The 63,544-nt window shown below is 51.0% G+C and overlaps 3 protein-coding genes and 1 long non-coding RNA gene across 6 annotated transcripts in view; 1 reads left to right on the forward strand and 3 right to left on the reverse strand.

Annotated features, from left to right (window-relative positions):
* Positions 1-2,771, reverse strand: part of LOC138102572 (T-cell activation Rho GTPase-activating protein-like) — a 3,648-nt gene extending 877 nt beyond the window's left edge. Inside the window, exons 1-4 of one of the 2 annotated variants that reach the window (XM_069000290.1) lie at positions 2,117-2,771; positions 1,773-1,875; positions 1,466-1,614; positions 792-953 (exon numbers count right to left, since the gene is read on the reverse strand). In XM_069000290.1, the coding sequence (XP_068856391.1) occupies positions 792-953; positions 1,466-1,614; positions 1,773-1,875; positions 2,117-2,338 (636 nt within the window). In that variant the 5' untranslated portion in view covers positions 2,339-2,771. Of the gene's footprint in view, positions 1-791; positions 1,134-1,465; positions 1,615-1,772; positions 1,876-2,116 lie in introns of those variants that run through there. The other variant, XM_069000291.1, reaches the window with a different exon arrangement.
* Positions 2,772-10,225: 7,454 nt separating this feature from the next.
* Positions 10,226-11,490, forward strand: LOC138102545 (uncharacterized). The gene is made up of 3 exons (XR_011147437.1): positions 10,226-10,371; positions 10,707-10,844; positions 11,299-11,490. It is a non-coding gene; the product is annotated as an uncharacterized lncRNA (long non-coding RNA).
* Positions 11,491-38,606: 27,116 nt separating this feature from the next.
* Positions 38,607-45,245, reverse strand: LOC138102579 (uncharacterized). Of its 2 annotated transcripts, none has more exons than XM_069000305.1 (6): positions 44,852-45,245; positions 43,824-44,011; positions 42,195-42,315; positions 40,460-41,103; positions 39,989-40,102; positions 38,607-39,610 (listed from the first exon to the last, which is right to left on the reverse strand). In XM_069000305.1, exons 1-4 carry the CDS (start codon positions 45,078-45,080, stop codon positions 41,033-41,035), a joined length of 609 nt encoding a protein of 202 aa, XP_068856406.1. In that variant the 5' UTR covers positions 45,081-45,245; the 3' UTR covers positions 38,607-39,610; positions 39,989-40,102; positions 40,460-41,032. The 2 variants fall into 2 exon arrangements, with proteins under 2 accessions (XP_068856406.1, XP_068856405.1); XM_069000304.1 differs by having other exon boundaries at positions 40,397-41,103.
* Positions 45,246-54,638: 9,393 nt separating this feature from the next.
* On the reverse strand, positions 54,639-60,664 carry LOC138102555 (T-cell activation Rho GTPase-activating protein-like). Its single transcript, XM_069000268.1, has 6 exons — positions 60,110-60,664; positions 59,766-59,868; positions 59,460-59,608; positions 59,110-59,201; positions 55,850-55,956; positions 54,639-54,661 (listed from the first exon to the last, which is right to left on the reverse strand). Exons 1-6 carry the CDS (start codon positions 60,329-60,331, stop codon positions 54,639-54,641), a joined length of 696 nt encoding a protein of 231 aa, XP_068856369.1. The 5' UTR covers positions 60,332-60,664.
* Positions 60,665-63,544: the final 2,880 nt, after the last annotated feature.

Consider the following 63,544-nt stretch of genomic DNA (forward strand, 5'->3'; position numbering starts at 1 on the left):
GCGGGACCGTCCCGCAGCCCCCGGCAGCGCGGCACAGCCGGCACCGCTCCCGGGCCCTGCCGGCACAGCTGCCTTGCCCAAGGACAGCCCCTGTGCCGCCCGGGGCAGCCGCGCTGAGCGGCCCCAGCACGGGCAGGGCCCGCTCCTGCCCAGCCGGCCAGTGCCCGCGGCCAAAGCCCACGCCACCGTTTGTGCCTGCAGCTCCCACCCTGGTTTTTGCTTTGCCACCAGCGGTTCCTGCTGCTCCCGTCAGGTGTGGGCAGCCAAGACCGGGGGCTGAAAGTGCTGCTCAGCTGGGCCTGGCCGCCAGCCCAGCCCCCAGCATGGCCACAGGGCACGGAGCTGGCACAGCAGACAAGGCAATGGGGACAGAGGCAGCAGAGTGGGGATAGATGTGGCAGAGCAGCAGATGCCTTGACAGGTACCAAGAGACGTACCTAATTATCCATTGACATGGAACATGTGAAAGAGCGGCCTCTAGAATGAAAACCTTAGCTTGATAGGTGTCACTATAAACATCTAGAAGCAGAACTAGAGGGAGAGGGGTTCCAGCTGCCCCACCTTCACAGCTTCTCCCTCAGCCCCTTCGTCCCGCCCAGAGCCATCCTCCTGCAGAGGTTCAGCACGTGGGCGTGGAGGAAGCCAAGGGCTGCAGAGCCCCTGCACAGCTGCCATGGAGCTCTTGCCAAGCCCTGCCCAGCACCAGCCCCTGCCGGCCCTTGCCAGTGCCTTGGGCTGACTCAGGGCAGTGTGGAGAGGAGGGTGGGCAGCAGAGCCTGGCACATCCATACCTGGGCTTCTTGGGCTGGCAGAGCTTCCTGCATTTCTCCAGTCTTCTTTGGTGTGTCCTCCTCCTTTCCCTTTCTGGCTGCTATTCCCTGTCTTCTGGCCAGGCCTCTGCTCGCTGTCTTTTCCTTCTCTTTTTCTCTTCCTGGGGCTAGCAGCCTACAAGCCTTTAGCCACAAAGTTGGATTAGAGAGGCAAAGGTGGGAGGCACAAGCTCAGTCCCTTCTTGTTGGAACCAATGTGGGCTCCTTTTACCTTCCTGACACAGAAAGGCTCGTCAGGGCTTCGGCCTTGGCCAGCGACTCTGGGGAGCTCTGGTGGGTGTTTGGAGACAAAGCTGGAGGTGCCTGAAGCAGAAATTCTGGAGGTGGGGGGATGGAGGGATGAGGGGGATAAGGAGGGAGGGAGGAGAGAGTGGGAAAGGGAGGGAGGGATGAGGGAGGGATGAGGGAGGGAGGAAGGGAGGGAGGGAGGGAGGGAGGGAGGGAGGGAGGGAGGGAGGGAGGGAGGGAGGGAGGGAGGGAGGGAGGGAGGGTAGAAGGGAGGAAAGCAGGGAGGAAGGGAGGCCAGAGGCTGCAGAGCTGTGCTGTCAGGAGGAGGCACAGCAGCTCCTTGGCCCCATGACAAACTGCCTGTCTCCCTGGGACACATTGTTCCAGGATTTGTGCAGCTGCCATACCTCTGCTCTTTGGACCTCCAGCACCGTGGCCTCTTCTCCATCTCCCTGCCGGGTCTCAGGCAGGGAAGGGGATGCATCCAGATTGCTTTCTGCCTGGGGCTTGTTGTCTTCTCTTCCTGCAGGGCCACTTTGCTCTTCCCTGTGCATCTCTAGAAAGCAAAAGCATGTGCAGCAAAGTGACGACTTGGAAGACAAGAACAAAGAAACCAAAACCCACAGGCAAGCCCTACACTGCTTGGCCTCTTGATGCTGAGATTTCTGGGGCCCTGAGTCCCAGGCTGGGACAAGGCTCTGTTCCTGCTCCTACCTGTGCATAGCTCTGTGGGTGCTGGTGACTCGTTGGGGCCAGCTACCTGTTCCCCAAAGATGTCACCTGAGTTCTCCAGCGGGATGTCCACCAGAGCATTCGCCTGCACACAGGAAAGCCTTGCTCTCAGCTCAGAGGCCCGAGAGCGTGCCAAGCAGCCCTGGCCATCACGGCTGAGCCTTGCCTCTGCACAGGAGGAAGGCGCTGGCTGGGGGGCAGCTCTTGCAGGCAGCTCCCGCAGCAGCCTTGGCTGGACACAGGGGGCCGCCAGGCACAGGCACCTCTGGGCAGCCAAGTTGCCTTTGGCCAGCAAGGCTGCAGCCGGCTGCTGAAGCCAGCCTTACCTGCTTGTTCTCGGCCAGCATGGCCTCGAGCTCCAGCTGCTGCTCCTGCGGTGGGCTCAGCAGCTTTGGCCCCAGGCAGACGGCCAGGCTGCTGCAGGTCATTCTGCTGCTGGACACGTGCTGGCCGATGAGTCGCAGCAGTGCCAGCAGCTGCCTGAGGAGGAGCAGCTTTGCTGCGGGCAACTTCTTGGCCCCCCGAGGGAACAGGAAGGCAGCGTCCATCAGCAGGCCCACGTTGCCCACGGCCGTCCCCAGAGCTGGCCCCAGGCAGGGAGCAGCCAGCGGCTGCTGCGCAGCTCCGCAGGCGCTCTCGGCCAGCGCTCAGGGCTCCAGCGCTCCCGCGGGAAGGATGCAGGGCGTTGCTGCCCAGCTCCTGATTTCCCCCGAGCTCACGCAAGGGAACGCTCCCCGTGCATTGCCCCAAAATCAGACTGCCAGCCAGCAAGAGCAAGCTGTCCAAAAACACAGCCCCTTCAGGAGAGTGTCCCCTTTCAGGAGAGTGCCAGGCTTCCAGCAGTGCCTGCTGCGGAGCTGGAAGCTGCTGCCCACGTTTACTCTTTGAGCTGACAGATCTTGTCCTCCCTGCTGGCCATCTGCATCGCAGCCGTCCAGTCCTCGTAGAGGTCGGTGACGAGGAGCTTGCCGGGGATGCTTCCCAGGAAGTCCTGCCATGCCAAGGGCTGCCGGTGAGCCTTGGAGCACGGTGGCCCAGGCAGGAGCCTTTGCAGCTGCAGCTCAGGAGGACTCACCTTGAGGAGCATGGCCAGCAGCAGCACTGGCTGGCTTGCCATGTCGACGTGCAGGCCGTGGTCCAGGGCCTGCCGCAGCTCCTGTCAGGCTTTGGCGCTCTCTGCTTTCTGGAAGATGCCTTCTGTTGTGGGCCCTTCCTGGTGCAGGACAGCCAGCAGCTCCTGCAGGAGAGGCGGGAGGGCAGGGGCTTGTGTGAGGAGCTGCCCTGTTCGCAGAGCTCTGCCCCAGCCTGGGCTCGCTGCCTCCTGCTGCAAAGGGGCTGGGAGCAGGAGCCTGAGGCACGGCTGAAGAGCCCAGTGCCCCATGGCTGGGGGACATGCGTGGGGACACTGGCTGTGCAGCATCCAGAGGGAGGGACGGGCAGCCCTGTGCGGCCGCCTCACCTGGATGGGCCGGGGCAGCGTGCCGTCCTCCGCGCAGACGGCTGCCAGGGGCTGCCCGAAGAGCGCCCTGCTGCAGCCGGAGCCCTCCTGCCCTGGCGCCCGCGCAGCCCTGGCTGGGCCCCGCCGCAGAGCAAAGGGCCAGGGCAGCCACCTCCTCCTCGTCCTGCCGCTGCTGCTGCTGCTGCCGCTGCTGCCGGTCCCTGCTGCTGCAGAGGAAAAGAGAACCAAAGGCATCAGTGGAGACAGCCAGGCCAGCGCTGCCACAGCCTGCCCTGCCCTGCCCTCAGCACCGTGTGGAGCCATGCAGAACCCCAAGCAGTGAGCAGGCAACTGCAAGTGTGGCTGCACCTTGGAGGCTTCTGAGAGCTGGAGTGTCACTGGGAGAAGCTGCCCCGGGCCTGAGCCTGCCCTTCTCCAAGCTGTGGGCAGCACTGCAGGCTCTCTGTCCATGCACAACCATCTCCAGTGGTCACAGTCCAGCAGGTGCCCTTGCCCATGTCCAGGGGATGCCCTCCTCAGGGTGCCACAGCTGCATGGCCACACTTGGGGCACAAGTGAGGGCAGCTCGGCCAGAAGAAGAGATCGTCTTTGCTTTTACTTGGTCTCTAGTGAGGTGGAACATTCGGATGAGAGCTGGAGCATTCTGATGGAACACTGCATGGCTCAGCTGGGCTTGCTGGAATCTGTTAGGCACATTCGCTAACTCGATGGGCATTGCTAGGGCATCTGCTCTCCTGTTCCCTTTGGCATTAAATCCTGGCAGGTCAGTGTGTGATCTCACACACTATGCATGACATAGAATGGTTGCTTTCAGTGGGAGATCAGTTGAATCAATTTCGAAAGCAAGTTATGAAGTTTTGGGTTTGCAACCTCCTTTAGTAAGGCTCTCTCTGCCCTGGAAACTACACCTGCAACATAGGCTGAGTCAGTTATCAAATTAAATGGTTCACTGAACCACTCAAATGCCCTGACCATGGCTGCAAGTTCTGCCACTTCAGGATCCTTCAACTACCTGTACATCAGACTCCCACTTCTGAGTGCAGGGATACTTCCATGTGATGACAGACTTGCAGGAATGACCGCAGGCATCTGAAAAGATTGTCAAGGCATTTAATGGTTTTCTGCTTTGAATTTCTTTTGGAATCAGTTTGAAAAGGCAGACCTGGGGCTCAGTGGTGTGCCTGCTGGGACGACAGTGCTTCCTGTACCTTACAGATGGACTGTCTCACCTCCTCTGTTAGATGCCTGGGTGATGGGAGGTCATCTTTCCCTCACAGGAGGTTGAACAGAGGAGCGAGATCTTCTGTTGTCAGCTCTAGGAGAGGCCTCACCCAATTGATGGACCCGCAGAGCTGATGGAGTTCGTGCAAGGTCTTAGGGTTATCAATTATTTTGACTTGTTGGGGAACCACAGTCTGCTCATGGATTTTTAGTCCAAGGTATTTAAATGGAGAGGTTTTCTGGACCTTTTTGGCCTGGATTTCAAATCCATTTGCCTCTAAGGCCTCAATTACCTTCCCCAATGTCCAGTCTAAATAGGATTGGTTAGGAGCACACACCAAAACATCGTCCATATAGTGGAGCACTATTGCCTTTGCTGCTAACTTTCTGACAGGGGACAGAATGTGAGCTACATACCACTGGCAGATGGTGGGTGAGTTCTTCATGCCTTGTGGCAAAACTCACCACTGCTAGCGCTGCACGGGAGCCTTTCGGTCGATGGAAGGGACCGAGAAGGCAAACCAGGGCACATTGTCTGAGCGTAGTGGGATCTGGAAGAAACACTCTTTAATATCAATGACTGCTACCTTCCACTGCCTGGGGAGCATGGAGGGTGAAGGCATTCCGGGCTGCAGGGGTCCCATGTCCTCTATGACTGCATTTATTTTCCGCAAGTCCTGGAGGAGGCGCCACTGGTCTTTCCCCAGCTTTTTGATTCCAAATACCAGAGAATTCCAAGGGCTCTTACATGGTTCGATATTTCCTCTTTTCAATTGCTCCTCCATGAGTGTGCTGAGTGCCTTTAATCTGTCATTTTTCAAAGGCCATTGATCCATCCAGATGTGTTTGTCAGAGATCCAATTTAATTTCTGGAAGGGGCACTCCGCAGTGGCCTGTACAAAAAATGTTGGGGTTGAGATGGAATTTCGACTCGAGCCCCCCACTGGGACATGAGATCTCTGCCCCGCAATGGAAATCCAGAGTCAATTACAAAAGGACGGACTGATGCTATCTGTCCCTCTGGACCCTCAATTTGGACAAGTGCCTTGCTTCTTTGAGCAGATATAGATCCCCCCCCACCCGTCACAATACCTTCTGCCAGCTGCAGCTCCCAGTGTGACGGCCAGTTGTGGGAAGAAATGACTGTCACGTCTGCTCCCATGTCCATCATTCCTGCCAGGCTGATGTCTGAGCCTTGGCCAGACAGTTTGCAATTAAGCATGGGTTTGTCATTCCCAGCTGCCTCAGCCCAGAAGACAGAGGGGTTGTAGTCCTGTGGCGGACTACTGGGCATGAGAATAGCTTGGGCCACAACCTGGTTAGCAGCAAGAAAATAGGGAGGGTTAACACACTGGATATTGACAGTAAAGAACCCTTGTGGGCCCACTTGAACAATTTCTGGTGTAACACAAATGTCAGCTGGTGAATGTACAACATCTTTTAACACAAACAATATACAGTCTCTCAGACTCTCACAACTCACGACGATTCTCTGGGGTGTCACCGAGTCCATTTGAGTTGCAGTGGTCGTGGTAACCATTTTCCTGGTGGCAGTTTCTTCATTCATTCCCCCATGTGGCCCTGCCAATCCACACAGTCCTGTCAGTGTTTTGGCTGCATCCCATCGGCGGCAGGCGATGTCATTTTCCCTGGGGAGACAGCTCAGGAACCCTGATTAACTGAAGCCAGAGCTCTGCAGTTTTGGGCCAAGTGCCCTGGTTTGCCACACCTGTGACAGACCCAATTAGCATTTCTATTGCCCTGAGATGCTGTTGCATCAGCAGCGGCTGCAATTTCTATTAAGTTTTTCCCCGTTTTTAAATTTGGCTGATGAATTGGCACCAATGTCGTGCAAGCACGAATCATTTGACTTAAGGTCGGTGGAGGTTCGAATGGAAGACCCAAAACCACTCTATTACAAGCATCATTGGCATTAATCTTTGCAATTTGCGTTAGAATATGCTCTCTTGTTTTCGGATCTTCCACTTGTTTTTCCACTACCAGCCTCAGTTTATCCACAAAATCAATAAATGGCTCATTTTGCAGTTGCCGAATCTCAGTGTAATTCAATTGAGGTGCTAATTTAGGGGGCATCATTAAGAACGCTTGCTGTGCTGCTTGCTTTACAGCATTCAGGACCGGCTCTGGTGTATTTTGAGCCTGGTTCTGGGGCTTGGCTAATAACCCCTCACTGGTAAGGTGATCCGTAGAAACCCCCGCGTTGTTTGGATCCTGCAGTAAAATAAGGAGGACCTCTCCCAGTTGCTTTCTCCAACCTTCTTCCCATATTTGAAACTTGGATGGGGAAAGCAAGCAGGAGAAAATGCTTTTGAGGTCATGTGGCACAATCACTGTACCGGTGAGAGTTATCTTAAGAAGGTTCTTAAAATACTGATTCTCCCTCCCAAATGCTTTCTGGGCTTTGCAAAGCTCTTTCAGCCCTGCAGAATCAAAAGGTTTCCATGTGGGATTACTGCCAGTTCAATCATATGTTACAGGAACAGCAAAGGGATAGGAAGGGGCTGAGGAGACTCCTGGACCTGATTTCAACATGGTTCCGGTTTCTACCCCGTGGGAACTGGAATGGGGGGCGTGTGAGAGCCAGGAAGTCCTCCACAGGGGGCGGGGTTGGAGGACCAGGAGGCGTGGTCACAGGATGGGCGGGGATTCCCAACGCAGGGGGCAGTACCCAATGCATGGGAGGAACCCGATGACATCACATCTCGGGGAGGGGATAGGAAAGGGTTGGGGGTAAGAGGGCGAAAGGGCCTGGGGGAAGAACAAGGGGGGGAGGGGTGAACTGTGCCATGTGGTCAGCGCCATTGTTCAGACACGTGGAGTGGGGGGGGACAATGGCAAACAGCATTTAAAACAGTTTTCTGGGCTTACAACTGGGGAGGAGGGTAAGGGATACGGGGTTTGGGAAGAGGTCGAGGCAGCTTGACCAGAGCTACCCCAACAGGGTTGCTGAAAAGACTGAGAGGGGTCAGAGAGAAGGTAGCAACTCTGTGCCTCTGGGCATATCACCCCATTCAGTTTTTCCAACGAAGGGGAAGTGGGATGAGGAGCAGGAGGGGAGGAAGGAGGGATATAGGAAGAACTGCAAGGGGATTTGTGCTTTTCTTTTACTTTCTGATCCATTTTATGCAAGTCCCGAAGGACTAGAACTAGAGGAAAGAATTTTTCTCCAGAGGAGTCCCCTTTTCGCTTTAAATCAGTAATCTTATGCCCCACAGCCTTCCAGAAGGCAGGAGATTTTAAATTTGCAGGAGTCACTTGAGGAAGGTAAAAGAAAAGCCAGCGAACAAACTGTTTTAACAGACCCTTTGAAAATTTGAAACCAGTAACTGAAAGGAATTTCACAACTTGGAGAAAAACCTCTCTTTGGGGCTGAGAGAGTTTGGATCCCATCTCTCTTTGGGCACTTCTTCCGCCCACCACCTGAAAAAAAGAAAAAAGAAACAAAATATCAGGGACCAGGGATACTCGCACAAGTTTCAGACATCAGCACAAATTTGTCTGGTCCCACAGTAAAAAGCACAGGTTGGGTTCTCTGAGGCACAGCTGCTCTCCAAAGTCAGTTCAGTGCAGAGTGAGTGGGAGTTAGCAGCCTTCTCTCAGGGCACTGCTCCTAAAACAGAGCAGACTGCTCCGAGAGGCGTTAGCAGTCCAAAGTCGCTTCTTATCGCTGTCCACTGACAGCCACGATGTCGCAGGGATCCACTCGTGTGAGCCCCGTGCTTGGTGCGCCAACCTAATGAAGTTCTTGCTGCTCAGGGCACGAGCTCTGGCGTGCCCCAGGTCAGAGACAGCCCAGCTGCGTTACTTCTGCCCGCCGCGGAAGCGACTTCAGCATCAGGAAAAGAGCTGCTGGCTGAGTTAGCTAGCTGGCTTCTCGGCAGAGGAAACATGGCAGGAGCCGATGGTATCAGCTCACGTTAGCTCGGAGACAAAAGAAGAGAGAGGCTGTTCTGGTCTGGCTCCTAATAGATTTATTGTTAGAAGTTTCGCAACCCGAACGAGCTGGGAAGGGATGGAATGCGATGGGATCCTCCCTGAGGCTTGTCCGCAGTTTTATAGAGTTTGAAAACTGCGGGGAAAGGGGAAAACAACCAATGAGTTACAAGCCAGGGGGAGGAAACAATTTCACAAGAACCACTGGGGGAAACCGAGGCGGGAGTTATAACAGAGAACCAGTGAACAACCAAGTAACCGAGAATTTTCCCGAACCGGGGGAGGCGGCTTGTACCCGGGCACTGCCCAGGGGGGTGCGGCTTAGGCTTCGGAGCCGCCCATTGACCCATCCTCTGAGTCTGCCTCTTCGGGAAACTCGATCCAGTGGATGGGCTGGTGTAGTGGTTTGGTCCAAATACTCATTCCTGTTTACCTTGTGTGACATAAGAATGAGGAGAAACGCAAAGCAGGCACCAAACTTGAAAGAATATAAAGAAATTTATTAACAGACCTAAAAGAGGGAAAAAAAAAAATAAAATCATACCACACCTTCAGAACACTTCTCCTCCCCCCCACCTTTCTCCCATCTCCCACTGACAATATAAAAAGACAACCCTTGGGATGTTCAGTCTGTTTACCACTTCCATAATTGTTCAGTCCATTTAGGAAGAGGAGCCTCTCTTGCCCATGCTATGGAGAAATTAGCACAATGAGACAGCTGCCCGGGTTGGTTCTCTGCTCACATGTGAGTCCCTTCCCCCGACATGCAGCTTTTCCCACAACTGCTTTCGAGGGTCCACTCTTGAATTACTGGGGTACAAATTGAAGGTTGAGCCATTCAGAAACAAAAGTTCTCTTCAGCCATCTCTGGGAGCATTTCATCTCTAAGAACAGAGGCCCTAATCCTTCCCTGGGAGCAAAGGGTCCTCCTCATCTTCATCTCTAGGGCTATCTCTGGGAGCATCTCTAGGAACTGAGGTCTTCTCCTTTTCCATTTGGAGCAAAAGTCCTCATCACTTCCATCTCTCCCTGTTCAAACTTCTCCTCAAATTACAGCTGCTTCAGCATCTGCCTATCTCAGCGCAGGTGCTTTTGCTCACAAGTACAAGTTGAACACTCCACCCCCCCATGCCTTCATGAAATTACAACAGGTACTCTGATAAATCATAGCTTTACAACAGAATATCAGCTTTAAGCATCTCGTCTTTCTTCTCCCTCAGGTTTTCAGCTCTTCACAGCACTAAAAGGGTTAATCTCACCTAGGCCTTGCAGCTGGAATTTTGCTTATCGCTGTTGGTCACACGATCTTTTGCCGGACAGCAGGGCAGCTTCAGCTGAATCTTGGCCGCACTGGAGAGGGGGAGCCGGGCTGCTCCGGCTGCCCATAGCAGGGCTGTGGGGGTGTTCCGCGGGTGGAACAGGGCCCACCGGCTCCAGGATGGCTGTGGCGCGGCCCGGCCTGGCCCGAGCAGGGCCTGGGCTGGGCCCGCTGGGCCCCCGCACAGGGCCCACAGCCTCCTGTCCCAGCAGCAGAAACGAGAGAGGGCTCTGCCTGGGGTGTGTCTATTCTTAAGTGTGGATCACAGAGGCCACAATTTTTAGTGGCTTCAAGAATTGTCCGTATTCAAACTGGCCAGCTGATAGGCTCTGTCAGGTCACAGAGGAAGCTGTAAGCACCCCTTTGCAAGAGCATCACTTCTGGGATTATGCTTTGCTAACCCATGACAGCTGGGATTGATTGGCATCACGCTGCCCCAGCCCCGCAGTGGGCTGGGTCACACCAACAATTTCAACTGTTTGTTTCCTTACCTGAGGAAAATCGGATGGATTTCCTGTCTTTTCTTCCAATTACCATTGTTTTCAAGAAGAGGATAAAAAGCTTGATGAGTTTTGTTTAATGGAAGCTGCGCTTAAGGGACCAACAAGAGCTGCAGAGATCCTTCTCATGTAATAATCCTTAGAGATAGTATAGATAGTTAGTATAGCAAAGTCCCTCTTCCAAACTGCCTGTCAAGCTGGTGGGAATCTTCAGAGAAGCAAAACGTGCTTTTGCTGATGTAGTTGCCCCTAACTAGGTCAGCCAATCAAATCAGCTGCCAAGGCAAGCTCTGCTGACTCTTGGAAAAGCTGTGGCTGCTTTGGGGTCTGAGTTTTTTGTTGGTATAGAAAAGTCATCTCTGCCTCTCTGCCAGGGCAGAAATTGCCACTGCAGAGTGGGCTCTGGGAGAGCATTTACAGATGTGAAAGAAGTAGGTGGAGCCTCATGTTTCCTTTTTCTCCAGGCTAAACTCCTGATAGCCACAGGAGGGAGACCAAAGCTGCAGCAGCCCAACCTATTCTCAGTTTTGCTGCGGCACTTCCTGAGCTGCTGCCTGCAGACAAAGGAGGAGCGGCTCTGGTCTGCCAAGGAGCTCCTGCAGGTAAAATGCAAAGGGGCTGCAGGTCAAACAGTGTCCGAGGATGGGCTCCTCCTCCACTGAAGCCCAAGGCATCAGATGAGCCCCCTTCCTCCTCATCTCCACTCTTGGTGCTTTTTAAATGAAAATGGTGAGGAATCCTAGGCTGGGCTGAGCTGGTAGGAACCTGTAAAGGTCATCTGGTCCAAACAGCCTGCAATGAGCAGTCCCTGCAATGAGGGACAACTTGAAAGAGATCAGGTTGCTCAGAGCCCCTTCCCACCTGACCTGGAATGTTTCCAGGGAAGGGACACTTACCAGTTCTCAGGACAACCTGTGCCACTGTTGCACTATGTTCCTTAGACCTACTCGGAGTAAATCCCCTTTTCATTTAAAAATATTACCCCTGCCTTTGAAGCACTGAGCTTGGAAAGTCATGGTTCATTGTTCTTGGTTGGTTTTTTTTTCCTTTGGGCAGCATCCATTTGTAACATCAGCCAAGCCTGCGTCCAGCCTGGCACCACTCATTATTTCAGTGAAGAGGTGGAAAGAGAAGAAAAGACTGTGACAATCACGTCAGGACTGTTTTCTCCATGACCAGCTTAGTGTAGGATTGTAGAGTAGGATTGCAGAGTAGGATTGTAGAGAAGGATGGCAAATAAATAAAGTTTCTGAAACCTCAACTCATCTGTAAGATTTCCTTCCTTTTTACCCTGTGAATGAGCTCAAGATTTCCTTCTCAATTGTCCATTGTTTCTTAAAGGTGGAAAGTGACACTTATGGCTTCTTTGGTATGGTTTGTCAGTGGGGCAGGCTCTTCTTCATTCATCCTCTCCAGACCACACTGCCTTTGCAATACGGCACACTGGCCGGTTTTTGCCCAGCCATTGTGCTTGTAGTTGAGGCAGAACGGGCAATGGCATTTGCAGGCAAAAGCAGAGGAGGAGTTGTGCAGCCAAGACATCCTGTGCAGATGCAGGTGTTGAGCTGTGACTCGAGAGCATTGGGGATCCTGCCACTTGGATTTGTATCCCTAAGTGCAATCTCTTTGGCTCGGGGAGAGTCTTGCTCAGCTGAGAAAGCAGAAAGCTCAGCGAGGGTGCTCTGAAAGGTCTCGTCTGAGGCAGAGCTGTCAGCGAGCGTGAGGTGAGAGCGGCCCGGCCTTGCCCAGGCCGGAGCCCCAGCAGAGCCCACGCAGAGCCCAGAGCAGCCTGAGGCTGGGCAGAGGCAGGCTGGCAGGAGGCCCTTGGAGCTGCAAGAGGCAGCAGCCTGGCACTGGGTGCCTCTTCCTGGGAGCGGGCACATGGTCCCATCTCAGAGCCAAAGCGGCAGCTGGCTGCTGCCGAGGGAAGCGTAGCCGTGCTGGGCACAGCGCAGACTGGTGCCATTGGCCGTCTGGAGGCGGCCCAGGAGGAGAGAAAGGCAAAAGGCAGCCGAGGGCTGGTGCCCCGGCTAGGATTGCTACTCTTCTGCCGGCTGCCCTGGAAGTCCTGGGAAAGGTTAGCAGTGTGTGCAGCAGCCTGGGCACAGCGGGAGGGAGCCGGGCTGCTCCGCAGGCTCGAGCACGGGGCAGCGTCCTTCAGGCACGGCACTTCTGCCAGGGGCACCGAGGCCAACGGGAGGCAGCGACAGCTCGTCAGGTCAGATCTGCAGGAGCCAGTGCCTCACACAGCTCGGGGAGGAAGCGCCTGCAATCCTGCAGTTCTGCACTGAGTCAGAGCAAAGGTGTGGAATGCAGAGCGTTCTGCAGAAATATTCGGGGCCACCAGGCCAGCCTGCTTTGTGCTCTCCAGGGCACAGCAAGCAGTGCACCATGCAGCTCTGAGTTGCTGGCAGAGAGGTGTTAAAAAGGAACTCACTTTTGGATACAATTAAATGGTAACAAAGTCGTCGAAGCAAAGGAAAACTGCTTATGAGTAACGATTCCGTTGAGCCGGGTGTGTGCCTCCCTCCCCGAGAGCTCAACACACCCCCCCTCTAAGAAAATGGCTGCTTTTTAGACCCTTTCCCAGCCGGGATGGTCCCTGTCCCCTTTCCCAATGGGTGGGTACTAAGAAACTTAGGTGCTCTCCTGACCACCTTCTTTTCTGTCCCCTCCCCTCTCATCCTACTTCCTTTTTAGTCAGGTCTTCAACCCTGCCCCTCTCCCAGCTCCCAGCAACACCCAGCAATTTAACTAGAACAGCTCCAAACCATAAATCCAACATACATCCAACAATTTTCATTCTTTGACCTAAACCCCTTTTGGCTGCAGCAAAATATTACTTCCTCTCTCAGAGGGAATCGGGGATGTGCCTGAGGCTTGTGCTTGAGTAGTGAACTGATTTGGAAGGGAGCAGAAGGCTTTCAGTAGGCAATTTGTGTTTTCTTTATTACTTTGGGAAAGAAAGATGCAATGTGGCTTCACGCAGCAAAAGCACTTGCAGGGTGCAGTGACGAAATGTTGTGTTCAATTCCCAGGGAAGGAAGGTGTAAATGACCATCAGAGGAGAATTTGAGGAATGGGTGTTACGGGTTCAGGAGGACGCCCATGCCCAGAGAACTCAAGACCCAGTTAGAATTGCAAAGCAAATGAATTTTAGTAGTCACGTTAGCAAGAAATACATACCGGCGCCTGGCTGCTGGAAAAGCCACCGAGCAGGAGAAGGAGATAGAGCATGGCTCCTGAGTGGGAGGGGCAGAAGGGCAGGACTCCTTCAGGGCATCCCCTGGATAAAAATGGCGTGCGTCATGTCGTCCTCTCCCCTCCACCCCAGGAGCACACCTTATATCTCCTCCTCAGGAGTGGCCAGTTTCAACATCATTTCGTCCAGGGCCAGCTTACGAGATGAGGTCACATTGGCCCATGATCATACTCCATGCCAACAATGGCTCCATTATGTATTGTTTCTCCTTTCCCAGGATGAGTTCCACCAGGTGACCGATACCTAGTTTCATTTCTAGAAGTTAGTCCCGCTAACTAACAATACAGTCGTCTTCTGCATTATCTTGTCGATGTGCAACACTGCGGACCAAACATGTCAGGCCTCAGATCTGTCTCCTATCCCTGACACATGGGGATGTTCCCCAAATGACCACCAGAGACCCTCAGGACACCCCTACTCTCACATCAAGAACTTCTGACAAGTGGTTTAAATATGTCAAATAGTTTGAAGTCATGTTTAGCCTGTGAGTTTCAGCAAAGTAATGAGTGTGTCTTAGTTCCATGGGTAGAAGCTAGTAAGTGAGATTGCTGGGTGTGCACGTGTTAGGGAAGTGATTCCCCATGCACCCAGCGCTGAAATCAAGTGACGCCCCCTTTCTAATGCTGAGCTGGCAGCAGGGATGGATCCCTGCTTGGTAACCTTTCATTGTGGTCACTTATATTGAACAGTAAAAAAGGTTGAAATGAAATATTTCAAGCCGTTTCCCTCTGGTTTCCCTTTTCTGGGGGCCAAAGCTCTGTGCCCCAGGTGGCCTGGGTGTGTGCAGAGAAATGCAGCCCCCACAAAGCCCTTGGTTTTCCCACAAGTCATCATCACTCCTTCCCAGGTGCGCCCAGCTCTGGCAGGAGAGAGAGAGCCCACGGCGCAGTGGGCACCGTGCCCTCCCAGCCGGGGCTCTCTGGCACAGAGCAGCAGCAGCGCCAGCACCTTTCAACCCGCTCCTGGCCTTGGCTTCAGCCGGGAGCCAGAAGCCTCTGGAAATCAGCACTGCCAGTTGCATTCCCAGCTTGGAGCAGCTCCTGCGGGTGGGCAAATCCTGCCCGTTCGACTGCTTCCATAGAGGACGAAAGGCAGAGGCAGAGATGTACCTACAGAGGGGACCAGGGCGTGTCCAATAAAAGTGCAAATGTGTGGGGAGATTTGTTAGGAATTATTACAGCTGTTATGCAATTAGTGCCTTCTCTCCTGGATCTGTGCAATGCTTTGGGCCATTTTCTTGGTCTAGTTTCCTTTGCTTTGGTCCCATCTCAGTGTTCACTTGGGGTACAGGCTGTAGGTGCTTGGGGCACGCTTTGAGTTACTCTTGGAGCCCTTGAACAACAGGGTTTGGCCCACGAGGGGAGTTTGTGCTGCTTTGTGACAGAGGAGAACTTCCCAGGCTATTGTGTGTTTGCTGCAGGGAATCTTGGGTTGCTTTGCATCAATTCCCAGACCAACGCAGAGCAGCTGCTTTGTGATGTCAGGGCATGGTTGCCACGTTGTGGTGCTGTCATCAGAAGGTTGCCTTGGTGCACAGAAGGTCTCAGTGTCAGAGCAGCTCTTGGGCTTGCTCAGAGCAGGAGCATCCTCCTGGTTGAGGCCTTGTCAGGGGGCAGCTGCACTCTGACAGGAGCCTTGTTTTTTCTTGTGTTAGAGCACAGTCTGCAAACTTGCACAGCAGGGCTAAAATCATGGAGGCATTTGCTGCTGCAGTTTGCACTGTGTATGGCATTGGTTATTCTGCCTATTACCTGACTAACCTGACACGTGAGTAGAGGTTTTCCCTGGGTGTAACCCAACCTGGCTTGTGTAGGGCTTCCTGCTCTTTCTTAGTAACTGAGTTGATTTTGAAACAAAAAGACCATTAGGATGCCACTGCTTTGGTAAAGCTCCTGTCAACACGTTCAGCTCAAAAGAGGGTGTCTGTAGCCAGGGAGGTGCGGGCAGCATTTGCAAGGGAACGTGCAGGGGTTCCCTTCCCTCCACGGGAGAGTCTGTGGCAGCCGAGTCTGTCATTTCCTCAGGGGGCTGGGTGAAGCAGGACAACTTTGAAAAGGCAGCCTGGGAGGTGTTCTCAGAAGGCCTTCAAAGAACTCTGCAGTTGTGCCTGGAATTCAGGGAAAGCTTCTTTGTTTCTAAATTTTGTCATGAAAAGATTTGACTGTCTAACTCGACCCTTTAATGAGTGCTAAAATAGCGATTCTTTTTGCAATGAAGTGCAAACTCCCAAACAGTGAGTGTCTGCTCCTGAACCCCAGAGCTGCTCCTGGGCTGTTTCCCAGTCAAACTATGACATCTCAGGGGGGTTTGGGGGAAGGTTTTCTGGGCAACGGTTTTCAGTAACTTAATGGAATTAATGCATGCAACTTATTTTTTAAAAAAAGAACCTGAAGGAGAGGATAAAAAAGGCAGCTTTAGCTGTTGGGCAGAAGAGAAATATTGGGTGTTGAAGAACAATTTGCATTTTCTTGATCAAGTTTGTATTCATTTACTGGCAAAAGAGGCCAAAGCCTAGGCACAACCAAGAATATTGTCCTGCTCTCTTGCTGGCTGTGTGGAAGAACTGTGTCTGCTGGAGGGCTGTTGTGAAAAGAAAACCCTCTCTGTTTGGGTGGACTTGTTCTGCGGGATTAACCAGCACAGACGGTTTTTTCACAGCATCTGGTTCATTTTCCCTTCCCACTGCAGGTCACATGATCCGTGTATTCGTCAGTCCTGATCCTGAGGTGAGTGAGACAGGAACTTTTGATGTTCCTGGTGTTTAAGAACTGTGTAGAAATCTGTGAGCTTGGCCTGTGGCAGTAGAGTAAGGAGGCTGAGCTGGGTGGGCAGAAAGAAAATCCATGTTCATGTCTGCAGCAGCAATAGCAAAGGCATCGCTGTGTAATAGCTGCTTTTGCATTTCAGAGCTGTCTCAGAACTAAAAGCCCAGCTTTGCAGAGAGAACGTTGCTTACTGAGAGTAGCCAGGCTGCAATATCTAATTCAGAGCAATATGCAGTACTGTTGAATTAGCCCATTTTACTTTAGTTGGAGGCACTTGGAATCCCATTGCTATGCAAGGTTATGATTTCTCCTTAGTAGAGCTGGTTGTAGAGCTGAATAGAGATAAGGTTAGAAATGACATGTAACTGCCTGTCCCTCACACTCCTGCCTGTACACAGAGCCCAGAACCAACCTCAGGCTCTCCTCTGGCTCCCTCTGCTCCTGGAGAAGAGGTTGAAGAGGCTGAAGAGGCTGAAGAGGCTGAAGAGGAGAAAAATGTCCAGAACTCTCCAGCTGTGGTCAGTCATGAATCTGAACGTCCTGAGCCGGTAAGTGGCAGTTCTGGTTGGGGCTGTCTTTAGAGGAAATCAGAGCTGCAAGTTTCTGAGCGGCCAGCACTTGCTGGTGGTGGCCGAGGATGCTGAGTGCTGGAGTCCTGGCAGGACCTAGCGATTCCCCCCAGCCAGTGAGAGCTGGAACACGGCCTTTGAGCTGTCATGTTCAGGCCCCAGCTTGCTGGGATTCCAAGAGGGGCAAACGTGAATCATGAAGGCTCCCCTGTCGCCAGAGGAGGGAGCGCTCCAAAGACACCGCTCTCAGCCTTGCCAGACACGTGGGGGACACGGTGGCCTGGAGAGCCATGTCCCACTGCACAGGCTGGCCAAGTAGCTGCTGGCACAAAAGCTGTTGATGTGAGCACACAAGTGCTTTGGGGTGGTTTGTCCACATGAGCTTCTTGGGTGGGCTGAGCTGGGAGTATTTCAGAGACACACTGGGGACGGGGAGGTGCTGCTTGAAGTCAGGGACTTTGGTGCCTTGGTTGCCAGGTTGTTCTCTGGCCTCTTCAGGCAGAGCAGTGAGGAGCAGAGCTGACAGGGGCTCTGAGTGCGCCTGTGTTTTTGCTTTTGATAAGCTGCAAAGAGATGGTTGTGTTGTGCACGGACCTGTGTGGGGCCACTCTTCTCCCGTGTGGCAAAAGAAGCAAAGTGCGCAGTTGGGAGCCCTTCTTCCGTGGCAGAAGCCAGAGGCTGCCATGTTTCTGCAGATACTTTCTGTTGTGAAGTCTGTTTTTAAAACTGCATTTGAAAACTGCATTGGAGCCTAGAGTGGGGGCAAAGATGTTGCTCTGAAGTAGGTGGCACTTTCATCTTTTTGTTTGTTGGTTTGTTGGTTTTCTAGGAGGAGACTCCCTGTCTTTTCTTTCTCGGCAAACAAAGGTGCTTTTACTCAACCTTTCCTGGACTTTTCTAGCACTGGACGAGATTCTGCTAGAATTTTAGCTTGCAAGCTGGCGGTTCTGGAAGTTGCAGTATTTTTGCATGAGAACACGTAGTTTGGGGCAAGGAGATTGGTGCAGAAGGAGCTGTTCTGGTGTCCGGCCAGCCAGCAGGGCCTTGCACATCACTCTCCGGTTAACAGCGCCCGTGCCTTTTGGCAGCCCAGGGGAGCAGAATGTGTTGTATTCCAGGTATGGGAATTCAGCAGGAAATCCACACCCTTGCATTCCAGCTGGTCCTCAGAGGTCAGAGGGTCTGGGAGGGGCTCAGCTTCATTTCTGAAGTGCAGCCACTTTAACATCATCAGTCTGGTTGAGTCCAAGAGAAGAACTTGCCCCAGTACAGATGCACAAGGAGTGCAGTTCCCAGTGCAGTGCCCTGGGTCTGATCGCATTCTATAAGGCCCTTCCTGCTCCAGGTTCCCCAAGAGTGTGGTTTATTGAAGCAACAGGAGAGCAAGTTCAGGATTGCTGCTGATCAGGGCACTGGCTACCAAGTGTTGATGTGTGTAGTGAGGGAAAGCATAGCATAGGAAAAGAGAGATGATAACAGTGAGATCGATCTGTCTATCTATCTATCTATCTATCTATCTATTGATCTATCTATCGATCTGTTTATCTAAATGAAACTTCCTGGCTCTGCTCCAAGGCAATTGGAGGTGCAAAGCTCACCTAAAGACATCCTTTCAGGAGAGGAGGAGAGACATGTTCCATCAAGCGATCCCGAGCAGGCAGAGATGTTTCCCCCTCCAGAGATGGTTGTTTTTTCCCCTCAGAGGTGTTTTCCTCCCCCTGTTTATCCGTGAAAGTTTGGTCTGTCCTATGGGTGTGGAGCAATCCCATCCTCTAGGTGGGGTTTGGTGACTCTGGTCAAACATGCATTACAGGACACATGGTTTCCATCACTGGCATCCTGAAGGGTGTCTAAGTTAATTTGTTAATTGGGCCTTCTGAGGGTCTCTGTTACTGCCGGTCAGAATTCTCAGTTGACAAAAGAGGGAGGACAAGAAACACCTTGGTTCCCCTCCATATACTGAGGTGGCCATAGAGGCCCTCTGACCTCCATTGGAGGCTCTTTGTTCGCATCCTCATCTCCTGAATAATCCAGGATTTGTAACAAGAGTGTAGATGTCAGAAAGGCAGGAATGGCAGTGCAGGCCTGAAGAGAACATGAACTCCAGAAGTGTCTCTCACAAGGAGCAAGCTCCCACAGGAAGCCACCTGCAGAGCCAGGGTGGGGCTGTGGCACAGGGCTGGGTGTCAGTCACTTCTGAAAGACAAGCAGGACACGGCAGAAGAGGAGCGAGGTCCTCAGCAGAGCCTTGAGAAATGCCCCACGTTCCCTGTCAGATGCCTAAGAGTCTGTTGGAGCTTCAGTCCCAGATGGAGCCTGACTGTAGTGCCAGTGTCACTTTGGAATCTGTGCCTCCCCGTGGGCAGAGAAGGACCCGGGAGAGCAGCAGCACATTGCTTTGGGAATGTGCGAGCCCATCAGTCTCTGAGTCCTGCCCCACAAATATTTTATGGGAAGTTGAAAGCCATCTTCTCTTGCTTTCTGCGCAGCTCCTTCTAGAGAAAGAGCATGAGCAGATTGCTCTATCAGAGATGCCTTGCCAGACTCGGCGAGAGCTGTTCCCAGCCCGAGAGCAGCTGCAGCAGCTCAGGCAGCAGGTGGAAGAGGCACAAGAGAATGGCCAGGTGAGCCTGCCTAGCCAGGTGACAGAGTGAAGGGCAGGAACAGGGACATAAAACGGAGCTCTTGGGACTGAGGAGGCCAGGAGTCCCACAGGCACTGAAAGCACAGAGCCTTGTCATCTGCAGAGACCAGTGCTGGGACGGGAGGGTTCCAATGGAAGCAGAGCTGGGTAGGGAAGCAGAAGGGAGGGGCTAAATGAATGTGATTTTGAGGCTGAAAGAGGAAAAAGCTGAGCCTGATGGCAGCTGCCAGTCACTTGCTCTGCATTTGTGTGTACAGAACATCAAGGCAGAGCCACAAGCAGAGCTGCCCGAAGCCAAGAGTGACATCAAGGCAGCAAAGAGGAGGAGCAAGGAAGACATCAGAAGCATCCAAGAGGAGAAGAATCTCCATCAGCACAGGAGCGATCTACAAGAGCAGGTGAGTGTAAGAGCTGAAGCCACTCCACTTGTGAGACATCCTCTCTCTGCTTCTTTGCAGAACATCGACAAAGAGCTGCAGGCAGAGCTGCAGGAAACTGAGGCTAGGATCAAGGCAAGGGAGAAGAGGCTGGATGAAGGACTGAAAATCATCCGAGAGGAAATTAATCTTCTACTCCAAAAGCATGAGGCTCTAGAAAAGCGAGTGAGTGAAACAGAGAGAGCCGCTGCAGTCACCAAACTGGTGGTTTCTGCCCTTCTTGCTTTTCCTCTGCAGAGCAGCAGGCGGGTGGGGTGATGTCTCTGAGTGCCATCCTGCTGTGGTCTCTATCACAGCCACTCTGAAGGACACGTCCTGGGCTGCTGAATCTCAGCTGCTGCCCTGGACAGTGCGACTAGTCCTTTGGCCTTTTGGCCAGCAGTCATCCAAATGGATTCCTGCTGGCCTGTTCCTGCTCTCCTTGTTTCTTGAGGTGTTTTTGCAGGTCAGCTTGGTGACCCTGATGGATCTTGAAACAAGCTGTCTGTATCCCTTGTGAACCTGTTCTTTCCCTTTCCTCACAGTCGCTGACCCACGGCTGACAGGGATAAGCTGTAGTGTCTGACTGCTTTGTTGTGTTTGACTTGAGGTGGAAGTGTGGACATCTCAGCTGGCAGCCTGCAAAGACTTCCAGCAAGTGATTGGCCACAAAGAGCCCCAAGGCTGGCGTGGGGCACAGGAACTGTCCCAGCCGGACCTGCTGCAGCTTGAGCCCGTCCCGAAGATGGTGGAGGAAAAGAGGACTCCATGGGAGGAGGTAGAACATTAGAACAAGGAGATGCAAGTGTGTCCATAGCCCTTGGAGGGGGAAAAGAGTGCTTGGGAGAAAGTGGAATAGTCATTGCAGCAGTCATCCTTCAGAAAATCCATGAGAATGTTACAGGAATCTGGCCATGAACTCAAGTAAAATCAGCCTTTGGTTTTGACCCATCCGCTTTGAGAAGTGGACATGCAAAAAAATCCATTTTAAGAGCCCTGCATGTGGCTGACAGCATCTTCCTCTGGGCCTGCATTTGAAATGGGATCCCAGGGCAATCTCTGCCAGCCACACTTTCTGACACAACCTCATTTCTTGTCTCAGATCTACACAGGCTCTCGCATGGAACCTGCTCCTGCAGCAGCAGCAGCAGCAGCATTGTCTAAAGGAGCCTTTGCACCCCAGCCTGAGAAGTGGAGCCCGGGCAGTTTGCTCAGCTCCAACAGCGACACAGCTTCTTCCCATCAACAGGAGATGGAGGATGACCTCCTGGAGCTACTGAGTACGTCTTGTGTATTTCTTGTGTGAGGGACAGTGTATTGTGTGCATGTGTCAGCATAGCTGTGCCAAATGTTGCTCCGCAGTTTGGTGTCACAGGGACATTTAGGACTCCTCACAGGAAGTGCTGTGCTCCAAGGCAGCGAGGGAGTGCTCTGGGTGTTCCTGCTGCCTCTGAGCACAGCTCAGACTGCCTTGGCTTTGCCTGAGCTTCCCTCTCTGCTGAAGGCAGAAGCAGGGATTGTTCCTGCATCAGCTGTGACCTAGCAAATGATCTAGGCAAGTCCTCTGTGCTAGTGGCCAAACTGAACGGAATATTTGGCTTCCTAAATTCTCCTTAGACTCCTGATTTCTCAGCATTCATCAGAGCAAAAGACCTTCGCAGAAATTGTTTGGTTTTGGGGTTTTGTCTTTTGGTGGGTTTGTAAGGATTTTGGTTGGTGGTTTGTTGTTTTGGGGTTTTTTTGTGTTTGGTTTGGTTTGAGCCTTTTTTTTTTTTTTTTTGGTGAAGTTGTTTTTTCTCCATCCTGAAGGAGCTCTTCTTCCTCATGTGTCTTATTGGTGTAATTTTGATGACTGTTACTATTACCACTACTACATCTACAGTTGGTTTTTATGACAATGCAACATTTTTGCCAATGACCACTTCTTTGAAAAAACATCAAGTGACAGCACAAATTGAGAGCAAGAGGTGTTTTCCACATGTCCCCAAAGAAAAAGCAGATACTTTATAACAATCCCTATTTAATATCCTAGTTTCATGCTTATAAGGATGTGTCCAAGAGACACATTGATGTGGCGTGGTCAGGTAAAACTGCACTGCAGGCATTTCTCAGGAGTGAGCCTCCAGCCCATCCACTGTCTATCCCTCAGATCCGTGGCACTTTTTCATCCCTGATTCCCAATCATTCCCGTGACTGTTAGAATGCCACCCGTTGGCCCAAGCCCTGCACAGCTCACTCTCTAGGAAAACACATGAAGCCCTTTGTGATTCTGCAGCACAGCCCATTGAATCTGCTTCCTGCCCATAACAGCTGCCAGTGCTGTGCTCTCAGGTAAGACCTGGGGGGGGCTGAGAACAGAGCCCAGTTGACTCTGTGTCTACCATCACCTGTTGGGACAAGAAGGGCATTGATGTGCACCTCGGTGTGTCTGATCTCAAAGCCAATCCTCTTGTGTCCTGAAAGGGGGCAAGAGCTTGGAACAGGGCTCGGTCTGGCTGTGGCTTCTTCCCAGTGCTTGTCAGTGCTCATCCTTGGGCCTTCCCAGCCCTGCTGTGGTACCTGCACTGCCCCTGACGGCCGCTGCGACTGCAGAGGCTGGAGCCTTCCTCAGCTGAGAGAGTCCTGCTGCTGCCCGGCCGCTGCAGCGCGGAGCTGCCGGGAGGCAGCAGCCCCTCGTCTGGGCCGGCTTCTGCATGGCACGGCCTGGACTCACGAGAGGCTCAGCATCTCCTCTGGGCAGCTGTCCGTGCCACGCCGGCGCCCGAGGAGCACTGCTGTCCTTGCTGCCCGTGGCCGCTGTGCCGAGCTGGGAAGGCGGGGACGTGTGCGGAGCTGAGAGGGCGAGTCCAATGCCAGCGACTGATCCGCGCAGTCAGGGGGAAGACAAGCAGTGTGGTTCTTCACATGGGACACGGGCAAGGGCATCTTTGAACTCAGCCTGCCCATAACGGCTGAGCATCCTGATGCGGAAAGCCCCGTTGGTATTGGTCACAACGTGAGCTGCTCTGGTTTACAAAAAGAAAGGCATTCTTTTGGCAAGATGCCCTCCTCTCCTGCGAATGCATCTCTCTGTGCTTTGTTTCCTCTCAAGAGATCTCTTCAGAGGACTGTAGAAAATCAGTCTCAGTGCTGGCCATCTGTGCTGCAGAGCTGCCTGGCTTGTTGCTGTTGCTGTTGTGGTTCTTGTCGCTGTTGTTGTTGTTACCCAGATGACCACAAAAGGCTCAGAGCCCCAGAGAGTGGGGCTGCCTTTTGTATCTCCTGGAAGGTGGCATGTCTGCTTTCAAGTGAGCATCTTGCACTTTGTTTCCCTCAGGGAAAATGGTGAGCATGGAAAATCCGGTGATGAAATACACTGAACTGGAAAATATCGGCAGCGGGTGAGTCCAACCACAGTTTCTTCTACAAAACCATGGGCCAGCTGTTCTGCTGGTGGAATATCTATCAAGTGTCAAGTCAGGCAAGCTGCAAACATGTTCAGACACTGGGCTTAGATTGGCCCATCTCTCAGTGCTGGTCAGAATTTGTAAGTGTGGTCAGAAGGCATTGTCAAAGACATCTCCATGCTGCCACGGTCTTGCCTGCAGCAAGGAACAGGAGCTGGAAGATCTCCTGTCTCTCAAGTGTGGGACAGCTGTGTGTTAATTTCCTTAGCATTTTTGTATGTCTCAAAATCATACGGCCGCACTAATGAAAGGAGAATCTTGCTTGCCTGAAAGAGCAGCCTAGCCCTTGGTAGCTGTCAGATAACAGTTCTCAGGAACAGTTCTTTCCAAGAGGTTGCTGAAGGAAATACTCGGTGGTCAGGATTAGAACCACACAGTTTAGAAACGGAAACTCAAGATGAAAGAATAAGCTCTCTTTTTGAGCTGAGGCACTAAAGCCCAAAGCTTCAGGAACAGGCCCAGTGCCCATGCACTGGAGAGGAAAATGCATCATGTGCCCTCTGGCAGAGCCCTCATGCCTCCTGCAGGTTTTAGGCACTTAGAGCAGAGATCTCCTGTCCGGGCTGGCTTTCACGCCAAGATCTAAACAGCTTCTCCTTTCTTTGCTGCTGTTTTGTTTCTAGGGGTTTCGGAGAAGTTTGTAGAGCATTCGACAATGCCACAGGAGGAGAGGTAAATGTCAACAGTCCCTGCAGATTCTGCAGCTCTTGAGGGCTTTCCCCTCTGGTGTGAGTTGTGGCTGGAGCTTTGGGTCACCGGGAGAGCTGTGCTGCAAAGGCACAAGAAGCACAGACTGGTGCCAGCCTGCAAAATACATTTGGGACAGTCTTTGTCCTTCTCAGCTGCCAGAAGGAAGGCAAGGAGAGCAGTGGTTCCTTTTGGAGAAGGAAGTGCTCACTCACTCTCAGTGGCTAAAACAAAGGTGGTGCCTTAGAGCATCTCACTGCTTTCTTGTGGCTACAGCTTCAGAGTCCTGAATTCTCATTTCTGGCTGCCAGCAAATACATCTGAACCTTACTGGTAGTTCCTTAGCAACCTGCAGTGCTGCACTTGGGAACTGCACGTAGGGAGGGATCTGCAAGGCGTCCCTAAGAGCCCTAAGCCCTGCTTATAGCCCAGGATGTATCCATAGAGTAGCAAGGCTTGGATTACTTCTCTGGATCCCAGGCAGAGCAGCAGAGAGTGTGGGCAGAGCTTTGTGGGTGATAGTTGAGACACCATTGTTACCAAGTGGACAAGGCAAAACGTCAGTGGCCATGTGTCCTGTTTCTGGCCCACAAGGGAGCGGAGAAATGGGCTGTTGGAATGTCAGTTCCTAATTACTCCAGTGTCTAATCACAAGGCACTTTGGCACAGCTCAGCTGTGTCATTCCAAAATCACTCGCTCCATGTGTGTTGTGGTCTCGTGCCACCAACTTCTCAAGGTACTGATTGTCATTGTCATTTTAGGTGGCCATAAAGAAAAGTAGTCTGCAAGGACTGAGGAGGAAGGAAGTAACTGTCAATGAACTCATGATCATGAAGATGAATAGGAATCCCAACCTGGTCAACTATTTAGACAGGTGAGTGGTCGTGGTCTTATCCCATGAATGTTTGTTTACCTACTGCAAGCATGAGAGGTCAAAAACCAACTTTGGTCTGTGGCAGAAAATAGAGCCGTTAATTACTGATCAATTATTATTTCTCTTCTCATCTCCAATGGATGGGAAGAGAGTGCATTTTGTCTGCATTAGTCTTCCCTGGCACACATCGTTTACAATTCTTCAAAAGCCTGCACCAGTGCTATCTTACTAAGTCAATACCCTCTAAGTTCACTGCCACCACGTTGTCTTGGGGCTTGATTTTTCTCAAGAGTCTTAAATGCTGATGAACCATCCGAGAGAGGATTTCCCTTGGACTGCAGCCCCTCTTTTCCATTGCTGTGCATGCCAGGAAGACTAGGTGCTTTTTTTCCATAAACACCATGTGTGACAGCTTTTTATCTGGGCTGTTAGTAAACTGTGTTTTTCACTTGCTGGCCATCTAAGACATCTCCTTTTTCACAGCTGTGCCTTTCTCCTTGACACAGCACAGACCGCAATCACTGCACAGCCTAGAGGGAACGTCTATTCCTTTGAGTCTGTCCTCGTTTCAAAGGGACCTGGAAACAAGAATCAATCGTTGTCTTTTCCAAACAGTGGCGTAGCCATGCACGTTCATCTCCATGGCCTCATTTCCTTCTTTCAGCTACCTTGTGGATGATGAAGTCTGGCTGGTGATGGAGTACATGGATGGAGGCACTCTGACTGATGCCATCTATGAGATGTACATATCTGAAGATGAGATGGCAGCCGTCAGTCGGGAGGTCAGGGATCCCACCTGTGCTTCCGAGGGCTTGGGCAGGATTGTCTGGGAAACAGGGGCTGAGAACTGGAGGGATTCCATGTGCCAAACTTTGCTTCTGTGTGGCTGCTATGCTATGGGGAAGCGGGGGAACTGCGTGGCAGTGTGCCTGCACTCCCTGTACTCTGTTCTTGTACTCTTATCTCCTGCTGTTGCATTCTCACTCTGTCTCTTGTATTTGTAGTTGCTGTTCTCCACCTTGCCTCTCTGAATGCTTGCCTGGAGCCTGTCTGCACGGCATTCCTTGCCTGTAAAAGCAAAAGTGCTGGTAGCAGAATTGGAAACTAATGGTAAAAGGGACTCATTTCTCAGAGTCCTCAGCTGAAAAGGGTAATAGTGCACCCAAAATGCTGTTTGCTTCTGAAAGGCGACTCATGTGATACTTCCAAGTCTGTGCTGAGGCCAGCAAGAAAACCTTTGCCATGCAGCCTCCCACCCAAAAGTGAGCCGCTTCACAGCAAAGGGAGGGACTCTTTCTTTCTTGGCAAAGCCTTGCTTGTCCTCTGGATGAAGAAAGCACATCCACTGCAGCAGCAGTCATTCTGGCTGCTTTGCAGAGGACAGTCTAGAACAGCAATTCCCGTTGGCTCTCTCAAAAGCTGACGTGCCTTCCCTTAGAAAGGTAGTGTTGGAGCAGCAAGCTCTTCCTCTCAATGGCTCTGTGTTCTGCCATTGCACTCTATTCCCCTGGAAAGGGAATCTTTTAGAGCTGTTTCCTTTCTTGTGGGCTCAAATCACACCACTCATTTTTATCCTCCTGTCTCTGTTTTCTCTCTCAGTGCCTGCAAGGACTGGATTTTCTTCACTCAAACCATGTCATCCATCGAGATGTGAAGAGCAGCAACATCCTTCTCAGAACTGACGGCTCTGTCAAGCTGGGTTGGTATATTCTTGGCCAGGCAGAGCGTTCCGGGCATGTGGGGTTTGGGGCTGCTTTTGAGTGACTGCCAGTTCCCCCAAAGTGGTGCTGCTGGCAGTGCAGGGACCCCTGCAGCGAGCTGAAGGCACAGTTGCAACGTGCACAGAGGTATGGCGAGGAAAAAGCCGTCCAGAGTGGCACTGGTTTGGGTCTGTGTGTGTCCCTTCCAGAGGGAGGGAGCTACAATCTAAAGGTTCCAGGGAATAAAAGCCACTTCTGGGGGCAGGATTAAAAAATTTAAAAAGCAGCCACTTCCGTGTTTCCTTGGCTAAAGTCCTGAGGAAACAGAGCAGGGACGGATTTCCAGGAGATTCAACAGCGCTTTCTCAGACTTACAGTGGGGAGTTCTTTTGCTTGGTTTCCTAATTGTACAGAACTTTTTTGTTCTCCTCAGCTGATTTTGGCCTCTCTGCTCAGCTCACCCCTGAGCAGAATCTAAGGAGCTCAGTGGTCGGGACGCCTTGGTGGATGGCGCCTGAGGTTGTGCTAGGTCAACCATATGGCCCCAAAGTGGACATATGGTCTCTTGGAATTGTGGGATTCGAAATGGTGGAACGAGAAGCTCCTCACTGGAATGAAAGTCCTACCTCGGTAAGGAGCAAATACTCACTGATCCCTCTGTCTTTTTCACCTATCCTGTGTTCTGTCCTCCATCAGACAAAATCCCATTGCCGTCTGCTGGCACTGCTTCCACCAAGGTCCCCTTCTAAAAATGGCCCTGCAGCACATCAGCATCTGCTGTAGTTTTGGTTGCATCGGTGGGGGAACTCAGGCCCTACCACATGCAAACACTCTCCATTCTCAGGCAACACTTTCCTTTGGGTTTTAAGTTGTTCCAGCTCGTCTGTCTGTGTAGAGGTCTCTAATAACACAAAACACACATCTCAGAGCTGGTGTTACATTTCCAGAAAAGAAGGAAAGAAACCCAAACCAACAAAGTTTCTAAAACAGTGGTTTTCTAGAGAAGAACTGCACTCCCTGTACGGTTTCTTGTCACTTGCCTAAAACCTGGGCATGAGGGTGTAAAGGCCACATAGTGTCTTCTGCTTCTTGTGCAGTGTTGCTGAAACACTTAGTGACCATATTTCTGTCATAGCCCAAGCCACGTTCTCCATGTGACCAAGCTGCAGCCTGGTGACTCGGAGAGCCTGCCAAAACCTCCCATTTGTTACCTGGCACTTTCTGGGATGGGCACATCTTTAATGCATTGACTTGAGTATCCAGAAAAGCAGAGGGCTACCATAGGGATAGCATTTCTCCTTCTGCTGATTTGACCACGAAAAGTTTTTCTTTTGCCACATCAGAGAAGCTGGAACTTGCAGACTGCTGCGAGACAGAGCTGCAGGTGGCTCCTGTGTGCCCAAACAGGCATTTTCATCCCAATACGTTTCTGCATGCATCTTAACGTGTCTGTGTTGAATGCGAGGTTCCAAATGTTTCTTTCCTTACCTGAGCAATAACTCCCTTTTCTATAATAATACATGAAAACAGTTAGAGCAAAGTCCCTCTTCCAAACTGCCTGTCAAGCTGGTGTGAATCTTCAGAGAAGCAAAACGTGCTTTTGCTGATGTAGTTGCCCCTAACTAGGTCAGCCAATCAAATCAGCTGCCGAGGCAAGCTCCGCTGGATGCTGGAAAAGCTGTGGCTGCTTTGGGGTTTGGGTTTTTTGTTGGTATAGGAAAGTCATCTCTGCCTCTCTGCCAAGGCAGAAATTGCCACTGCAGAGTTGAGCTTAAACAAGGGGCTCTGGGAGAGCATTTACAGACTTGAAACTGATGCCTGGAGTGGCTACCTAAAAACAGAGACTAGACAAGAATAAGAAAATCAAAATAGGTATTTATTTGAACGGCCTTCAAAGATACAGCCTGGGCAGTCAAAAGGCTACATCCAAGATGGACCCTGGGTCATGAGTTCTTCACAGTTTTGTAAGCTTGGTCCATTTCCATAGCAGGGTTAATTCTCCAATTATGAGCCCAGTAATGATGTAATTAGCCCAAGTTTGCCCCTCTTCAGAGGCTTTGAGTTCACACATTTTGGGCCCTGGGACAATCGGAGTGTCCTTGGAGAGCAAACCTAGAGAGGCTTTGTTATGTCTAACTAGCACGAGAGAACAGTAGCTAACAGGCCACACAAAACTTCCGAGCTACACACTAGGCAGTACAGGACTTGAAAAATAGAAAAGTTAAAACCTAAGGCATCAAAAGAAGCAGGTGGAGTCTTGTGTTTCCTTTTTCTCCAGGCTGAACTCCTGATAGCCACAGGAGGGACCCCACAGCTGCGGCAGCCCAACCTGTTCTCGGCTTCTCTGCGGCACTTCCTGAGCTGCTGCCTGCAGACAAACGAGGAGCGGCGCTGGTCTGCCAAGGAGCTCCTGCAGGTAAAATGCAAAGGGGCTGCAGGTCAAACAGTGTCCGAGGATGGGCTCCTCCTCCACTGAAGCCCAAGGCATCAGATGAGCCCCCTTCCTCCTCATCTCCACTCTTGGTGCTTTCCAAATGAAAATGGTGAGGAATCCTGGGCTGGGCTGGCAGGGACCTGTAAAGGCCATCTGATCCATGTGGTGTGCAATGAGCAGGGATATCTTGAAAGAGATCAGGCTGCTCAGAGCCCCTTCCCACCTGACCTGGAATGTTTCCAGGGAAGGGACACTTACCAGCTCTCAGGACAACCTGTGCCACTGTTGCACTATGCTCCTTAGACCTACTCAGAGTAAATCCCCTTTTCATTTAAAAATATTACCCCTGCCTTTGAAGCACTGAGCTTGGAAAGTCATGGTTCATTGTTCTTGGTTGGTTTTTTTCCTTTGGGCAGCATCCATTTGTAACATCAGCCAAGCCTGCATCCAGCCTGGTGCCACTGATCCAGTCACTGAAGAAGTGGAAGGAGGAGGAGAAAAGATTGCAGTGGCAATCCATCCATTCAGGACTATTTTCTCCATGACCAGCTTAGATGAGGATTGTAGAGTAGGATTGTAGAGTAGGATTGCAGAGTAGGATTGCAGAGTAGGATTGTAGAGTAGGATTCTAAATAAATAAAGTTTCTGAAACCCCAACTCATCTGTAAGATTCCTTTCTTTCTCACCTTGTGATTTAGCTCAACTTTTCCTTCTCAATTGTCCGTTGTTTCTTAAAGGTGGAAAGTGACACTTATGGCTTCTTTGGTATGGTTTGTCAGTGGGGCAGGCTCTTCTTCATTCATCCTCTCCAGACCACACTGCCTTTGCAATACGGCACACTGGCCGGTTTTTGTCCAGCCATTGTGCTTGTAGTTGAGGCAGAAAGGGCAATGGCATTTGCAGGCAAAAGCAGAGGAGGAGTTGTGCAGCCAAGACATCCTGTGCAGATGTAGGTGTTGAGCTGTGACTCGAGAGCACTGGGGTTCCTGCCACTTGGATTTGTATCCCTAAGTGCAATCTCTTTGGCTCAGGGAGAGTCTTGCTCAGCTGAGAAAGCAGAAAGCTCAGCGAGGGTGCTCTGAAAGGTCTCGTCTGAGGCAGAGCTGTCAGCGAGCGTGAGGTGAGAGCGGCCCGGCCTTGCCCAGGCCGGAGCCCCAGCAGAGCCCACGCAGAGCCCAGAGCAGCCTGAGGCTGGGCAGAGGCAGGCTGGCAGGAGGCCCTTGGAGCTGCAAGAGGCAGCAGCCTGGCACTGGGTGCCTCTTCCTGGGAGCGGGCACATGGTCCCATCTCAGAGCCAAAGCGGCAGCTGGCTGCTGCCGAGGGAAGCGTAGCCGTGCTGGGCACAGCGCAGACTGGTGCCATTGGCCGTCTGGAGGCGGCCCAGGAGGAGAGAAAGGCAAAAGGCAGCCGAGGGCTGGTGCCCCGGCTAGGATTGCTACTCTTCTGCCGGCTGCCCTGGAAGTCCTGGGAAAGGTTAGCAGTGTGTGCAGCAGCCTGGGCACAGCGGGAGGGAGCCGGGCTGCTCCGCAGGCTCGAGCACGGGGCAGCGTCCTTCAGGCACGGCACTTCTGCCAGGGGCACCGAGGCCAACGGGAGGCAGCGACAGCTCGTCAGGTCAGATCTGCAGGAGCCAGTGCCTCACACAGCTCGGGGAGGAAGCGCCTGCAATCCTGCAGTTCTGCACTGAGTCAGAGCAAAGGTGTGGAATGCAGAGCGTTCTGCAGAAATATTCGGGACCACCAGGCCAGCCTGCTTTGTGCTCTCCGGGGCACAGCAAGCAGTGCACCATGCAGCTCTGAGTTGCTGGCAGAGAGATGTTAAAAAGGAACTCACTTTTGGATACAATTAAATGGTAACAAAGTCGTCGAAGCAAAGGAAAACTGCTTATGAGTAACGATTCCGTTGAGCCGGGTGTGTGCCTCCCTCCCCGAGAGCTCAACACACCCCCCCTCTAAGAAAATGGCTGCTTTTTAGACCCTTTCCCAGCCGGGACGGTCCCTGTCCCCTTTCCCAGTGGGTGGGTACTAAGAAACTTAGGTGCTCTCCTGACCACCTTCTTTTCTGTCCCCTCCCCTCTCATCCTACTTCCTTTTTAGTCAGGTCTTCAACCCTGCCCCTCTCCCAGCTCCCAGCAACACCCAGCAATTTAACTAGAACAGCTCCAAACCATAAATCCAACATACATCCAACAATTTTCATTCTTTGACCTAAACCCCTTTTGGCTGCAGCAAAATATTACTTCCTCTCTCAGAGGGAATCGGGGATGTGCCTGAGGCTTGTGCTTGAGTAGTGAACTGATTTGGAAGGGAGCAGAAGGCTTTCAGTAGGCAATTTGTGTTTTCTTTATTACTTTGGGAAAGAAAGATGCAATGTGGCTTCACGCAGCAAAAGCACTTGCAGGGTGCAGTGACGAAATGTTGTGTTCAATTCCCAGGGAAGGAAGGTGTAAATGACCATCAGAGGAGAATTTGAGGAATGGGTGTTACGGGTTCAGGAGGACGCCCATGCCCAGAGAACTCAAGACCCAGTTAGAATTGCAAAGCAAATGAATTTTAGTAGTCACGTTAGCAAGAAATACATACCGGCGCCTGGCTGCTGGAAAAGCCACCGAGCAGGAGAAGGAGATAGAGCATGGCTCCTGAGTGGGAGGGGCAGAAGGGCAGGACTCCTTCAGGGCATCCCCTGGATAAAAATGGCGTGCGTCATGTCGTCCTCTCCCCTCCACCCCAGGAGCACACCTTATATCTCCTCCTCAGGAGTGGCCAGTTTCAACATCATTTCGTCCAGGGCCAGCTTACGAGATGAGGTCACATTGGCCCATGATCATACTCCATGCCAACAATGGCTCCATTATGTATTGTTTCTCCTTTCCCAGGATGAGTTCCACCAGGTGACCGATACCTAGTTTCATTTCTAGAAGTTAGTCCCGCTAACTAACAATACAGTCGTCTTCTGCATTATCTTGTCGATGTGCAACACTGCGGACCAAACATGTCAGGCCTCAGATCTGTCTCCTATCCCTGACACATGGGGATGTTCCCCAAATGACCACCAGAGACCCTCAGGACACCCCTACTCTCACATCAAGAACTTCTGACAAGTGGTTTAAATATGTCAAATAGTTTGAAGTCATGTTTAGCCTGTGAGTTTCAGCAAAGTAATGAGTGTGTCTTAGTTCCATGGGTAGAAGCTAGTAAGTGAGATTGCTGGGTGTGCACGTGTTAGGGAAGTGATTCCCCATGCACCCAGCGCTGAAATCAAGTGACGCCTCCTTTCTAACGCTGAGCTGGCAGCAGGGATGGATCCCTGCTTGGTAACCTTTCATTGTGGTCACTTATATTGAACAGTAAAAAAGGTTGAAATGAAATATTTCAAGCCGTTTCCCCCTGGTTTCCCTTTCCTGGGGGCCAAAGCTCTGTGCCCCAGGTGGCCTGGGTGTGTGCAGAGAAATGCAGCCCCCACAAAGCCCTTGGTTTTCGCACAAGTCATCATCACTCCTTCCCAGGTGCGCCCAGCTCTGGCAGGAGAGAGAGAGCCCACGGCGCAGTGGGCACCGTGCCCTCCCAGCCGGGGCTCTCTGGCACAGAGCAGCAGCAGCGCCAGCACCTTTCAACCCGCTCCTGGCCTTGGCTTCAGCCGGGAGCCAGAAGCCTCTGGAAATCAGCACTGCCAGTTGCATTCCCAGCTTGGAGCAGCTCCTGCGGGTGGGCAAATCCTGCCCGTTCGACTGCTTCCATAGAGGACGAAAGGCAGAGGCAGAGATGTACCTACAGAGGGGACCAGGGCGTGTCCAATAAAAGTGCAAATGTGTGGGGAGATTTGTTAGGAATTATTACAGCTGTCATGCAATTAGTGCCTTCTCTCCTGGATCTGTGCAATGCTTTGGGCCATTTTCTTGGTCTAGTTTCCTTTGCTTTGGTCCCATCTCAGTGTTCACTTGGGGTACAGGCTGTAGGTGCTTGGGGCACTCTTTGAGTTACTCTTGGAGCCTTTGAACAACAGGGTTTGGCCCACGAGGGGACTTTGTGCTGCTTTGTGACAGAGGAGAACTTCCCAGGCTATTGTGTGTTTGCTGCAGGGAAGCTTGGGTTGCTTAGCATCAATTCCCAGACCAACGCAGAGCAGCTGCTTTGTGATGTCAGGGCATGGTTGCCACGTTGTGGTGCTGTCATCAGAAGGTTGCCTTGGTGCACAGAAGGTCTCAGTGTCAGAGCAGCTCTTGGGCTTGCTCAGAGCAGGAGCATCCTCCTGGTTGAGGCCTTGTCAGGGGGCAGCTGCACTCTGACAGGAGCCTTGTTTTTTCTTGTGTTAGAGCACAGTCTGCAAACTTGCACAGCAGGGCTAAAATCATGGAGGCATTTGCTGCTGCAGTTTGCACTGTGTATGGCATTGGTTATTCTGCCTATTACCTGACTAACCTGACACGTGAGTAGAGGTTTTCCCTGGGTGTAACCCAACCTGGCTTGTGTAGGGCTTCCTGCTCTTTCTTAGTAACTGAGTTGATTTTGAAACAAAAAGACCATTAGGATGCCACTGCTTTGGTAAAGCTCCTGTCAACACGTTCAGCTCAAAAGAGGGTGTCTGTAGCCAGGGAGGTGCGGGCAGCATTTGCAAGGGAACGTGCAGGGGTTCCCTTCCCTCCACGGGAGAGTCTGTGGCAGCCGAGTCTGTCATTTCCTCAGGGGGCTGGGTGAAGCAGGACAACTTTGAAAAGGCAGCCTGGGAGGTGTTCTCAGAAGGCCTTCAAAGAACTCTGCAGTTCTGCCTGGAATTCAGGGAAAGCTTCTTTGTTTCTAAATTTTGTCATGAAAAGATTTGACTGTCTAACTCAACCCTTTAATGAGTGCTGAAATAGTGATTCTTTTTGCAATGAAGTGCAAACTCCCAAACAGTGAGTGTCTGCTCTTGAACCCCAGAGCTGCTCCTGGGCTGTTTCACAGTAGAACTATGACACCTCAGGGGGGTTTGGGGGAAGGTTTTCTGGGCAACGGTATTCAGTAACTTAATGAAAATTAGTGCATGCAACTTATTTTTTAAAAAAAAGAACCTGAAGGAGAGGATAAAAAAGGCAGCTTTAGCTGTTGGGCAGAAGAGAAATATTGGGTGTTGAAGAACATTTTGCATTTTCGTGATCAAGTTTGTATTCATTTACTGGCAAAAGAGGCCAAAGCATAGGCACAACCAAGAATATTGTCCTGCTCTCTTGCTGGATGTGTGGAAGAACTGTGTCTGCTGGAGGGCTGTTGTGAAAAGAAAACCCTCTCTGTTTGGGTGGACTTGTTCTGCGGGATTAACCAGCACAGACGGTTTTTTCACAGCATCTGGTTCATTTTCCGTTCCCACTGCAGGTCACTTGATCCATGTATTCGTCAGTGCTGATCCTGAGGTGAGTGAAAGGAACCTTTGATGTTCCTGGTGTTTAAGAACTGTGGAGCAAGCTGTGAGCTTGGCCTGTGGCAGTAGAGTAAGGAGGCTGAGCTGGGTGGGCAGAAAGAAAATCCATGTTCATGTCTGCAGCAGCAATAGCAAAGGCATCGCTGTGTAAGAGCTGCTTTTGCATTTCAGAGCTGTCGCAGAACTAAAAGCCCAGCTTTGCAGAGAGAACGTTGCTTGCTGACAGTAGCCAGGGTGCAATATCTAATTCAGAGCAATATGCAGTACTGTTGAATTAGCCCATTTTACTTTAGTTGGAGGCACTTGGAATCCCATTGCTATGCAAGGTTATGATTTCTCCTTAGTAGAGCTGGTTGTAGAGCTGAATAGAGATAAGGTTAGAAATGACATGTAACTGCCTGTCCCTCACACTCCTGCCTGTCCACAGAGCCCAGAACCAACCTCAGGCTCTCCTCTGGCTCCCTCTACTCCTGGAGAATTGGGCAAATGGGTGACAAATGTCCGGAAATCTCCAGCTGGCATCAGACGTGAACCTGAACGTCGTGAGCCGGTAAGTGGCAGTTGTGGTTGGGGCTGTCTTTAGAGGAAATCAGAGCTGCAAGTTTCTGAGCGGCCAGCACTTGCTGATGGTGGCCGAGGATGCTGAGTGCTGGAGTCCTGGCAGGACCTAGCGATTCCCCCCAGCCAGTGAGAGCTGGAACACGGCCTTTGAGCTGTCATGTTCAGGCCCCAGCTTGCTGGGATTCCAAGAGGGGCAAACGTGAATCATGAAGGCTCCCCTGTCGCCAGAGGAGGGAGCGCTCCAAAGACACCGCTCTCAGCCTTGCCAGACACGTGGGGGACACGGTGGCCGTGAGAGCCGTGTCCCACTGCACAGGCTGGCCAAGTAGCTGCTGGCACAAAAGCTGTTGATGTGAGCACACAAATGCTTTGGGGTGGTTTGTCCACATGAGCTTCTTGGGTGGGCTGAGCTGGGAGTATTTCAGAGACACACTGGGGACGGGGAGGTGCTGCTTGAAGTCAGGGACTTTGGTGCCTTGGTTGCCAGGTTGTTCTTTGGCCTCTTCAGGCAGAGCAGTGAGGAGCAGAGCTGACAGGGGCTCTGAGTGTGCCTGTTTTTTTGCTTTTGATAAGCTACAAAGAGATGGTTGTATGATAGAAACAAATTTGCTTCTCTTTTGTCTAGCAGGACAGGTGTAAAATCCTACCACATCCAGAGAGCGAGGCGTGGAAATGACTTGAAGGAGCAAGTCAAGTAAAGTAAATTCGGTGCTGGAAGAGTGAAGTTCTGTCACTCTAAATCAGCGTGATGCCTGGAGGGTTTTATACCAGGTTTGCACCTAAGCTGATGCTAAAGAAGTACATAAGGTCCAACATAGACCTAAGGTTTGCACAGCAGAGTTTAGGCTGACAGCTAAGGGAGCATAAATTCAATGGTCTTTCCAACCCAAAAGGCTAATGAGAAATGTTGGTATTTCTGCTCTCCTTCATTGTTTACACTATAGAAACATATTTTCTGAGATTTTGCAATTGCAGCTAAAAATCGTGGCCAGGTTAAGTTATGTAAGTAGTTGTTGTGCCTTTAGAATTGCGCAGGTCAATATCAGTGTAGCTGCTTCTGGTCATACAAAAAGCTCTTTCAAGATACATCTTAAAGAGAAATGGGTTTTTCCTTTTCATTCTTAAGTGCAAAGCCTTCTCCAGGACGTACAGCAAACAGGTTATCTAGATTGCCTTTTCACAGTGACAGAACACTCCCCCTTTAATCTGCCTGGATTGCACAATTCTCATCTGTATTAAGGAATTTCATTTAGTCTCTGCTGTAAGTAAGTGATTTCTGTGCAAGAGGGTTGATCAAGGATAAACCCAAATTAACAAGAGTGGTATTTGTTAGGGCTCATCACACACTTTGAACAAGCCATACCATCAAGCCCAAAGCTAATATGGCTCCTTGTTAAATATTTCTGATGGATTGCACATCCTTGTGTGAAGAGGGAATTGGGATTTAAAGCCAGTATTTATGCATATATAAGCATTGTGCATGAACATTGCATGTTCAGAATGAAAACCAAATATCACCTGTACAGGGTAAACACTGCAATAACACAAACACGCTTCTCCCATCAGGTTCACAGGCAGCTTAACCAATTCTGTGCTTGCACATAGCCTGTTCTGGCATCTGGTGTCATTCTGAACCGGGGAAAGTCACACATAGATACTGTAGGACCATGAAAATCTCTCCAAATACAAACCAGTCTCCAGGTGACACGAGTGACTACAGCAACCTCCAATAACGTAGCAGGGAACCCAGATTTGTTGTGTTCTCTTTGTCATTATGGGTTTATAATTCACAGACTCCGAGAAGGGCTTGAGTTGGAAGGGACCTTAAAGACACTCTAGATCCAGCCCCTCTGCCATGGGCAGGGACACATTCCACTAGCCCAGGTGGCTCAGACCACATCCAAGCTTTGGCAAATACCCAAGGACACCTTTTCTGTTTTTCAAGGTCAGATTTCCATGCTCCTATTCACAGATGGCTCCAGTCTCATGCAGAGGATTGCTGGGTTGGTCACTCTCATCTCCACAACCCAGCAATGGTCCTATTTTGGATGGCCCCAGGGACCAGCTACTGCCTTTGTTCCTTCCGCTTTCCTTTCCAGGATCAGTGATTTACCGCTACTTCCTCCACGTCTGAGACAACTGGAAGAGATAAGGCACTGCGGATGCAGCTTCTGACAGAGAGCTGATAACACTCAGCTGAGTATTTTATTCTCCTGCCACTACGCTGTCAGGCTGCCTACACAGAGTTCCTCCTGCTTGGAAAGGGGCTGGTGTGAGCAGCAGGAATTGATGCTGGCTGGAACACTTCAAAGAACTGGACAAAAGCAGCCTTCTCTGGAAGGCCACCAGCTGCCCTTTGCCAGCAGCACAAGGTGTGAAGGCCCCTTTGAAGGCCATCCCTGCACAAGGACAGCCTGGCCTTCCAGTACCTCCGCCAGTACCCAGAACACCTTTCAGGCTTTGGGGCCGGCCCTGTCCCTCGCTCTGGAGAAGCAGGTTGCTGTTAGAGCTCACATATCCACAGTTTCTGGCTGGATTACCACGTTTTACCACAGACAGCCCTTCCGACAACAGTACACAGAGGCTCAATCTGCAATACAAGGGCATTTTTTTCCAACTTCTCCCTTGGACCAGTGTGCAGCAAGCACACCTGGGCCTCATTCAACTCTCTGTGTGGGCCAGGTGTCAGCTTCTGTTGGGAATTTAAAGCTTTTACCCTACTTTCCACAGCAAATCATGAAGCAAACTCAGCTGCACCAAAGCCCAAATTTCACTTTAAAAATTACAATTTTCATTTTCCTCTATTCAAGCCATGAAGAAAACAAACTTTACTTGAGTGAGCTGGAGGCACAGCGTCCTCCCAGATCATTCACGAGCAGAACAATACTCCAGGGGAAGACTGGCAAAGCCAGAGTTTCCTGATACTTAGGAAGCTTTGCAAAACCTTCCCACCTGTGGTGGTACTGCACCCTGCTGAATTCCTGGAGCCCTCACTCACCTCAGGTAGAGTTTGGACAGGAAGGGGCAGGAGGAGGGAAGACTTTGCAAACCCTGTCACGAGGCCAGGGCTGTTTTCATTTATGGTGACACGTTGCAGTACATAATCTTTTATTTAATGGGAGGGAGGGAGGTGCTGAAGGGCAAAAATTCTCAGTAACAAGGACATCTTCCACTTAAACAGCAAGGTAAATGAAGGGGAAAGTGCAATCCTATCTTTCCTGGAAGGGATTTTATACACATTATTGTTGCTGAATACATGCCTAGACAGTGGTGATTTAGGGCATCTAATCAAGCTCCCACAGTATCACCACATCTGTTTTGCCACATTTTCTTTCTTGTTTTCATTGTGCACGATTTCTCCTCCCCGGCTGGCTCCTGGCTGCAGTTCTACGCTCAGGGGAGCCCCGCTTTCTCAGCAGGCCTCTGCAGCGAGTCTGTAGCCAACGTGTGGCTCTGCTGCCAGCCCAAATGTGCCGTTCCCTTGCCCAGCCTGGCTGCAGCTGGGGGATCTGCTGGGCACGGCTGGCGATTTTCATGGCCAAAATCCTCCAGCGTCCTCACGTCTACATCTGCCCCTTGCTTTGGAGAGCACAAATCACAGGACACTCATCTCAGTTGACAAATGTCATTTATTACAAATTGCTACACCCGCGCTGACAATATATAACTATACAGATCTAACTTGAAGTTCAAAAAAGTAATTTATTAGACTTCTACAACAATGCAATGTAAAACTATACAAATACCCACTTCCGTTAACAAAAATTAATTTATTGCCAACCTCTACAACAACTCACTATACACAAAGATCAACTGAAGGTTAACAACTTAATTTATTGCATACTACTACAACCGTACAGCCCATATATCAGTACAAAAATATCACTATCCTTCTCTAAATAGCCCTATGCCAAGAACTCAATAAACAGCATTCTACAACTGTACAACTTCACACATATTTAAATAGAAATAAAGACATTTATAACCACCACAAGATACAGATATAGATGAAATATTAGATATTACATACTATATCTATAAATACATACATACAACAAACCTATCTCTAGGCAACCATACCAATCTCCATGTCCATACAACTGAATCAATACCAATATATAGCTGTACATCTCAACACATATGTAAATATAGTTATACATAGAAATAGATCAATATACATATAAAAATATAAAAATAGACATATATACCTAACCAAATACCACTATACTTATTTAAGTAGCCATATGCCTAGAACTACATCAATAGAAATAGATACCTAGAAATCAGCATACATAGGAAACAGAACTTAACACAGACATAACAACATACATATATACTTAGATAGATAGATACACATATATATAATTACAAACATATATATATATACAGCATACATCCATAAATATAACAACATACATATAGAAATATACCTATACAAATAGCAACCTACATATAAATATCCATGTAATTATCACTATCTTATGAGCAAGTCCATACATCTTTAAACAGAAATACAAGCGGAGGGATTCCAGCCGCCCCATTTTCAAAGCCTCTCCCTCGGTCTCTTCCTCCCGTGCAGAGCAGCTCTCCTGGACGGGGACAGCAGATGGGACACCTGGGAAGCAAAGGGAACACTGAGTCAGGATCGGGACGTTTCCCTTGGCAGCAGCTGCACTTCCATCAGGGAAGAGAAATCTCAGAGCCTCCCCAGGAGGCTTAGAAAGAAAAACCAGGCCCAGCGGGCCGGGCTGTGGCGAGCGCAGCCCCGGCGGGACCATCCCGCAGCCCCCGGCAGCGCGGCACAGCCGGCACCGCTCCCGGGCCCTGCCGGCGCAGCTGCCTTGCCCAAGGACAGCCCCTGTGCCGCCCGGGGCAGCCGCGCTGAGCGGCCCCAGCACGGGCAGGGCCCGCTCCTGCCCAGCCGGCCAGTGCCCGCGGCCAAAGCCCACGCCAGCCTCACGCCCACCCTGCCTCACCGGCCCTGGGGCCTCACCCAGGCTCTCGGGCGGCAGCAGCAGGTCCCCGTTCACTGCTCTTGCTGGCGGCCTTCAGCTTCTCCCTGCTGGTTCTCATCAGTCTCTGGATGTTCTCAAGGTCTTCAGGGCAGCTGTGGCAAAAGTGGAGACTCTGGACTTGGTTCCATGGCTTGGCAGACCCACAGTCCCAGATCCCGCTGTGCTCCCTGCTGGCCCCCTCCATCCCCTCAGCCCTGCCATGCCCTCGGCAAACGCACAGCCGCCTTCAGTTTCTTCAGACGCCCACAGTCCTCTCACGCGCCTCAGTCCCTTCAGATCCATCCTGTCCCCTTAGACCTGCCACCCCCCTCAGCCTGTGCCACTTCCCTGTTACCTCAGTGCCACTTCGCCCTCTGCTCCCCCAAACCCCCCAGTCCCACCAGCACCTCAAGGTCACCGTCCTTTCAGTGTCGCTGCCTCCTCAGCGCCCTCAGCCCCCTCTGGCTCACCGTCCTCCAGCAGCTCCTCAGGGCACAGTGCCTGCGGCCACCGGCAGCTCCCACCGCTCCAGGGACACCGGGGCTGCAGCTGCTGCTGCGCCCGGCCCGGCCGCCAGCTCGGAGCCAGCACAGGAAGAGGGGACAGAGGGGGCACAGGGGAAAACAAGAGATTAAAAAGGTGGCTGAGGGCAGAAAGAGCTTAGAATGCAGCCTAGGCTATATAAACATCAATCTATGTATCTAAACATCCAAATACTTCTAACTATATAGCTGCGTACATTTATAAATATAACTTAGATATATATATAAATTTTTCTCTACACATATATAACTCTGCAAATCTATAACTGTAACTGCCTATGTATAAATACAATTACATCATATCTATAACTATATATATAAATTTAACTACAAAGATCTATAAATATATGCACCTATAAACACAACTCTATAAATCTATAAACACTATATGTAACTAATAAGTATAATGTAAATACTATAAATAACTATATGGATATATAAATATAACTATAGACATCTATAAATCTATCTATAAACAGAGGGATTCCACCTGCCCGATGGTCACAGGCTCTCCCTCGGTCCCTTCCTCCCACGCAAGGCAGCCCTCCTGGAGAGGTAGATCAGATGGATATCTGGGAAGCAAAAGGAACACTGAGTCAATATTGGCCTTCAGGCATCTCTCCTTTTGGAAGTAATTGCCTTTCTATCAAAGACTGTAGAAGGTGACCTGAAAGGCAGACTCTCCCTTGGGAATTTGAAGCCTGCTCTTTAAAGAACAGGGAGCATTCCAAGTTTTCAAAACCTCCGAAGGTTTGAAGTCTCCCGATAAAGTCTCAGCACCCGCAGTGCAAATGGCACCCACGAGAGCTTGAAGCACAGACAGTCCCAGCTCCCACACAGAAGCCCAGCCTTGTTCCTCCTCTGTGCTGACACAGACACCTCAGTCCTCACTGAAAGAGCTGAAGCTGAAGGGTGCTGTGAGCTGAGTTACGAACCAGCTCCATTACCTGGGACCTACAAACTGCCCTCTGCAGTGAGCAACAGCGGCTTCAACTCGACCATCAGCTCTGGCAGGAAGAGCTGGGAGGGAAAGATCTCCCCATGAGGCCTGCAGGCTGCACCAGCCTTGCTCAAGAATGCAAATCCAAGGTGCTCTCTCTCTCCTATTAGTTCTCGCTAATTTGGGGTAAGTTTTTCCTTTCCAAATCATAAATCCTTGTGTTTTATCATTTGCTTGGCCTCAGAGCTTCTGCTGCTTGTATTTTTAATGTGTCTCACTAGGCCTACCAGCAGATTGGTCATACATTGATTTAATGTTCTGAGACAAAAAGCTCAGACTTCTACATTGACTTTCTGCTGGGGTTTTGCTCTCTTGCTTCAGGAGTCGCTCAGTGTTGCCTCCAGAGCACTGTCACCCTGCAGCAAACTCATCCACAGACTTCATCTCCAAACTGGGACACCTGGGTTGGTGACACAACTCCCACGGGGTCAGGGTTATTCATGGCTCTCTGGCCACAGCACAGCACTCGGTGTCAGTGCCTCTGGAGAAGCGTGGAGGGCAGGGCTCGGGGAGGCTGTGCCAGGGCAGGATTTGACCTAAAGGCACCAGGAAGCACCAACCCTGCAGACAAGAGCTCAACTCTTCTCATCTCCCTTCCTGCCAGAGGCAGGCTCAGAGCAGCTGCCTCAAAGCTCTCTAAAGCAGTGTGGGCTCTCTCCTTACCAGGCTCCTCGGGCTCCAGGGACCTCTTTCTGCAGCTCATGGCGCCAGGCAAAGCTCCCTCTGCTGCAGCCCTGTTCCCGGCCTCCCCTCCTGAAGACTCAGGGGCAACACTACGATTGTCCTGAAAACCAGAAAGAAAGAAACCCAAATATCACTCACTGTTTTCTGCAGGGACACAATAGATCAGAGCCTGCCACATTTTCTTCTCTTGAAGAAGAAAATGCTTTTGAAAACTGCTGTGTCTGAGTTTACAGAAGACGAAAGGTCATCACACTTAGCAATGAGATACTGGGGATCCCAAAAAATCCCACTCACCACCTTGACTCTGCCCTTTCTGGCTAATAAATCTGCAGCAGGCAGTGGGTCTGCATATTAAACAAAACAGAGAAATTCTTTGGCAAAGTTGTATAATAATATGCAAAAAGGCCTGTGCCAACACAGGAACTGAACACTCCAGGCACATCTGGGAAGAGGCAAGAGTTAACAGGAAGGGGATTCCTAATCCAAAGAGGGAATCTGTCAAACACAAGGACTCATGGTCCCTGACTGAATTGCTCTTCCACACAGAAGAAGCCCCTGGGCTTAAAGGAGTCCTTAACCCGTTCATGTCCAGCATCATCATTGTCCTGCTCACCAATCACACAAGTCATGGGGCCTCAAAACCAACACTTCTGCCCCCTAAAAGCTCCACTGCTCACACACTTCCATCCCTTGTTCCTAACAAAGAAGTCTGGGCCCCAAAGGCCTTCAACAGTGGAGAAGACTGACTTCTCAAACACAGTCCAAAAGCTGCCAAAGCTGACAAAGTTGAATGTGGGGCTCACACTGAACACATGAAGTGGGCACTAAGGAAGGAGTTCTGCCAGCTCCTGGCACAGGGATGTGCTCCTCCCTCCACAGCCCTGAGCAGAACAGCAGAACACTCTCATCCAGGCTGCAGCTTTGCAGGGTCTGGATGGGAACACACATCTCTTCCCACAGAGATGCCCAAGAGGAAGGTGCCTGAGCTCTGGAACACAGAGAGCAAGGCTGGCAAGTTTGCCCAGCTGAGGATTTGCCAGATAGAAACAGGAATGGAGGCACCAGGCTACTGAGAGGACAAGAAAGCTGCAGCTCCAGCCCATCCCCAAACAGGGCTCTGGCAGCGCCTGCACGCTCGGCACGGCTCACACAGCAGCAGCAGCAGCTGCAGCCCAGCCCTTGCTTTGCCTTGGCCTTCCCACCCAAAACAGGCAGAGCCCACGTCTGCTGCTCTAACGGAGGCACCTCTCGCCTGCCCCTCCCTGCATGGGACACTTTGCCTTCAGTGGCAATTCTCCCCACACTCTTCTCTTCTTTCCCATCACACAGAGCCTCTTAGAACCTACAGAGCATCACCACAAAGGCCCCTGCACCAGGGATTCTCCCCAGCAAAAGGAGCACCCAAACCTGGCCACCACCGGCTCAAACCTCTCATCCTCCCTAAGGGGGGAGACTTTTCATTCCCTCTTCTTTTGGAAATCTTGCTTGACCAAGCAAATCCTTCCTCGTCCATTCAAAGCTTAATCCAAGAAGCCTTTGCTTCTCAGCCATGCAACAACATCCACAGCTCTCAGCCCAGCCCCTTTCCCTCCCACCCAATGGAGTTACCTGAGCAAAGGGAGACCTTTCAGGCAGGGATGGTGACAGCATCTCCTCCAGTGTCTTAAGAACAAGGTCTAGATCCAGGGGTGGCAATTCCTCGTCCCCAGGACTATTCCAAGCCCAGCTGGAGGCCGTCCACGCTGCCCAACCAGCACTGCCAGCTGGAGCACTGGGGGCTGAACTGCCTGGCGTGGCTGCAGGAATCCAAACACATTGGTCAGGCTCCAGAATGTGGCTTTGGGACACAGAGCTCTATTGCTGCCTTGCAGCAAACATCACAGGAAGCACACAGAAACTCAATTCCAGAAATGTATTCCAACTTCCCAGGGGATTGGAAGACTGATTTCTTCCTCTCAAACAGTGTTTCCTCTAATTGATGGGTATGGATATTAAAGGATGGATTGTAAAACTGATCTACACACAAAGACTTTGTAATCTCAGCCTTTTCTATCTCCCCAGCAGCTTTTAGATGTGGCTGCTTCTGAGTTTCTCATCCCAACAGACCACAGAAAGTGGATTCACCCAGGAAGAGCCCAGATCTGCAGACACACATGCTAAAATTCAACTCTGATTGTATTGTAAAAAGCAACCTTGTGGGTGAGGCTGTATTCTGCAGCTGCAGCAGTTCTGGGGACACACAGAGCTCACTGAAATTTAATAGCCTTCTTTGCAGGAGAGACAACCTGTAAGCTCTGCAATATCCTGTCAGCATCCTAGTTTGGGCTTCATTTCAAGAGAGATGGGGGTGCACGTGACACTGACCAGTTGTGGACCAATGTTTTCTGCCTCTCCCTTTCATCCCTACAGAGAGGCTGTCTGGAAAATGGCCAGAACAGCCTCCAAATCTGGAGGAAGGACAGGAAAAGCAGACAGAGACTGGTTTTGTTTTCATGGTCCTGCTTCCCCATACACTTGACACTTTCTACCTGATTCTCACTTGAGATCTACCCATGACAGAACACTGTGCAAAAAGACTTTAAATGGTCACTTTCCAGGACCTGTTTGAAAAGCAAGGGTACAAACTGTCTCCCTACCTGATGGGCTGTAGGCTGGGGTGTGCTGCTCTGAAGATGTGCAGCTGCGCTTCTGCGGAAGGGCCACGGAAGTTCTCGGATGGTCTACAGGCACCAGTGGAACCATGAGCTCAGGGTGGCGTTTAAGGTCCATGCGAACCAGTGGAATGACGAGCTCACGCTTGAGTGGAAATTTGCATGTGCCTGGTTCCTCAGATGAGACCCCAGGAAGTCCAGAGGTGGTAAACATTCTCTTGGGAGCTGGTGGGGAAGCGTCAGACTCCTGAGCACCTGGACTTGTCCTGGGAGGTCCGGGAGGCAGCTCTAAACCCTCAGGTGAGACAGCACCGAGGTGCTGGGATGAGGGAGCTGTGTAGGAGGCAGGGAAGAGGAAAGGAGGCAAAGGGAAGACTAGGTGAGTATTGGTTCTCAGGTATGTTTCCCTTGGCAGCAACTGTACTTCTATCAGGGAAGAGAAAAGCTCCCATCCTCCCAAGCAGGATTACAAAGAAGAAAAAAAAAAAACATGCTCCCGGGCTATTCAACAACCAATTCCTTGTCTACTTAGCTCTCCCCTACTCATTCAACCGTCTGGGAAAACCGTCCCGCTGCAAATCCTTGGCAGGAGGCAGTTGCCAGAAACCCAACTGCCGGGTCTTTTCCCTCTGCTCCAAAGGGACAGGAGGCTCCCTCCAGCTGGGCGGGACCACAGCCGGGCCCTCGGCTTACACACCCGCACGGAGAGCTCCCCAAGCAACCCCAGGGCCGGGCCAGGAGCAGAGCCAGCCACGGCTCAGGGCTGGGCCGGCTGCAGGCCCAGCGGGCCGGGCTGTGGCGAGCGCAGCCCCGGCGGGACCGTCCCGCAGCCCCCGGCAGCGCGGCACAGCCGGCACCGCTCCCGGGCCCTGCCGGCGCAGCTGCCTTGCCCAAGGACAGCCCCTGTGCCGCCCGGGGCAGCCGCGCTGAGCGGCCCCAGCACGGGCAGGGCCCGCGGCCAAAGCCCCCGCCAGCCTCACGCCCGCAGCTCCCACCCCGTCTCACCGGCGCCGGGGGGGTGCCCGGCGGGGAAGTGCAGCAGCGGCCGCTCCGTGTTGAGCTGCTGGAAGCGGCTGGGCTGGCGGCTGCGCACCTCCAGCCCGGCTGCCAGCCGCTGCCTGTTGGCCCTGGTCAGGCGCTTGATGCGCAGGAGGAGGTCGGGGCGGTCGCGGCGGAAGTTGGGATTCTTGAAGTGCACGGCGGCCCCGGCATCGCCCGGCACAGCCGCGCCAAACCAACCCAGCACCTTCTGGAAGCCGTACAGATTGAGCTGCCGGACGACGCTGCCGAAGTGCGTGGCTTTGAAGGAGTCCGGCAGCGCCGCCCCTCCCTCTCCGCCCGCCCCGTCGGCGCCGGCCGGGCTGAGCAGCTCCTGCTCAAAGAGGGCGCGGTCGATGAGCACCCCCTGGCCCTGGGTGTCCCAGCGCACGGAGCGGACGCGGGGGCTGTTCGCCAGGCGCCACAGCTTGGCGGGGAAGGTGCTGGCATTGAGCCCGGCGGGCAGCGGCAGCTCGGCCATCGCGCCTGTCGCCCACTGGCGCCGCAACGGCCGCAGCTGCACCGGCGGCGCGCGGCCTGAGGGGGGCGCTGCGCTCGGCCCCGCGCGGGAACGAGCGGCACAAAGCCGGGGCTGCGGGCACAGCGCGGGCGGGGCGGCTCCCGGGGCGCTGCCCGGGCGCGGCACGGACCGGAGCGGGGCAAAGCCTTTCTTTCTCTGCGTGGAATCGTCCCTCTGCCTTTGGCTCGCAGCACGACCCCAAACCACCAAGGCAAGCGCAGCCAGTTTCAGAAAGGGTCCAAACTGAGGAATCTCATGGGAAACTGTTCCTATGTGTCAAGTGGCAGCCACATCTCTCTGTGTTCTGCATGGCTGAAGGGAGGGAGGAAAAAGATCTTCCACTGAGTAGCTTCACTCTTTTGCTTGGGGTTGCTACCAGAGTTGCCTACTTCAAAGCACACTGGTCCAACAAGACCAGGGGAAATGATGAAAAGGAGAGACTTGAGGACTTGCTTTTTGCCTCTTTTCCAGCTAACTGGCTGGCTCTTTCTCACTGGCTCTGCCTGTCTTGGGCAGATTTGGCCCATTTCTCATTCTTTGGAGTCAGAAGCAGCAACAGGAAGGGGCAGCAGTTTTGTCAGCGTTGCCATCAAAGCTTAAATCGTGCGCCGTGGATGGATGTTGCTTTCCCCAAGGGATTAATGACCTAGAGTTGTAGTGAACTCCCGCTGATGTCTCTCCAAGAGATTGTGCCTTTTTCTTTCCTCAGGAATCATTTCTTCTCTTCTTTTTTTTCCCCAGTCTGGGGAGAGTTCCAATGCAAAATCCCTCCTGCAGCCAAGTCTTTTCAATGGAGACTAACAAAGGTGATCTTCCAATCCTCTGTGCTTAGTGTCACTTGTTCTTTTAAATTCTCTCTTGAACTGGAAAGATTTTTCTGTTCATAGCAGGAAAAAATAGACCTAATTCTTCCATCTCTTTAATTCCTGCCTTTTTTTTTTTTTTTTTTTTTTTTTATGTCTCTACATCATTTAACCCTGCGGGCTCATGTGAGTATGTTTGGTGCTGTGGCATAAGCTCATCCCACACACACAGAGGGGATGTTCTCCGTACATCCAGCTTGTCTTGAGTTCCAGCTAACACTGCCTTCTCTTGCCCTCCTTCCAGCTCCCTTTGTGAGGAGCCCTGCCCTGTCACTTTGGTCCCTGCCCTATGGGTGACACAAGGATTGTTGGTCTCACCACATTCTGGAATAGTCTTTTGCACTGAGTGGTTTAAAGATGCCCTGTCATCTCTTCCTGTGTGTGCTGGCTTTCTCAGAAAAATGGAAACCCACTACCCAGAAAATCTCTTCCCAATTCATCTTAAACAGCTTAAAACAGTACCTGAATTCCGAATGATGCACCTCAGTGGGATGGGGTTTGTCTTTCTTTAAACACAGTGTAACAACTCTTGTAAAAATTATCCCAGCGACCGAATTGCAACAACATTTCTAATGAATAGGCAAAAAGGAGAAGACAGGAGTTCAGAAGAGAAGGGACATCTTTCTTCATGTTTCATGGCCCTTATTTCCCACACATTTGTCTATGTGCTGCTTCATCCAGAAAAGTCTCGTTTTGAAGATCTCCTCTGTACTCTCTGTGAGTTATGAGAAACACACGATCACTGGACCGGTGCCCTACTGGAGATGAGGAAGCAGGTGGCTGAAAAGCGGATTGTCCACTGGAATGTTTAGTCACCCCTGAAGTATGGTTATGTTTATGCATTGACTTTTCCACAGTACTCTGTGGCTAAGAATGAGAAGTTACCCTTAGCTGTGTTTTAAGGCTACTGAAACTTGAAAAGAAGTGTGCTTATCTTGTGTCTGGCAGCATGACTCATTCCCAATTTTCTACCTACTGGTAGAATTTAATGTCAGTTACAAACACCACAAGACAAATGATGGATATTATATTTCAGTGTTTGGGCCAAAAATTGGTTTAATAATTAACAACAGAAAAGGTTGTTAAGTTTTAGGAAAGAAAAATCCTTAAAACTGTGGTATGTGGTTTTAGATTAAGATTTTTCTCTTAAAATTACTCCTTTCCCCTTTAAAAGTAATTTGTAGAGAACATCACTCAATGTACAGGCCTGATGACTTTAAGTATTATTACTGTTCCATAGCTTTCCTTTTTCCCTACATGGCACTGTAGCTTTTGAATCCCAATTTTTACCACTTTGAAAATGCAGTTTTAATGTTTTTCCTACTGGTGAATACTTACCAGTTCCAAGTTAAAGAGCAGTCAGTTCTGAAAGCGAAATATGCCTTATGTAAATATATTTTTTCCCTAGTCTCTTGGTATTACGTGCAACAGGGGCAACGTTAAAACAGTCTATACTGACTTATTTTAGAAGCTGTTAGAAATTATAAATATTTTCAGTATATCTGCCATACATTAGTGTGTGTTTCAGGTGAAACTGTCCTTTGTGCTCTTCTGCTAGCATGTAAGATCTCCTTGCGGCGTAGGAAGACACAATTTTCACTTTCTGATTGGCCCACAGCTGTGTCACTGCCTTCACCTTTCCATCTCAGATGCTCAGACAGTTTTTCCTCCAACACCTGCCATAGCAATGTCCCTTAAGGTGATGCAGACATGGTGGGCATGCAGCACCCAAGCTGTTCCTGATCTTCTGGGAACTAACTGCTGGTCCTGAACCCATCCTTTGCTGTTTACTTCTATACTGTACTTGTGGCAAAGGCTGTTCCTGCCAGTGTTGTAGGTTACTTGGTCTAACCACAGCAGCATGAAGAGTAGAAGCTGAAGAAAGAAATGTACATTTTTCTGACCAATTTAGCTGGAGTCTGTATTTGGACTTACATTGCTGATAAAAGTGAGAAATTCCTGGCAAACAAGTAATAAGTCATTGAATTTAGCATGTATTTCTTGGGTTCCTTGGCTACAGAATGGGGAAGAGAATCTTCATCACTTTCTTCCTCCTTACAGATGTGGTTTTAACCCAGTATAGGAACACCTAGACCCCAAGTTTGACATAACTAAAAATATTGGCATAGGAGGTAGAATCCCACCAGGCAAAGGGAATCTTACTGCAACAGCAGGTACAGAGCATCCACGCTTTTGAGTCCAGTGAATTCAAAACACAGGTTTTGAAACCTGCTCACCAGCACTGAGGGGGCCACCTTAGTCCCTGGACTTTAGAGGGTAAGAAGAGAGAACATAAAGTCTTTTCTACAGAAAAACAGAACCACAAAGCAAAACTTCATGGTAACTGCCCTGAAACTGCACCTCCGTTTTGGGATGAACTTGGTCTGAAATGGTTCTTTGCTGAACTTCACAAGCAGCTTCTGCCTCTTTCTGTTTGCTCCCTTGGGTTTGTTTGTCTGCAAACACCATCTCAGGTTGTTCTAGTGCTGCTCCCCCCGACTAAAATCTCTCTGTACATTCTGCAGCCTCCACTGAATATCTGCATGAACTGTTTTGTGTGATGTCTGCACAAGTCTTGTTAAACCTGAAGCTGTGATGCCCTGGTTTGGGTCTCCCTGTCTCCTGGATATGCTGCTCAGGTCTGCCAGGATGGTTCTCCTCCCTCAAGTGAGCTGAGCTAGTGGAAGCGCTCCAGGGACGTTTAAGAGCGCAGGTACCTCAGGTGGAAGAAATTCTCATCGTCTGTGCCTGTTCAGGCTGGCTGTGACTGTGCCGAGGGGAAATGGCATTTGTTACCTGAGTAGCTCCAGGAGGACTAAAGGTCATGGTGAAATACTCTGGTGAGGGCTGTGGCAAAGGAACAAAACTGGGATTAAGGGGAGTTTTCAGTAATAATTGCATCTCGTTCTGGCTTCTGTCACAGGTAGTTTAGTCACTGGCTAAGGTAGCTCAGAAGTGATTTTGGAATACTGCTGTTGGACTTTAAATGGTATGGACTCTTCCTCATCCAGATGTGTGGCTGTGGGCCTGTGTGTTTATCAGTGACACACAAGCTGAGAGAGGCAGACAAATTCTGCAGGGCTCCTGGGGTTCAGGTGCCCTCCAGCATCCTTCTGCTTGCTGGAAAAGCTTCTTGCCAAGCAATGGAAGAAATATCTCCCTCTTCTTCTCCAGGAATATCAACTTGGCCACCTGCATCTTGCAGCTCATGTCAGGGGAAGTACTGGGAAGTTGGACATCTCATAGACTCAAAACTCACCTCATATGTTTGCCGTGTCCTTCAGTAAAGAATGTCTTCTTACCAGAAGAACTTGAAGACATTCGACACCTAAGCCAAAGTAAAAGAAAAGAAAGAAATTAAAGCATCCGTTGTCAGTATTTAGGATCAAGAAAATGCAAATATTTGCAAAAGGCTCAAGTGAAGAAATGAAGAAACAAAGCAGGGTTTACTCTATTAAAGCTAGGGATATAAGTCTGCCTGCTTATGCACCCAACTGCTTTCCAGGTGTGCACCTGCCAGGGATTTTACCTTTCTGTATGCTGTAGGTCTCAGGCTAAAACCATCAACAGGCAAACCCAACCAAACCAAACTAACCAACCAACCAAAAAAACTCCACAAAAATCCCCAACTCAGAACTAATCTGAACTAAACTGAACTAAACTAACAAAAAAACCCCCCCAAACACCAATCCCCCACCAAACGAAATAAAAAGTAGGTGGAGAAACTTGTTCCCATAATGTCACTCCTTTGACACAAGACAGTTTAGACCTCTTTTTGAATGTGAAAGAAAACTATACGTTCTAGGTAGCAAGATTCAATTATCACTGAATAAATAAGAAGGACATTTTAGTGTCGGGAGAATTTGACCCTTACTCTTAAGTGATGTTTCCTGGAAACATCACTTCTTTTTATGGTATTACAGTCCCTTCTGACCGGGCCAAATAACAGCTCCTTGTCTGCCGACAAATACAGCCATGATTCTCAGGTATTTCGGTGTGTGGAGATGAGCAGCGGGTGAAAAGGAGCACAAGCCATCTCCTCTGAGCTCCTGCTGTTTATGGGAACAGATACGGGCCTTGGGGATGTTTGCTAAAACACTGCACTCCAGCAATCAAACTCCACACATTCAGAGTGCTGAGTGCTGAGGCACACTCAGCACTCGCTGGCACCAGCTGAGGACTGTGTGCTTCTGTGAAGCCAACACACAAAATTAACCCCTGTTAAGGTCAAAGCAATGGCATTGTTTAAGAATTAGACAAGTTTATCGGACAAAATTATTTTGATGACAGAATGTAAATTTATTTTTTGCAGGCAGCACAGCAGATGATGGAAATTGCAATCAAAGATGTCTGTTGTAGGCAAACTAGAATGCAAGGCTGATTGTTTCATTCTGAGATTTCGATCTGAACTGTATTTGTGCTGGACAAACAATAGGATATACCATTACAAGGAGAAAGAGGTGGAAATGCTTTGAGAAAGGAGGAGCATGAGCCATCTTAGCATGAAAAGCAGGGGTCTGTGCTTGCTGGGCTCTCCCACAGGCCCAGCTTTGTGCCACATGGCCAGTCTGATTCTAGTTATGAACCCTGTGGAGAGCAATAACTGTCCTGACTTAAGCAGTGGAAAAGGGAATGTGCTTGCTGGGGTAAATTGGTAGTTTTCTAGTAAATCTTTGTCTGAACGTGAAAGAATAAGGGAAGAGACAAGAATTTTATAACACCATTTGAAGGAGCTGGGAAAAAACTGTGGAGTTGTTCTCTTCCTCTGGTCTGAAATCAACAACAGTTTTTAAAGTCTGATGCCCAAAACCTGGGCAAGAGAGCAGTCCTCCGTAGTATAAGGCCTATAGAGCAGGTATTTGTTTATTGGACACCAGGAGGGAGGGAGGGAGGGGAGTAACTCCACCACAAACTCACTCCATTCTTCACACAGTAGTAGATTTTATACTTTTTTTCCTTAATGTGCACATTATACTTTCCTAACCTTCATATTGCAAGACATTTTCTAATCACACGTTTATGTCAGCCCTTGGAGCACATGCACAGTCTCTGCACGTGGTGGTCGTCAGCCTCCTGGTGGTCATTTCTGATGAAGGCTCCTAAGTCTTCCTGAACTTCTCACCCCTGCTTCCTGCACGTGCTCTCTAAGATTGCCGGCTCAAATAGCCAGTGGTTAGCTTTTGCAGTTAGCCTGTCCTGCTAAATGTGCTGGTTTCTAAAAAGGGCTTCATTCACATACCCTGTTACAAAGGAACTACTTCTTTCTGCATAGCTACAGCTTTTTGCAGAGCTCAAGCATTATCTTGTTGCCTAGGCAGCAGTAGCCTGGCTTTGATAGTGCTGAACAACCAGTCTGACAGAACTTGTATTGCAGGGACATCTGATTTCATTCTACTGTTTCCTTCCAAAGCCCAGCCATGGCTGGAGGAGGAACCGAGGGAGTTGTCTTGGATCCTACACCCCAAACAGGGCCACACGTGGTCTTGTCCGCATTCTAAATACTGAAAGGTAAAGACACGTTCCACCAATGAAGGGCTGCACAGATCCCATTGATGGTAATGCCTGGTTAAGGAGCAGAGCCGTAGAACATTTGGTCAGAAGGGTCATCTAGAGGGCAACTTTGGCTCAGGGCCTGTTGCTGAGGCCTCAGTCCTTCCGTGTTTTGTGGTGCAAATGAATGCCCTGGAGGGCTGGAAAGGAACAAGTCCCTCTTTAGCAGGTTGCAGACAGGGAACGGGATTAGCCCTGCCAGGCCGGGCTGGGGCCAAGAGCAGAAGGCCGGCACGCTGCGTTTGCCCACGGGCAGCCGTGCAGAGCAAGGAGGCCGCTCCTGCCCAGGGGCTGAGGTGCCCGAAGCTGCCTCCCTGCTGCGCAGCTCTGCGGGGCCCGTGGTGCGCAGCGTCCTGGGCAGCCAGGGCAGCCCAGCTGCCTTGGAGCACGAGGAGCGTCCCAGAGAAGCTGCGGCCCTTTGCTTTGGAGCTCTTTCTCCCAGTAGTTCTTCCGAGTTCTTCTTTGGACTATTTCTCCGAGTCTTGTCATTAATCCATAGACTCTGACGTGTTTTCCTTTCTCCTTGCAAATTTAAGACATCTTTTTGAGAGAAGTGACTGACGTAGCTTCTGCTGCGGGTGTTGCTTTAGTCTGCAGGTCAAGGCAGGTGATTTTAACCAAGGATGGAGTCCAAAGGTAACGTTCCAGTTTTGCCAAGTCAATAAAACCATTTACAATGGGGGTGCTGATGCTGAGCAGCTTTCCTAGTTTTTGGAAAGCTGCAACCTTAAAAAACCTAACAGGTTTTCCTACCTGAGGATACCAGCAGTAGCATGATGCCAATTCTTTGCACCTCTTTTCTGTATCTTTGGTGCTTTTAAGAGTTCCTCAGTCCCCAGCAGGAAAGAAAGCACGTGTGATAATGTAAGTGATTTGAGAGCTGTGTGTTGTGCCTTGCCCCATCAGTGTTCGTGCCAAGCTGGGCACCCCACTGGTAGGTCTGTCGAGTTGAATTCACCCTAATTGTGTGCAAACAGCAGCCCAGAGATGCCGAGAAGAGCAAGGACGGTGGGTGGGTGTGCACGGACACACCCGTGGGCTGATGGCTGTGTGGGCAGAAGGCTTTGGACAGCAGTACATCTTCACTCTCCCAAGTTGGAAGAATATTTCAAATCTACATGAAATGAAAATATTTCTCAACATGTATCAAATAATACATATTAATTTATCATCTCTTCAATTTATCCTATATAGTATGATATACAATATATTTTAATAGATATAATAAATAGAATATGTCAAATTTCTACTTGATCTTTTCCTAAGCCATAGCCTGTGGGGCTTATAGACCATCTCCTAGCAGTGCTACATTTTTGCCTTCTGGTCCTACTTATTAGAGCAGCGTTTCCCCTGCGAGTTCCTTCAGGGAACTTCACAAAAAGGGCTTCCATCATTTCAGCGCTTGTGAGAACTTGTTGCTTCCCAGTTGTCCAGCATCCTTCTGGATTTTGGAGCATTTCAGCACTTGGGTCAATGGCCCTTCCCTCATCCCTGCCCTGCAGCAGTTACAGTCACTGTTCCCTCGCCCTGGCTCCAGACCTTTTGCCAAAGTGCTGCCAAAGGCAGCGCAGCTGGCTCAGGATCCCTGGTTGCTGCTGCTCTCCAGGATGACCTTCAGAGGGACACTTGGAGCGCTCCCTAAAGAGCTTCCGGTGGGATGGGGGTGGATTTCTCCTCCCCGGGTGGCTCCTGGTTACAGTTCTACGCTCAGGGTGATGCCTTTTCCTGGTCTTAAAATCAAGAGTCAAACACGGTTAGAAGGGGAAAAGGGATTTTACCTTGGGATTTATTTTAAGGATCCTTAGGTGCACATGTCCAGGTCATCTGCATGGAGAATGACAGCAGTGGAAAAACTCAATTGGGAAGTACAGGGACCACCCAGAGAGAGTAGCTATGTGTGTAGAAATGGGACCCTCTAAACCCAGATTTGCAAGATTTGTCAAGAGACATCCATGACGTGGGTTCAAGCCCTGCCTGTAGCCTTGCTGAGAGTCCGCATACAGCCAAGGAGAAGGGACAACATCAGTCCCTATGAAATATTATATGGCAGGCCATAGCAGGTTCCACATATCCCAGGGGAAATTCATATGAGAAGTAAAAATGATTTGCAAAAGTGTTTAATGGCTCTGAGTTCCACTTTGCAGAAGCTCCAGAGATTCGTCGTGTTATCCAAACCAATAGGATTGGACACAGCTGCTCATCCATTCCAGCCTGGAGACTGAGTCTACATCAAGTGGTGGGACAGCGACCCCTTGCAAGCCAAGTGGAAGGGACCATTCCAAGTTTTGCTGACCACTTTTACTGGGGTCAAGGTTGCTGGCAAGGGACCGTGGATCCACTACTCCAGGGTGAAGAAAGCTTCTGCTCCCAAAATCACCGAGATTTGATACAGAGACTGATACAAATCAGAAAGATGCAGTTTAAACTGTTTTTGACATGTTTCCTGTTTGTCCAACTGGTAACCATGGTTCAAGGTTCACCCCATGATTTGCATAAGACTGTGGTCCAAAATGTGTCCAAAATTCTTAATAAGAGCGATTGCTAGATCTGTACTCAGTTACCACCCCTAGATGGGAAGGGTCAGTGGCCATTGATTGGCATTTTAATGGAAGAGAACCGCACTGAAATGTGGGAACCAATGAATAGCACCCTTCTGCCCCCCATTACCCTGAGTAGCCTGGTAGAGCATGCCAACTATAAGGTTCCTTGTGCAATTGTAAACGCCACAGGAAAAGCCGTTCTTCCTTCATATTGTCATCAGACCCATTTCAGGGAAATAATAGACCCAAGAATTGCAGCAAAGATGAAACTGACAGGGTGGAGACTGGCTCAGTCGTTTGGGATGGGGTTGTATTGGATATGTGGTAATAAGGCCTGGAAAGTTATGCCTGTGAACAAAGACCAGGCTTGTGCTATTGGGGCTGTGGTCTCAAATATAACAATATTTGACCATCTTGAAAAACCAAATGAGAAGAAAAAAAGGTCTCTTAATCCCCTCATTGAACGTCCCACACTTTTTCATAGCATAATCAGAGCCCTTGTACCCGCTTACGGAGTAGTTGAACTGGAAAGAACAGTTGTAAACATCTCGGCTGTCATTGAACGTATTGAGCAGCATACTGCAGATGCAATTTCAGCCTTACAGGAGGAAGTTGACAGTCTGTCCCGTGCAGTTATGCAAAACAGGGTAGCTCTCAATTTCAAACTTGCTGCACAAGGAGGTGTATGTGCTATTGTCAATACCACTTGTTGTTCTTATGTGGACCAAAGTGGAAGAATTAAGAAAGATTTAGATGACATTTGGAAGAGAACTCAAATTCTACATGAAGTAGCTTCTAGAAATAACACCTTAAAATTTGATCATGTTTTTGATACCCTCACCTCATGATTACCAAACTGAGCCCAGGTAAAAGAAATATTCATAACAGCTGTAATTGTAGTTATTATCTGTGTAATTTGCTGTGGAGCAGCTGGTTGTGTAAACAGGTTCTGCGGGTAAGGAATAGAGACCAGACAAGACAGAGTTTTGTTAGTCTCTAAAACGGGGGCAATGATGCCATGAAGATTTTTGCCTTTTCTTTTATAGCCGTTATACCTTTTTACAACTTCTGTATTCTTCGTGCTTTTTGCCGACATTCTTAGACTTGTTTGTCAAACTGAGAGACAAAACATTTTAGAAGCTTGGTAGCTAGGGATCAGTGTGCCCCAGAGCCCAAGGTCCTCTCCAGAACACATTCTGTAAAGCAAGATAGAACCATGGCAGGGGAAGGTTCCTTAGAGAAGGGGGCTCACTTGAGCCTCTCCTTGGGGAACCTTGGATAGATCTGCTAATTAGTAAAACCTATAATGTTATACCCGATGTTGGGGAGACACACACATACTCAGCGGGGTGCATCTCAATGCATACGACCTGGATGTGTGCACCTAAGGATCCTTAAAATAAATCCCCAGGTAAAATCCCTTTTCCCCTTCTAACCATGTTTGACTCTCAATTTTAAGACCAGGAAAAGGCATCAAGGGGAGTCCCGCTTTCTCAGCAGGCCTCTGCAGCGAGTCTGTAGCCAACGTGTGGCTCTGCTGGCAGCCCAAATGTGCCGTTCCCTTGCCCAGCCTGGCTGCAGCTGGGGGATCTGCTGGGCACGGCTGGGGATTTTCATGGCCAAAATCCTCCAGCACCATCCTGTTTACATCTGCCCAGTCCTTTGTACAGCACAAATCTACCCTTCTTGCAGTTTAAACATGGAAATTATGGCAGATTGCCACCCTTGCACTGCTAATGTACAAATACACAAAAAGCAACTTCAGTTTAAAAATGACATTTGTTTTAAATTGCTACACCCACGCTGCTAATACATGAACATAAAACTATCAACTGAAGTTTACAAAACTAATTTATTGTTACAGTCATGCTATGTACATATATACAAATACCCACTTCAGTTAAAAAAAATTAATTTACTGGAACCCTCTACTACCACTACACACAAATATCAACTGAAGTTTAACAATTTAATTTATTACATAATTCTACAACTGTACGGCCCATATATGAATACAGAAATACAGATATCCCTCTCTAAAGAATCCCAGATCCAGAACTAAATAAATAGAATTCTAGAACTATACAATTCCATAAATCTGAAATGTAAGTAAATACATATCAAATACAAATACATATAAAAACACACAGATGTAAATATCTATTAAATATTTCATGTGAGATATAACGAGACATCTATAATACACACATATCAAATCCCTCTATAAATATGCAAATATCAATGTACTAATATAAAAATCATTCCAACCCCATCAATCGATCTCTAGAGGTACCCAACTGAACAAGTATGTAAATATAACTACAGATGTAAACAGATCGATATACATGCATCAATATACCCATACAAATAGATATACAGGTGTCAATATCCCCATTTTTCTAACGCTCTTAGTCATACTCCACACATTTATAACTAGAATTATATCAGGAGGGATTGCAGCCGCCGATATTCCCAGCCTCTCCCTTGGTCTCTTCCTCTTGTGCAGAGCAGCTCTCCTGGACGGGGACAGCAGATGGGACACCTGGGAAGCAAAGGGAACACTGAGTCAGGATCGGGACGTTTCCCTTGGCAGCAGCTGCACTTCCATCAGGGAAGAGAAATCTCAGAGCCTCCCCAGGAGGCCTAGAAAGAAAAACCAGGCCCAGCGGGCCAGGCTGTGGTGAGCGCAGCCCCGGCGGGACCGTCCCGCAGCCCCCGGCAGCGCGGCACAGCCGGCACCGCTCCCGGGCCCTGCCGGCACAGCTGCCTTGCCCAAGGACAGCCCCTGTGCCGCCCGGGGCAGCCGCGCTGAGCGGCCCCAGCACGGGCAGGGCCCGCTCCTGCCCAGCCGGCCAGTGCCCGCGGCCAAAGCCCACGCCACCGTTTGTGCCTGCAGCTCCCACCCTGGTTTTTGCTTTGCCACCAGCGGTTCCTGCTGCTCCCGTCAGGTGTGGGCAGCCAAGACCGGGGGCTGAAAGTGCTGCTCAGCTGGGCCTGGCCGCCAGCCCAGCCCCCAGCATGGCCACAGGGCACGGAGCTGGCACAGCAGACAAGGCAATGGGGACAGAGGCAGCAGAGTGGGGATAGATGTGGCAGAGCAGCAGATGCCTTGACAGGTACCAAGAGACGTACCTAATTATCCATTGACATAGAACATGTGAAAGAGCGGCCTCTAGAATGAAAACCTTAGCTTGATAGGTGTCACTAGAAACATCTAGAAGCAGAACTAGAGGGAGAGGGGTTCCAGCTGCCCCACCTTCACAGCTTCTCCCTCAGCCCCTTCGTCCCGCCCAGAGCCATCCTCCTGCAGAGGTTCTGCACGTGGGCGTGGAGGAAGCCAAGGGCTGCAGAGCCCCTGCACAGCTGCCATGGAGCTCTTGCCAAGCCCTGCCCAGCACCAGCCCCTGCCGGCCCTTGCCAGTGCCTTGGGCTGACTCAGGGCAGTGTGGAGAGGAGGGTGGGCAGCAGAGCCTGGCACATCCATACCTGGGCTTCTTGGGCTGGCAGAGCTTCCTGCGTTTCTCCAGTCTTCTTTGTGTGTCCTCCTTTCCCTTTCTGGCTGCTATTCCCTGTCTTCTGGCCAGGCCTCTGCTCGCTGTCTTTTCCTTCTCTTTTTCTCTTCCTGGGGCTAGCAGCCTACAAGCCTTTAGCCACAAAGTTGGATTAGAGAGGCAAAGGTGGGAGGCACAAGCTCAGTCCCTTCTTGTTGGAACCAATGTGGGCTCCTTTTACCTTCCTGACACAGAAAGGCTCGTCAGGGCTTCGGCCTTGGCCAGCGACTCTGGGGAGCTCTGGTGGGTGTTTGGAGACAAAGCTGGAGGTGCCTGAAGCAGAAATTCTGGAGGGGGGGGGGGGGGGGGATGGAGGGATGAGGGGGATAAGGAGGGAGGGAGGAGAGAGGGAGGGAGGAAAGCAGGGAGGGAGGGAGGAAAGCAGGGAGGGAGGGAGGAAAGCAGGGAGGGAGGGAGGCCAGAGGCTGCAGAGTTGTGCTGTCAGGAGGAGGCACAGCAGCTCCTTGGCCCCATGACAAACTGCCTGTCTCCCTGGGACACATTGTTCCAGGATTTGTGCAGCTGCCATACCTCTGCTCTTTGGACCTCCAGCACCGTGGCCTCTTCTCCATCTCCCTGCCAGGTCTCAGGCAGGGAAGGGGATGCATCCAGATTGCTTTCTGCCTGGGGCTTGTTGTCTTCTCTTCCTGCAGGGCCACTTTGCTCTTCCCTGTGCATCTCTAGAAAGCAAAAGCATGTGCAGCAAAGTGACAACTTGGAAGACAAGAACAAAACACCAGAACCCACAGGCAAGCCCTACACTGCTTGGCCTCTTGATGCTGAGATTTCTGGGGCCCTGAGTCCCAGGCTGGGACAAGGCTCTGTTCCTGCTCCTACCTGTGCATAGCTCTGTGGGTGCTGGTGACTCGTTGGGGCCAGCTACCTGTTCCCCAAAGATGTCACCTGAGTTCTCCAGCGGGATGTCCACCAGAGCATTCGCCTGCACACAGGAAAGCCTTGCTCTCAGCTCAGAGGCCCGAGAGCGTGCCAAGCAGCCCTGGCCATCACGGCTGAGCCTTGCCTCTGCACAGGAGGAAGGCGCTGGCTGGGGGGCAGCTCTTGCAGGCAGCTCCCGCAGCAGCCTTGGCTGGACACAGGGGGCCGCCAGGCACAGGCACCTCTGGGCAGCCAAGTTGCCTTTGGCCAGCAAGGCTGCAGCCGGCTGCTGAAGCCAGCCTTACCTGCTTGTTCTCGGCCAGCATGGCCTCGAGCTCCAGCTGCTGCTCCTGCGGTGGGCTCAGCAGCTTTGGCCCCAGGCAGACGGCCAGGCTGCTGCAGGTCATTCTGCTGCTGGACACGTGCTGGCCGATGAGTCGCAGCAGTGCCAGCAGCTGCCTGAGGAGGAGCAGCTTTGCTGCGGGCAACTTCTTGGCCCCCCGAGGGAACAGGAAGGCAGCGTCCATCAGCAGGCCCACGTTGCCCACGGCCGTCCCCAGAGCTGGCCCCAGGCAGGGAGCAGCCAGCGGCTGCTGCGCAGCTCCGCAGGCGCTCTCGGCCAGCGCTCAGGGCTCCAGCGCTCCCGCGGGAAGGATGCAGGGCGTTGCTGCCCAGCTCCTGATTTCCCCCGAGCTCACGCAAGGGAACGCTCCCCGTGCATTGCCCCAAAATCAGACTGCCAGCCAGCAAGAGCAAGCTGTCCAAAAACACAGCCCCTTCAGGAGAGTGTCCCCTTTCAGGAGAGTGCCAGGCTTCCAGCAGTGCCTGCTGCGGAGCTGGAAGCTGCTGCCCACGTTTACTCTTTGAGCTGACAGATCTTGTCCTCCCTGCTGGCCATCTGCATCGCAGCCATCCAGTCCTCGTAGAGGTCGGTGACGAGGAGCTTGCCGGGGATGCTTCCCAGGAAGTCCTGCCATGCCAAGGGCTGCCGGTGAGCCTTGGAGCACGGTGGCCCAGGCAGGAGCCTTTGCAGCTGCAGCTCAGGAGGACTCACCTTGAGGAGCATGGCCAGCAGCAGCACTGGCTGGCTTGCCATGTCGACGTGCAGGCTGTGGTCCAGGGCCTGCCGCAGCTCCTGTCAGGCTTTGGCGCTCTCTGCTTTCTGGAAGATGCCTTCTGTTGTGGGCCCTTCCTGGTGCAGGACAGCCAGCAGCTCCTGCAGGAGAGGCGAGAGGGCAGGGGCTTGTGTGAGGAGCTGCCCTGTTTGCAGAGCTCTGCCCCAGCCTGGGCTCGCTGCCTCCTGCTGCAAAGGGGCTGGGAGCAGGAGCCTGAGGCACGGCTGAAGAGCCCAGTGCCCCATGGCTGGGGGACATGCGTGGGGACACTGGCTGTGCAGCATCCAGAGGGAGGGACGGGCAGCCCTGTGCGGCCGCCTCACCTGGATGGGCCGGGGCAGCGTGCCGTCCTCCGCGCAGACGGCTGCCAGGGGCTGCCCGAAGAGCGCCCTGCTGCAGCCGGAGCCCTCCTGCCCTGGCGCCCGCGCAGCCCTGGCTGGGCCCCGCTGCAGAGCAAAGGGCCAGGGCAGCCACCTCCTCCTCGTCCTGCCGCTGCTGCTGCTGCTGCCGCTGCTGCCGGTCCCTGCTGCTGCAGAGGAAAAGAGAACCAAAGGCATCAGTGGAGACAGCCAGGCCAGCGCTGCCACAGCCTGCCCTGCCCTGCCCTCAGCACCGTGTGGAGCCATGCAGAACCCCAAGCAGTGAGCAGGCAACTGCAAGTGTGGCTGCACCTTGGAGGCTTCTGAGAGCTGGAGTGTCACTGGGAGAAGCTGCCCCGGGCCTGAGCCTGCCCTTCTCCAAGCTGTGGGCAGCACTGCAGGCTCTCTGTCCATGCACAACCATCTCCAGTGGTCACAGTCCAGCAGGTGCCCTTGCCCATGTCCAGGGGATGCCCTCCTCAGGGTGCCACAGCTGCATGGCCACACTTGGGGCACAAGTGAGGGCAGCTCGGCCAGAAGAAGAGATCGTCTTTGCTTTTGCCTGGTCTCTAGTGAGGTGGAACATTCGGATGAGAGCTGGAGCATTCTGATGGAACACTGCATGGCTCAGCTGGGCTTGCTGGAATCTGTTAGGCACATTCGCTAACTCAGTGGGCATTGCTAGGGCATCTGCTCTCCTGTTCCCTTTGGCATTAAATCCTGGCAGGTCAGTGTGTGATCTCACACACTATGCATGACATAGAATGGTTGCTTTCAGTGGGAGATCAGTTGAATCAATTTTGAAAGCAAGTTATGAAGTTTTGGGTTTGCAACCTCCTTTAGTAAGGCTCTCTCTGCCCTGGAAACTACACCTGCAACATAGGCTGAGTCAGTTATCAAATTAAATGGTTCACTGAACCACTCAAATGCCCTGACCACGGCTGCAAGTTCTGCCACTTCAGGATCCTTCAACTACCTGTACATCAGACTCCCACTTCTGAGTGCAGGGATACTTCCATGTGATGACAGACTTGCGGGAACGACCGCAGGCATCTGAAAAGATTGTCAAGGCATTTAATGGTTTTCTGCTTTGAATTTCTTTTGGAATCAGTTTGAAAAGGCAGACCTGGGGCTCAGTGGTGTGCCTGCTGGGACGACAGCGCTTCCTGTACCTTACAGATGGACTGTCTCACCTCCTCTGTTAGATGCCTGGGTGATGGGAGGTCATCTTTCCCTCGCAGGAGGTTGAACAGAGGAGCGAGATCTTCTGTTGTCAGCTCTAGGAGAGGCCTCACCCAATTGATGGACCCGCAGAGCTGATGGAGTTCCTGCAAGGTCTTAGGGTTATCAATTATTTTGACTTGTTGGGGAACCCCAGTCTGCTCATGGATTTTTAGTCCAAGGTATTTAAATGGAGAGGTTTTCTGGACCTTTTTGGCCTGGATTTCAAATCCATTTGCCTCTAAGGCCTCAATTACCTTCCCCAATGTCCAGTCTAAATAGGATTGGTTAGGAGCACACACCAAAACATCGTCCATATAGTGGAGCACTATTGCCTTTGCTGCTAACTTTCTGACAGGGGACAGAATGCGAGCTACATACCACTGGCAGATGGTGGGTGAGTTCTTCATGCCTTGTGGCAAAACTCACCACTGCTAGCGCTGCACGGGAGCCTTTCGGTCGATGGAAGGGACCGAGAAGGCAAACCAGGGCACATTGTCTGAGCGTAGTGGGATCTGGAAGAAACACTCTTTAATATCAATGACTGCTACCTTCCACTGCCTGGGGAGCATGGAGGGTGAAGGCATTCCGGGCTGCAGGGGTCCCATGTCCTCTATGACTGCATTTATTTTCCGCAAGTCCTGGAGGAGGCGCCACTGGTCTTTCCCCAGCTTTTTGATTCCAAATACCAGGGAATTCCAAGGGCTCTTACATGGTTCGATATTTCCTCTTTTCAATTGCTCCTCCATGAGTGTGCTGAGTGCCTTTAATCTGTCATTTTTCAAAGGCCATTGATCCATCCAGATGTGTTTGTCAGAGATCCAATTTAATTTCTGGAAGGGGCACTCCGCAGTGGCCTGTACAAAAAATGTTGGGGTTGAGATGGAATTTCGACTCGAGCCTCCCACTGGGACATGAGATCTCTGCCCCGCAATGGAAATCCAGAGTCAATTACAAAAGGACGGACTGATGCTATCTGTCCCTCTGGACCCTCAATTTGGACAAGTGCCTTGCTTCTTTGAGCAGATATAGATCCCCCCCCACC

Source organism: Aphelocoma coerulescens, unplaced genomic scaffold (assembly GCF_041296385.1).
Source record: "Aphelocoma coerulescens isolate FSJ_1873_10779 unplaced genomic scaffold, UR_Acoe_1.0 HiC_scaffold_87, whole genome shotgun sequence".
NCBI classification, from domain to species: Eukaryota; Metazoa; Chordata; class Aves; order Passeriformes; family Corvidae; genus Aphelocoma; species Aphelocoma coerulescens.

What these genes read in the sequence shown, in the direction of transcription:
- LOC138102579 (XM_069000305.1), bottom strand. Translation starts at nt 45,080, where the DNA reads ATGTTTACCACCTCTGGACTTCCTGGGGTCTCATCTGAGGAACCAGGC. An exon ending in CCCAGCCTACAGCCCATCAG is followed by an intron (nt 44,012 to 44,851) that starts GTAGGGAGACAG and finishes GGATTCCTGCAG; the next exon opens with CCACGCCAGGCAGTTCAGCC. An exon ending in CCTGGAGCCCGAGGAGCCTG is followed by an intron (nt 41,104 to 42,194) that starts GTAAGGAGAGAG and finishes TTTGCTTCCCAG; the next exon opens with ATATCCATCTGATCTACCTC.
- LOC138102555 (XM_069000268.1), bottom strand. Translation starts at nt 60,331, where the DNA reads ATGGACGCTGCCTTCCTGTTCCCTCGGGGGGCCAAGAAGTTGCCCGCA. An exon ending in ACCCACAGAGCTATGCACAG is followed by an intron (nt 59,609 to 59,765) that starts GTAGGAGCAGGA and finishes TTTGCTTTCTAG; the next exon opens with AGATGCACAGGGAAGAGCAA. An exon ending in TGGAGGTCCAAAGAGCAGAG is followed by an intron (nt 59,202 to 59,459) that starts GTATGGCAGCTG and finishes TTTCTGCTTCAG; the next exon opens with GCACCTCCAGCTTTGTCTCC.